This window comes from Mytilus trossulus, chromosome 5 (genome assembly GCF_036588685.1).
Source record: "Mytilus trossulus isolate FHL-02 chromosome 5, PNRI_Mtr1.1.1.hap1, whole genome shotgun sequence".
NCBI classification, from domain to species: domain Eukaryota; kingdom Metazoa; phylum Mollusca; class Bivalvia; order Mytilida; family Mytilidae; genus Mytilus; species Mytilus trossulus.
Genome location: NC_086377.1, coordinates 55,466,198 through 55,538,286, shown reverse-complemented (window position 1 = coordinate 55,538,286; position 72,089 = coordinate 55,466,198). Strand labels below are relative to the sequence as shown.

Here is a 72,089-nt window from a genome sequence, read left to right as displayed (position 1 = left end):
AATACCCTAACCCTAACCCTAAAATTCCAGCAAATGAAAGAGCTTTTATTGTTGTTCTTCATCCAAAAGTTACATTGAGGTCTACAACATGGACTTAAACCTCACATCTCACTACTAGTTTTAAATGACCCCTAGAATTGGTTTATTTCATCCAGATTTCAACTGTCAGATCTTTTGGAAAATAAAACAACATGTTTCAATCATTTTTTATTTTATAATAATTCAAAATATCAAGGCATAATACTGGAAAGTAAAACAATAATACGATGACAGTGTGATTTTTTCATACAAGTTTCCACATAGAATTTTATAAGCATATGAATATCACAGGCATTTATTGGCAGATTTTAAGAATGTAGACAAAAGTAGAATACAAGTGTACTGGTTAACAAATTTTTAACAGATTTTTTATACAAACATGCAGCTTGGACTTCAAAAACTCCCTTCATTCATATATCGAAAATTTCCAAAAATCGTAACACTTATATATATTTGAATGCAAAATCATTCTCAATTATCACATACACAATTTTGACTGATCTTCAGCTGATCTAAAGGTTTAACAGCATATATACAGATATTTAATCAAAAGATGAAAATTACTGACCCAATCACAATTTACGTTGGTGAAAATGTAACCAATAGATATATATATATATATATTATAACATATAAATGTAAAAAAACATGAGGAACACCTGAGCCTGTATTGCTCTTCTGGCGAAGAAAAAACCCACCAGCTTGCTAATGAGAACTTTTATATGTTCATACTTTACTTAGTTTTTGTGTTGCAGATATTTTTTGCAATTTACTTGTTTGACCTACATGTAGTTTTTTTAGACAACAAATCTGTAAACAAACAGTAAAAATCTAAATTTCACGGGAATTGACCTCAAAATGGATTGTCATAGTAGATATATCTTCTCATGTTGATTTTATTTTTTGGCATACCAAAACAGGTTGACAGATTACTCTTTAATTTTCAGGGTAGATACATCTTGTTATGCTGATCTGTTTTTGCTATCAATACTTCTAACCATAACAGCCACTTCAGCAACTGCTAAAATTTCCACCCCCCCCCCCCCCCCCCCCAAAAAAAAAATCAATAAATTGGCAAAGGGCCTTCATATTTACAATGTACAAGTTACACTACACTGCACTGTTTAAGCAACAAGAATGAAAGTTAAGTTGAAATGGCTGCCATAATATCTGTTGCTAAGTCCTCAGAAATAGCATGAACATCAGCACTGTCCATTTCTGCCAAGGTGTTTTGCAAATCCTCATCATCAACTTCATTCAAATTCTCTATTTTAACAAGAGATGACTTTGTTGGCTCTTAAGATCCAAGTTTTACAAAGTTTGCAAATAAACTCCTCACTTGAGATGTGGTTAACCACTCATCAGTGTTAAATTTCTTTGTTCCATCATCGTTTCTTAATAGCTTCAAGTTGCTACAGATTTGATCAAAATTTGGTCTTTTTCCTGTAGCACTGCATTCCATATATATCTCATGCAAAAATTCCTTAACCTTAGCACTAAAGCGTTTCAATGGCTTAGAAATCTTAAGGGCCCAGCCTTCTGCAATATCTAAATTAGTTGTCAAAACCGATTGTAGCAAAACCTTGTGCTCATGATCCACAGCTACACATGTCTCTCCCCAAAGAAGCTTCACTTTGTCATAACTATTTTCTTTGTTTGCATATAAATGCTTGCCTATGCATATATGTTGTTCTAAGAAGTGAGGTTTTGTGTAAACCTTTGTGCAATTTTGTTCTGGACAAGCAAATAAAGCTTCATTATCTGAATTATCAGAATTCCCTGCCATAACATTTGGTACATGTATTGGAAAATCGTCAGTTTCTGTTGTTACATCAGTGTTTTCAATGTTATATTTGTAATTTGTAACAGAGCCTGGCATGAAAGATTCCTTCAACATAAATGGCTTTTGTACCTACAAATAAAAAAATAACCATATTATCATAATTTATACTGATCAGTCAAATGGCATTTACCCTATATTTAACATTGATATACAGTACTGACCTTATATCTCCTTGTTTATGATATTGACAATGTGTTTTCATAAGGTTTTAACAATGACGTCAATGAAGAATAGAATTTCACAGAACTTTTTTTAATTGTCTGCTTTAAATTGAAAATTTATGCAATCGTATCAAGCAGTGCCCTGAGGAGCATTTTATTATTTATTTGCTGTTCAGTTCCAGTGGCATTTTTCACAAAAATAAAAACATCTTGATAATTTCAAAATTTACAGTTGAATACATAGGTCGAATTGACAAAGTTTGCATCGCCTTGTATTGACAACACAAATATAAATTTAGAGTGTTTTCATTGCTACACTAACTGCCCAAATTTGAACTCTGTCTATTTGTTGTAGTTCTCAGCATTGTGTGTTTAATAAAATTTAAATGACAAAAACTTAAGTTAGAGTGCAGAAACTGAAAATTTGTAATTTTCTAAGTTAAAAAGAGGCATAACTCTTGAATGGTAAATGGCCTGGCTCACTACCAAAATTTAGAACTCTGTCTGTTTGTTGTGGTTATTAGCCATGTTAGCATTGTGTGTAAGTTTCATAAACTATGGTTGAGAAAAACTTGTAGTAGGAGTGTGGAGAAGAAGAAAAATTGCAATTTTCCAAGTTATTAAGTGGCATAACTCTAGAAGGTAAGTGACTCTGCGCCCAAATTTGAACTTTGGTTCTCAGAATTGTGTATGAGATACAAAAAGCTAAAGTAAATGGTAGGGAGAAAAGGAAAAATGAATAACAGATGGATGGATGGATGGACAGTCAAGTGTAAAACTTAATCCCCGCATTGCCTACTGCAGGGTATAAAAGGTATTACAATTCATTTCATTGATAAATATACCACATAGAATTAGTAAGGAATGTACAGTAAATTCAGAAATTATTGCATGGTTTTTATTAGTACTGTGACTTGATATCAATAGCAAGATAATAAGATCTGGCATTCTGATATCTGATGCATATATATCTGTATTTAGCTTTTCTTGAATAGCAATAATTAAATTTCCATTTTTGTTCATTCTTCAATAATCACAATAATAATTGCATGCAATAATTTCTGAATATATATACATGAATTAAAGCAACATTGTTTGACCTTCCTCTTTTTAGCGAGAAAATAGCAGAAAAATTAATATAGCATACCTCAAATCCTTTTAATAATTCATGATCTTTAAACTGGTCACTGGACATAAAATAACCTTTGCCAATACCATAAGCCTTTCTAAAGGTGACACCATTTGCCTCAAAGGTTATGTTGTTCATTTGACTAACATTTGGAATTTTTGTCTTCATCTTAACCTCTTCCCTCATGTCCACAGATACAACTGATGCTATCACTCCTTTTATTCCTCCATTTGAATAAATGGCAGTCAACATATCATATGGGGTAACTACATCATGCCCTTCGTGTGAATACCTACAAGATAACATACTGTACTGATGAAGTAAGCATTTATATTAATATGTGTAAGTTCTCCATATTGAATCAAATATCCACCAATTATTAACTGGAAAAACAAATTAGTGCACTGTTGAAAATGTAGGGTAAATTAATTTGCTGGTTTTATTATATAATATTTGAATTAAAAAAAAAAAACAGTTTGATGTTAATGATTTTTATTGCCCTACCTCCGATAGTAGAGGGGCATTATGTTTTCTAGTCAGCGCATCTGTCTATCTGTCCCGCTTCAGGTAAAGTTTTGCCTGTCACAAGTCAGGAGCCTCTGATTCAGTGTTGTCATTTGTTGCTGTTTATCGTATATGTTTTTTTCCTTCATAGTTGAAGGCAGTATGGTGACCTAAAGTTGTTAACTTCTACTTCATTCAGTCTCTGATGGAGAGTTGTCTCATTGGCATTCATTATAACATCTTCTTATTTTTATATACATGATATATATGTACCTTATTATGTGCATCTTGCAGTGAGCTGTTTTGGCATCACATATATCTTTTCCAGCCTGAGGTTCACTGAAGTTGTACTCCATAACTGTAATTGGTGACAAGGTGTTTAAATGTTTTAAATATGCAATAAGTCCGGTAGAGTGGTAGCATCCAGCATTGTCACTTTTCAGGAAAACCTGTTTGAGACCGACATCAATACTAGACAATTGTTTTAACAAGTCTGTAAGAATATGGGCTACTGAAAACCATCCCTGTGTACCAAGTTCCATGATGTGAATATATGTATTTGCATCATACTTGTTCTCAGTATTTTCAGTATTTCTTGCCAAAGTAATGACAGATGATACATGCCAACCGATTCCTTTTTTCCCGAAGAAATCACTTTGAGCTTCACGATGTTTCAAAGGTAAAAATTTCATGGCCCAGTCCATGACGACTAATGCTTGATAGGGCTTCAGTTGATCAAGAATATCATGCTTTGCTTGGTCCTGGTGTACAGTTCTTACACAATGGGCCTTCCATGCAAGTATACTGGTCCTTGATCTATCAATTTCATGTACAATTTCTTCAGATACATCCTGTGGAATAGTGGAATGTGATTGCAAGTTCTGGTATGATTCACTTAGTTCATTTAGTGATTTTTCCACTACTTCACATTCTTCACAACCTGTACAGTGTTCATGGTCACATTTCTTTTGGAATACAACAGATTTGGGGTCACTCAAACTATATACTGTGCAGTGATCTATGCATGGCGATTGCACTTTTAGGTGACCTTTAATTTCAAACTTTAGGTGTTGATTCAAGGATGCCATAAGATTGTTTAACTGATCTACTTTTTCTCCAGGTAATCCAAACATTTGTAGCTTTGAAACAATACCTGTTAAAACATCCACCGCTTTCATACCTTCTGCAGTAATGTTGTCCAGACCATGTAAATTTTTCTTTTGTGAAGAAATGCAAACATTTAATATGTTGAACAAAGTTGATCTACTGAATGTCTCAAAATTTTGATCCTCACAAAATGCAAGATAAGTTTTAATTAGTCTTGCAGAAATAATATTTCTCACCACCTTTGGAATCACTATTTCCACACCTGTAGACAGGAAAAGTTTCTTAGAACCATAACCAACAGCTTGATGATAAGTCGGACTTGAAATAAATTCTACAAAGTGCAAAACTTTTGGCCTACTGAGACGTGTTCTATATATTGTTTTGTTGCAGATCATTTGACCTGGTGATTCCAAAGAAGCATGCCTCCGTGCTGCATCAATTTTTGATATGGTTACCCCTGGTATAAGTTTTATAAGATTTTCTTTGGAGAATTTATCTGCAAATAGTGAAAGTATTTGGGTTTGGGTTTGCCTATTGTCCTGATCTAGGTATGCCTTCACTAGTGCTCTAGTTAATATGTCCTGCTTGTCTAATGTGGGATTTTCATCGTAGGAGTCATGTTTTTTCACAATTTCAGAGAAAACAGTATCAACTTGTCCAGGAACAATATGACTTAGAACCAAATTTACAGCTTCTGAAGCAACTTTTAGATACAAAGACTTTGTACTTTTAGACGTATCTTTCCATGGTAAAGTCAGCTGACATTTGAGTAGGTTTTCAAAATTCCCTTTTCCTAGAATCGTCATTGCACGATTAAACCTATCTTTATCAGTTTCGTTGTCTTTTTCCCAATCAGATGAAGTCTGTTGCGAACTTTGATCAATAGTTGTCTGGGTAAAGTTACTAAACTGAGAGTTGAGATCCTCAATTTCTGAAAATTAAAACAAATTTTAACATAAAATGCTGAGCTATTTCTCTAGAAATCACTGGATGTAAAAAAATGTTAACTTGCTTTGGATCTCCTTATTATGACTATATATACCATGTATACTAGATATGACATCAATGGGCTGAAGCTTTACTGAAAAAAGTGTGGTCAACTTGAATTTCAAAGAAAGTTGCAAGGGCAGAAACTCTATGAAAAATAATTTGTCTTGTGTTACAACAAAATGAGAACTTACGCTGTAGGGGGGGGGGGGTTCCAACTATATGACCCCATTCAAATGCATTGATTGGCCAAAAAAAAAGGGGGCATTAATTTTCTGTTTTGCTTTTCCAATCATATTGTGTTGTAAAATGATGCCCTTTATGGGTTCTTGATTAGATTAATAAAATTACTATTAATAAAATTCTTCTTATGTTCTAATGGATATGGAATGGACATTATCTTACCTCCAATACATTTCTAAGAATGTGATTGGTTAAAAGCGCTCTCATGGAGACAGTGTATATTTGATATTAGATTAGTAGGGAGGCAGGGCTTATCTCATACACGGTTAGTAGTGGTGTTACATCCCTTTATATTCAATATAAATATATAAGACTTGCTCATTTTGATAGGTCTAAATGTCAAACAGTGCTAGTGACCCAATACGGTATATATGGGGTCAGTAAATTCCATATGGGGATTCGAACTTTGCTCTAACCCCATATGGAATTTACTGACCCCATATATACCGTATTAGGTCACTAGAACAGTATGTTACTAATAATATTCCCCAATATTCATGCAATGACCCTTTTATTGTATAGCACTGAATATTTGAAAGTAAAAATTGGTTTAAACTAAGAATTTGTCATTGATGATGTCATGAGTTTTGAAGATTTATTGCACTAGTGCAATATTTTAATTTATAACCTGATAAAGAGTATTTGACTGTTTTATTTTAAAATATTTCTATATTATTTGATACTTTTCTGCCATTTTTTGTTCTATGGTCTATTGCACTGGAAAATATCTTTCTATTGCACCTGTGTGCAGTCTATTGCACTGACCTGTTATGACCTCTTATTCTGAAATCTGATTAGTTGAAAGGTATTCATGTTTCCAATCAAATTGGGTCTTTTAGAAATGACTCAGTATGTATAAGGTAATAAAACAGATATTGAATTTGTAAAATTGCAATAGATCAAAGGAAATTTCCCTCAGTATGAAGATCAGCTCATTGTTCTATTGCCCTCCACTGTGGGAAATATTATATTGCTATGCAATAATGTGTAATATTCTAAAATTTACCCATATGATTATCTTCTGCAGTATGCTGAATATGCTCTTCTTCAGTACTATTGAAGTTGAGGATTCTTTCAAATAATTCTGAAAAAATATATATACATATATACTTCTTGGTTATAGCCGTGTGGCAAGTTTTTAAAGAACACAGGTAAAAAATTAGTTTCCCTGATGTTTTGTTTTTTTTATTATATGAAATATAAGTCAAATGTTAACTTATTTGATAAATGCATTTAGTGAAATGTTGTCGATTGAACTAAGGCCAGACAAAGTTAGATGTGTTGTTTTGGTAAAGATCTATCCAAAATACAAAGATTACAGAAAACAAAACACAGATGATTGTAAATTATCATGATATTGAAAGAAAATGTATCCTGTCCAATTATTCATGTTGAACATTATTGGTACTAAGTCTAAGGTGAATTTAGTTTCTGAATGACCCTAGATCTGTCTCCCAATAACCTTCCGATGTCAACTTGACAAGCAATAGTAAATTTTTAATTATGACGTCAAATATGTGATATAATATTTTGCAGAAACAAGTGTGATCTAAAGTAATGGCGAAAAAATTTGCATAACATGTATATTGCCCAAACTGTTCATGGTTCGACATCTGCAGTCATATAAAGCTGTGCCCTGCAGAGCACCTGGTTAGACTTTATTTTACATATTTTATGTTAAAATAACATTATATTGGCAAGAACAGGTAACATTAGCTTCAAAAGAAGTAAAAGACAATTAAAAAAATTCTTACCAATATCTGCCTCAGAGCTAACTTTAAGAGGGTTTGCTATGAAGTACTCTCTGTGCCTGGTTGCACACTGTTTGCATATTCCTAAAATAATAAATATACATGTGATTTACAATACTACAGATGGGTGCGGTCCTAACCTTGACAAAAGTTAACTTAGAGTTAACTTGTTGACTGCTTTCTAAGTTAACTTGAGAATTTTTAAGCAGTCAAGCAAGTTAACTTCGTCGTTGGTGGACCAGACCTATGGTCTGCTTTTTAGGACTGCTGCAGACCTATCGACAAGTCTGTTCCAGACCAGACCTGTGGACAAGTCTGCTTTTGACCAGTCCTGAGGACAGGTCTGCCCCAGACCAGACCTGTGGACAGGTCTGCTTTTGACCAGACCTGAGGACAGGTCTGCCTCAGACCAGACCTGTGGACAGGTCTGCTCCTGACCAGACCTGAGGACAGGTCTGCTTTTGACCAGACCTGTAGACAAGTCTGCTATCGACCAGACCTGAGGACAGGTCTGCTTATGACAGATTATCGTTATAAGAGTTTTCATATCAGCCTTGAGCTTTCCGCATGATTAAAATACGTAAACAACATTCGCATTGTTTTTCCACAGATATCATTTATTATTTACTCGCTAGACTCTACTAGATATTATACAAATGCTCTCTTTAATTTGATATACGTGTATTCTTATATAAATAAAAAATGGCTATACGATCACACAGAGTTTTTTTTATTAGAAGGCGGAGAGAAAGGTTATCCAACGCATCGGATCAATATTCTTATATCACGGGATATCGGCAACATTATCTACGTTACTTCGTTCCCCGTTGTTTACCTGTCCCTTCCTAAATTTTACTTTATGCATAAATTTATACTTGCATGGATATTTCATTGATATTCAACTTGTTTGCATTGGATTTACTATTCTATTTCCCGCAGAATATTCTAACAGAAATTGTACAGTGTCCGTAAACATACGGTGTGGTAAAACTATCAACAATCTCGTCAAAATTCGTCAGATTTATCGAGAGATTTGTCATTGCCGATATTTATATGGGACGTCCTAAAATTATACTCAATGTGCACTCTAATGAAATAGTTGCCACTTGACGTTTAACTATGAACAAAATCAATCAACCAACATAATAGAGTCAAAGAAGAGAATAATCGTATACTTTTCTAAATCATTGTAAATAGTACAATTTCAAATGTCGGTTGAAATGAATTCAGACATGTCAGTGTTGGTACTTTGATGATGTGGCATACTAGTTTTGTTTTACACGTACACCATCATGAACTCCTATATATGATCTGACTGTTATTATGAATAAAGAGATGAAATTTTGACATTCTCAATTTAATCAGAATATTTTTTGCATTAATAGTTTTCCAATATTATTGATTACGTGTACATTTACGGTCCTACTAAAATGTGAACAGGAGCGCCAGGAGAAGACATTAAGGCGCTCGGTACAATGGTATGCGGGTATATAGATTTGCAAATAAAAGTGCACATATGATCAGTTTTGGTCAACTTATTTTGTTTTCCAAGTCAGCATGAGAACCTGTATTAAAACTACTGAAATTTTGTTACGTATCAATATTTTGAATAAAAGGAGGCCACTCTGGTATCCTAAATTTATGCGAACAAAAATTTGTTGTTATTAATTGCAATATTGCTTTCCATTGTCATGATTATATTATACATTGATTCCTGACATAAAAAATATGGCTGACTAATACTATGCGAGCACGTCATGGTGTATATAGATTTACAAATTAAAGTGCACATATGGTCAGTTTTGGTAATGCGGTCAAATAATTTTGTTGTACAAGTCAGCTGGAGGTATCAAAACTACTGAAATTTTGTTATGTATCAATATTTTGAATAAAATGAGGACATGCTGGTATCCTTAATTTATGCGAATAAAAATTTGTTGTTATTATATTGCAATATTGCTGTCCATTGTCATGATTGTATTATACATTGAATCCTGACATAAAAAATAAGGCTGATTTACTATGCGGTCATATAGATTTACAATTTAAAGTTCACGTATGGTCAGTTTTGGTAATGCGGTCAAATAATTTTGTTGTACAAATCAGCTGGAGGTATCAAAACTACTGAAATTTTGTTACGTATCAATATTGTGAATGAAATGAGGACATGCTGGTATCCTAGATTTATGCGAACCAAAATTTTTTGTTATTATATTGCAATTTTGCTGTCCATTGTCATGATTGGATTATACATTGAATCATGACATAAAAAATATGGCTGATTTACTATGTGGGTATATAGATTTACAAATTAAAGTGCACATATGGTCAGTTTTGGTAATGCGGTCAAATAATTTTGTTGTACAAATCAGCTGGAGGTATCAAAACTACTGAAATTTTGTTACGTATCAATATTTTGAATAAAATGAGGACATGCTGGTATCCTAAATTTATGCGAACAAAAATTTGTTGTTATTATATTGCAATATTGCTGTCCATTGTCATGATTGTATTATACATTGAATCCTGACATAAAAAATAAGGCTGATTTACTATGCGGTCATATAGATTTACAATTTAAAGTTCACGTATGGTCAGTTTTGGTAATGCGGTCAAATAATTTTGTTGTACAAATCAGCTGGAGGTATCAAAACTACTGAAATTTTGTTACGTATCAATATTTTGAATAAAATGAGGACATGCTGGTATCCTAAATTTATTCGAACCAAAATTTTTTGTTATTATATTGCAATTTTGCTGTCCATTGTCATGATTGGATTATACATTGAATCCTGACATAAAAAATATGGCTGACTTACTATGCGGGTATATAGATTTACAATTTAAAGTTCACATATGGTCAGTTTTGGTGGATGCGGTCAAATAATTTTGTTGTGCAAGTCAGCTGGAGGTATCAAAACTACTGAAATTTTGTTACATATCAATATTTTGAATAAAATGAGGACATGCTGGAATTCTAAATTTATGTGAACAAAAATTTGTTGTTATTATATTGCAATATTGATGTCCATTGTCATGATTGTATTATACATTGAATCCTGACATTAAAAATAAGGCTGTTTTACTATGCTGGAATATAGATTTACAATTTAAAGTTCACATATGGTCAGTTTTGGTAAGGCGGTCAAATAATTTTGTTGTACAAATCAGCTGGAGGTATCAAAACTACTGAAATTTTGTTACGCATCAATATTTTGAATAAAATAAGGACATGCTGGTATCCTAAACTTATGCGAACCAAAATTTGTTGTTATTATATTGCAATATTGCTGTCCATTGTCATGATTGTATTATACATTGAATCCTGACATAAAAAATAAGGCTGATTTACTATGCGGTCATATAGATTTACAATTTAAAGTTCATGTATGGTCAGTTTTGGTAATGCGATCAAAAAATTTTGTTGTACAAATCAGCTCGAGGTATCAAAACTACTGAAATTCTGTTACGTATCAATATTTTGAATAAAATGAGGACATGCTGGTATCCTAAATTTATGCGAAATTTTTTTTGTAGTTATTATATTGCAATATTGCTGTCCATTGTCATGATTGTATTATACATTGAATCCAGACATAAAAAATATGGCTGATTTACTGTGTGGGTATATAGATTTACAAATTAAAGTGCATATATGGTCAGTTTTGGTGGATGCGGTCAAATAATTTTGTTGGATGCGATCAAATAATTTTGTTGTACAAGTCAACTGGAGGTATAAAAACTACTGAAATTTTGTTACGTATCAGTATTTTGAGTAAAAAGAGGACATGCTGGCACCCTTAATTTAGGCGAACAAAAATTTGTAGTCATTATTTAAATGAATTAAACTATTGCTGATTGTGGCTGCATAAACTGTAGTTCAAGGATGTATAACTAACAAGGACGTATACACCTAACATCAAATATACTTCTTTTCAAAAATATACATAATATGATTGAATTTGATCTCGGAATATATATATATATGCAGTGCCTGTTATCATTGTAATTTTACCGAGATCGTTTTTATAATAGATAGATTGTCAGATCACAGATAAATTTTTGTTACGTTCTGTGCGTACTTATTTTCAAATATTTGTATTTAATCCTGTTCATAAAACGGAAGTATTAATTTTCAAATTACTTTATTTTCGATGTTTATACTACGAAACAAAGATATTATTTTTTTTTAAATCAACGAAAAGCGGTCCTGGTTACAAGTTAACTTAGTGTTGAGCAGACCAGTCAAAAGTTAACTTGGGAACAGGTCTGGTTTTGATCGGATTTGTCCAAGCAGAAGTTAACTTTGTGGCAGGACCGGTTTCCAAGTTAACTTATGTTAACTTTATGACAGGACTGGTTCCGAAGTTAACTTATGTTAACTTTATGACAGGACTGGTTCGAAGTTAACTTATATCAATAGCGGACCTGTTTCCAAGTTAACTTTTTGGCAGACATAAAAACAGTCCTAGGACCAAGTCCGCTTTTCAAGTTAACTAGATTTTGGTCCTAGGACTGGTCAGAGCAGTCCTGTATTCGGTCACAGGTTAACTTTGACCAGTCCAAATGACTGGTTATCAAGTTAACTTGCTGTACAGGTTAGGAGTGCACCCATCTGTACAGCCAAATGAAATAGTTATATTTAGGTATTACTAAATTATACTTGTATGTATGAAGTAATGCGGGAAAGAAACCAAAACTTGTATTTTATATATATACATGATATATAAGTAGTGAAACAACTTTTTGTGTAAATGTTCTGCTCTAAAGAAATAAAGAGCGGTGATATAAGCCCATGATACGCCTGTTGCCCTTTTAGCTTGTCATTTTATTTCTAAATGATTTTTTTTGGTACCTTAATTAGGCTGTTAAGTTTTCTCATTTGAATTGTACATGTATTACATTTTTAATTTCAAGGTCTTTTATAGCTGACTGTGTGGTATGGGCTTTGCTCATTGTTGAAGGCCATACAGTGACCTAAAGTTGTTACTGGAAAATCCCCTCTTTTCAGAGCATTATATAAAATTGATAACACTGAAACATACAAAATCTAAAATTTATAAAAATTGAAAGAGAGCATACGTCAATGCATATAAATTCACCAAAATTTAATTATAGTTGATGGTAGCTTTTTTGAGTAATGGTACAAAAAATAGAAGATCCCCCTTTTTTAAGCCTTTAGGAGAAAACTTCATACATGTAACATGGAAATAAAAAATCTGATATCTCAACAAAGCATGCAAAGTTTCATAATCAATGATAATAGTTGGTGTAAGTGTTTTTTTATTGTACAAAGTGTGGGCGATTGACGGACACACAGATGGACAATGGTATACCATAATACATCCCGTTTTAGACATGTGTTTAAAAATGTATTTTTGTAATTCTAGTTCAGCACAGATACATGTAATAATTAAGGTGGTACCTAACACTACAGGGAGATAACTCTGTAAAATCAGCTAAACGTTTTAATTACGTTGTGTTGTTAAGGGAATATTAAGCTTCTCAATGATCAAAATAAGTGTTTGTCAAACTGCTATATAACCAGTGTAATTTTTCTGATAAAACAGTTGGTTCAAATTTTTTAGAACTTTTATATTTTTGTCAAAGGGTCAAAGTAAACACTTTGTCAAAATTTTAAGAAATTAAACGAGCCAAATTAATTTTAGTTAAAGTGTTGGGTACCACCTTAATGAAGAAAACCCAATATGAGAGCCCACAACTTTTTGAATGTGCCTGTCACAAGTTAGGACCCTGTAATTGAGTGGTTGCAGTTTGTTGCTGTATGTCATAATTGTTTTTCATTTTTTTTTTTGTACATGTTCATAAATCAGGCTGTTAGTTATCTCATTTGACATGTTTGAATTGTTTTATATTTTTCATTTCAGGGTCTTTTATAGCTTGCATTATGTTATGAGTTTTGCTCATTGTTGAAGGCTGTACAGTGACCTGTATATAGTTGCTAACTTCTAGTTAATTTGGTTTCTGGTGGAGAGTTGTCTTATTGGCAATCATACCACATCTTATTTATATACTAGAAAAGAGTGAGAAACATGTACAGTCACCTATCATGCCTATGCAGTACTTGCATTAACTTAATCTTTCTGTGGTGAATTCACATTAAAATGTCTGTACGAAGACTTGTCAGAAAAGATGAATTTCCACCCCGAAAGAATACCAAAATTTCTAACCATGCAAGTACTCTCAGATCTGTTCCTAATGTCTTTTTGTTGTCTTGGTTTACAAGTTCCCAGCCATGTCCACTTGTATTTTTGTCCATCTGATGAGTTTTAAAGCCTTTTCAATTGGTTATATAGTTCATTCTAATTATGTTGTACTGTTATACCACTGTCCCAGGTTAAGGGAAGGGTTGGGATTCCACTAACATGTTTAACCCAGTCATATTATTTAGTTTAGTTCCTGTCCCAAGTCAGGAGCCTGAAATTCAGTGGTTGTCATTTGTTTTTGTGTTACATATATTTGTTCTTTGTTAATTTTTTATACAAATAAGGTCATTAGTTTTCTCGTTTGAATTGTTTTACATTGTCATTTTGGGGCTTTTAATAGCTGACTATGTGGTATGGGCTTTGCTCATTGTTGAAGGTCGTACAGTTACCTATAGTCATGATAGTTGTTAATGTCTGTCATTTTGGTCTCTTGTGGACAGTTATCTCATTGGCAATCATACCTCATCTTCTATTTCATACATGTATGGCCACAAACATTCCTGATGAACAATAGACCCCAAAAAATACCTGATATCAGACTTTCTGTGCCTGTGGTTTAAAAAGTTAATTTCGGAATATAGAATTTGTGCTCTAAAAACCAAATCCAGAATTTTTATTGGATAAATTCTGAGTCTGAGATTGCAATGCATCTTTAAATAATTCTTTTTTTACCATAATTTTGAAGAAAATAAATAATTGGTTTGCTTCGATCTCTTCATTGTACCATTATAAGAAAATAAGTAATTTTACTCAGCCTATGACTAAAAATGAGATTTAACCTTGAAAACCTTGAAAAAAATACATGTAGGTCTAAAAAAAAAATCCTAGCCCCCTCTTCCCCCAAAATTCAAATGGTTGTCCTCTTTCATATTTCAAGCAAGCTTTAAAAGCCTGTAATATTATGTTACTATGTAGATAGTATCCAATACCATAGGGCCAAATAAAAAAGTATGTGCGTTTACTCTGTCCCTACATTTACTATACCGAAAAATCTGTCTCTTATGTGGGTACATTTCTCATTTCATATTTCCTTTCATCATTTTAAATAGCCAAATGATGAAAAGAAGTATGAAATGACAAATGTACCCACACAAGAGACAGATTATTAGGTCTATACATGTACCTTCCCTAATTTTTATTTTTTTATTTTTGATCAATATAAAAAAGAAGATGTGGTATGATTGCCAATGACACAACTATCCACCAAAGACCAAAATGACACAAACATTAACAACTATAGGTCACGGTACGGCCTTCAACAATGAGCAAAGCCCATACCGCATTGTCAGCTATAAAAGACCCTGATAAGACAATGTAAAACAATTCAAACGAGAAAACTAACGCCCTTATTTATGTAAAAAAAAAGAATGAAAAACAAATCACTGCTAAAGACCAAGTCACATTGTTGCCCCCTTAGACTCAATGTAAAAAACTTTTTTTTTCTTCAAAAAATACCTACCTAACTACCTTACTTTTTCAGCATGTGTTAGTTTACATACGTAACATTTGAACTTCTGTTTTTTTGTTTTATAGAATACATTTCAGTCCGTTTTGCTCAATAAATCTTATCTATGTGTGTATGTATGAAAAGGGGTTGTGTTTTTACCTGTTCCTATGTTGATGACCTCTCTTGTCTTCAACCAATATTCCTTGCAAACTCTTGGTGAGGCACCTCTGTCTACTTTTGCCTTGCTGGATGCTGGATGTTCTGGGTAGCAACATTTCAGCTTACTCCTTCTCCAATAAATTCCAAAGTAGTCTCTGTGTTGCTGACATATGTTTAAATTGAGCAATCTTGCATCAATATTAAAATATCCGGTACGATATAAAATTATTAAAGCCTCTGGATAATTGTAAAAGTCAAGACCTTTGCCCTTGTTGAAGATAGAGTTTGGTTCGATTTGACTTCTTTCCAGACTCTGCAATCCACTCAAATGTATTTGTGTGTTCTTATTACATTGTGAAATAGGTATTGTTAGTGTGTTGTCGTGATAATTTGGAGATTTTCCACAAGAAATACCAGTAAAATGTGAGAAGTCACATTTCACATTCTCATTCTCCATGACAGACAAGTTGTGATAACTTTCTGTTTTCAATACGGAGAGTGTAAATAAGGGGAGTTAACTCAAACAACATCTGTGACTGTTTTCCCCTATGTAAAGGATTTATTGGCAATTATACATAAAACAAATGACAAAATGTATGTAAAGTTCATCATACAACAATTTTATATGATTCAGGTCTTTGGTAAATTAATAGTTGAGGGTTACTGGGTTTTAATTAGAATTTAAAAAAAAAACAGAAATTTATCAAAATAAAGGGAAATTAGACGTAAAATTCAATATCTTGCAATTATTTGCCAAAATTGGATTTTTGATATTTTTGACAATATCAATTTGTCTATTCATTGAAATTAATTTCGTGAAAAAAAAAATCCCACTTTAGAAGATTGATGGACTCAAACTTCCTTCAAATCTCATTATGGCCAACACGGACTTCTACACTAACCCCCTACTGAATGATCGTTAGAGACAAATCTTTCAAGACATGGTTTATTTTTGTCTATTAAGGTCATATTTGTCAAATATAAGTTTAAATGGTCAGTAGAACTGTCAAAAACCACAATTTACTGAGTTCAAACTATACACATTTTCACCTATTTTTAAGTGATTTTTTAGGCATTATGCAAATGAAGCTGTTTCTAAAAATAGACATGATGCAACAAAGTCTAGTATATTTTTTCCCTTTTCCTTTATGTATAAGATTTCAAAAATATAAAAAAAAATCAAAGTTCCGACCTGCCATTTGGACAAAATTTTCGATTTTGCATGGTTTTCTGGCAGACTGGCTCTTAACAATATTATATTTGTTAGTGAATTCTACCCCTTTTTGATAATTCATTCTGATATTACATTATATCGACCATATTCTAAAGATAGTTGTATAGAATATATTACCAAACCTGCCAACGGTTTTAATCAAGTTTTTTTTTAAATTTCACAGTATATTTGACAACTTTTTCGATAATTGTCATAGATGATACCTTAAATCGGTCATTTGATTTAGATAGATTTATAATATGTAATGACAATTATATCTGAAGTAAACTTGAACCAACTAATTTTCTTTTAACTATATTATATTTTTTAGTAAATTCTACCCCTTTTTCATAATTCATTCTGATTAATCATTATATTAACCATATTCTAAAGATAGTTGTATAGAAGATATTGCCAAACCTACAAACGGTTTCAATCAAGTTTTTTTCTATATTTCACTGTAAATTAGCCAACTTTTTCGATAATTGTAATACATGATACCTTTAATCGGTCAGTTGATCAAGATAGATTTATAATATGTAATGACAATTGTGTCTGAAGTCAACTAGAACCAACTAATTTTTCTTTTAACTATATTAAATCTATTAGTAAATTCTACCTCTTTTTCATAATTCATTCTGATATTACATTATATCGACCATATTCTAAAGATAGTTGTATAGAATATATTACCAAACCTGCAAACGGTTTTAATCAAATTTTTTTTAAACTTCAATGTAAATTTGACACCTTTTCGATAATTGTAATAGATGATACCTTAAATCGGTCATTTGATCAAGATAAATTTATAATATGTAATCACAATTGTATCTGAAGTAAACTTGAACCAACTTAATTTCCTTTTAACTATATTATATTTTTTAGTAAATTCTAACCCATTTTGATAATTCATTCTGATATTACATTATATCGACCATATTCTACCCCTTTTTGATAATTCATTCTCATATTACATTATATCGACCATATTCTAAAGATAGTTGTATAGAATATATTACCAAACCTGCCAACGGTTTTAATCAATTTTTTTTAAAACTTCAATGTAAATTTTACACCTTTTTCGATAATTGTAATAGATTATACCTGAAATCGGTCATTTAATCAAGATAGATTTATAATATGTAATGACAATTGTATCTGAAGTAAACTCGAACCAACTTAATTTCCTTTTAACAATATTACATTTTTTTTAGTAAATTCTACCCCTTTTTGATAATTCATTCTGATATTACATTATATCGACCATATTCTAAAGATAGTTGTATAGAATATATTACCAAACCTGCCAACGGTTTTAATCAAGTTTTTTTTTTAAATTTCACAGTAAATTTGACAAGTTTTTCGATAATTGTAATAGATGATACCTTAAATCGGTCATTTGATTCAAATAGATTTATAATATGTAATGACAATTGTATCTGAAGTAAACTTGAACCAACTAATTTTCTTTTAACTATATTATATATTTAGTAAATTCTACCCCTTTTTCATAATTCATTCTGATATGACATTAAATCGACCATATTCTAAAGATAGTTGTAAAGAATATATTACCAAACCTGCCAACGGTTTTAATCAAGTTTTTTTTTTAATTTCACTGTAAATTTGACAACTTTTTCGATAATTGTAAAAGATGATACCTTAAATCGGTCATTTAATCAAGATAGATTTATAATATGTAATGACAATTGTGTCTGAAGTAAACTTGAACCAACTTAATTTCCTTTTAACAATATTACATTTTTTTAGTAAATTCTACCCCTTTTTGATAATTCATTCTGATATTACATTATATCGACCATATTCTAAAGATAGTTGTATAGAATATATTACCAAACCTGTCAACGGTTTTAATCATGATTTTTTTAAATTTCAATGTAAATTTGACAAGTTTTTCGATAATTGTAATAGATGATACCTTAAATCGGTCATTTGATCAAGATAAATTTATAATATGTAATTACAATTGTATCTGAAGTAAACTTGAACCAACTTAATTTCTTTTAACAATATTATATTTTTTTTGTAATTCATGTTCATGGAATGGCTGAGTCTGCCCCTGTAAACGATATAAGAATACAGATAAAAATATATTTATGAATGTCAAGTTCCTCTTTTTTTGTAATTCATGTTCAAAATGACTTCAATTCATAATGTGCCATATTTTGTAAAGGGATCCAGAACTTGTTTCCACACCCTGAAGACAAAGTCCAGAAAAACCAAAGAAAATACGATAGAAAAGTCTAGAAAACAGCAGAGAAAAAGACAAAGAAAATCATCAGTGAGTAAAATTAATTACATTGACAACAAGTCGTGGTTCTGGAAAAAACCTTTTAGGTTGTCGATTAGAATTTCAGATTCAGAATTGTTTAATGACATGTTTATGGGAATACAAGAATGGCGAGAGAAACCAAAAAGATTTTTCATCCTTATTAGTAAAAGAAAACTGACAACTTTATAGCAAAAGAACAATTAACAAGACTTAAAAGTAAATGTAAATCAATGTTATAAAAAAAACAAGACTTATTGAGTTGAGAACATTTATCAGTTATAAAGAGTGTCTAAAGGAAGCGGTCGAAACAGAACGTAATTGTGGCAAACTTTCGAGTTATGCGAAGTCCATTCGGCAATTATGCTCGTCTGTGCATGTAATGGCATTTCCATGATTGAAGGAGCGCCTGTGTCCTTGCACTACTTTTTCATGCGCCTTCGTGGTCGTCATTACACATTATTAACCAGAAATAGTGTTTGTTCCGTAGGTACTTAATCACAAGTCCCCAAATGACAGCAGTGCTGATTATTAATGAGAGCCGTGGTGTAGTGGTTAGTGCATCGGACTACTAACACATAGATTCCTGGTTCGATTCCCGTCTGGGATGAAAATTTCAGGAACTGAATTTTCGGCTTTCCCTTGACACCATTTGCGAGTATGGTCTCGAGGAAACGATGATAGTCCGTCGGAAGGGGACGATGAATGGCTGACCCGTGTTAAGAGAGAGCCATATCTCTTGCACGTTAAAGACACCCTTGTAGATTTCGAAAAAGAGCAGGTTAATGCCGCTACAAGGCAGCACTCGCACCCGCAAAGTGGAAAGGGATTAATATAAGTTGCAAAACTTGTTTCCCAATCCACTATAAATAAATATGTATAAACTAATTAATTATAAGAATTTATTTGCCGAATAATTCGTACACTACACATTATAGCATTTTTTCTCTTTTAAATCCATAGTTCACCAAAGGAAAAGAAGTGACAACTAACCGCACGAATGATCTTCACTAAAACAAAATTTTTCGACGGATATGCGTCGGTCTCGAATATGGCCTATTGGTCTATAACATAATCAAAATAATATTTTGTAAACACATTACAAGAAACAATAATTGATGAAAATAACAGATGATAAAAATCTTGAGCAACAAGTCTTTCTGATAACCGATGTGAAAAATATTCCTTAACTATAGGTAGCTTGATAGTTATTAAGACTTTAACTTGGAAATGAAATATTACATACTTATAAATTGCTAACGAGGAATCTTAACATTTGCTTATTATTATATGAAAAATATGTGGTATGATTGCCAATGAGACAACTATCCACAAAAGACCAAAATGACACAACCATTAACACCTATAGGTCACTGTTCGGCCTTCAACAACGAGCAAAGCCCATACCGCATAGTCCGCTATAAAAGGGCCAGATAAGACAATGTAAAGCAATTCAAACGAGAAAACTAACGGTCTTATTTATGTAAAAATGTGTATTCTCAGAAAATTAGAATATTTTGAGCATTGAAGTTAGTGAAGCGTTGCAAAATTTATATACATGTAGAGTAATGTGGAATAATTGAAAGATATGGAACCATTTGCAAGATACATATAAAAGTATAAAAAATGGAATTTTCGACATTAAAATTTTAGTCTTTTATTACCACAAGTTCTTTATATTTATTTTTTTATTTACCATCATGCATAACCGTAGAAAAATAATTGCAATATGTATCATATATTTCAGGCAAGAGTAAGACGACGTGCAATCTTAAATGTTAGTACAACAATTGCAGACGTTGACAAAGAAAATCTGTTCACTGTTTTGGAGAACAATGACTATATGTCATCAGAAAAGAGCGAGGAAGTCAGTTGTTCAGACTCTGATGACGATTCAGGAAAAATTCAATTTGTGAAAAAGAAACTCATGTGGAGGTCCGATTATTTCAACAATTGGTTTCAACAATTGGATAAGAGTGCAAGGAAAAAACAGAGTAGTAAGAAGGGAGGTGCAGCCCTGAGACCAAGAGCTGCAACAAAAGGAATCAGTGACAGAGAGGAACCATCCAGTCCACCGTCTTTTGCTATTCAACCATTTGAAGAGCCGGACTCAAGCTTGATAGCAAGTGTCATTAATTAACAATAATGAAAGATGTTAATGTGAACATCATTATACAGAAGATATATTTAACTTCAAATGAATTTGAAATAGATCACTAACATTTATGTCATTTTGCTTCTTTCATAACTGTTTTTTTTTCGCTTCCTCTTGTATAATTAATCATTGCTATGATGGCCAATCAAAATTAATTTCCGATCTATGTTAACATGTTTATTTGAAAAGTTTTGCATCGTTGGTTGCACATAATACATTTATTAAAGTTTGATTCACATCACATGCATACTTGTGCTTAGCATCCCTTTCATTGGTGTACTGGTTTATATACGACTGCTTTTTTGAGGGAGGAGCGAGGGTCTCGTATACTGGTTTGATGATTTGATGTCTGCGTCGTCATCTGCATCGTTGTCCAAAGACACATTGGTTTCCGGACAATAACTTTAGTTTTTGTGAATGGATCTGTATGATTTATTATAAAGTTTTTGAATACGTAAACTAACAGATTTGATATCAGGAGTCGGTTTCACATACAAAAAAATTACACCTAAGATTGTTCATTATAAAGGTATGAACAATGCATTATACTAACGTAAGCTTTGTTTGTGAAACTGACTCCGGTTGTTGTTACGATATGAAGTTTGTGAATACGATAGTGTCTCATTCTATAGTTAAGTCTTGATTTGAAATGTCTCTATCAATTTAGATATAAGAGAATGTGGTATCAGTGCCAATGAGACAACTCCATTTATTCAAGATACAATGTAGAGAAAGTTAACAATTGCATCTTGGTTCGCACCAAACAAACTATTTATTATCTTAATATAACCAATTTGAATGTAAACAATGCAATCGAGAAAAACAACGGATTAATTTATTAACAAAACGACGAAGAAAAAAACACCTATGAACAACACTCTTATGGTGATCAGTACATACCAAAGACAACGACTTTAAACGTCGACAACCATACCATGGCTTTGCTGATATTCGTCAGAAGCATTTCAATGTCGATAATAATGATTTATTCAGTAATGTTCCATTTACAAATATTGTTGCATTTTTAAAAGAAATTGGAATTTATTATAGAATATAAAAATGTTATTACATTAAGTCGTTTTTAATTTTTATCACGTTATCATACATTCCTGATTATGCATGAAATATTTGTCACTGGACGTTAAGCAATCAATCAATCTTACTGTCGATTTTTTATTTGTAAATAATCAATTTGCTTTTGTTTAAAATTTCGGTTTGAAATCTGAAGGAAAAAAACAAGTGAGCAACATTTCCTCCTCTGATTCGCTTGATGTGTTTGGTTTTGAAGCGGTTGCTGTTTTTTTTTATCTATAGATAGTTATAGTAGTTTGTTACAGTCAAATAGGTCTTAGTATGCCAACCTTCTCTAATTATGCTGTTGCATAGATAGCTTCACCTTATTGTCCGCCTGTCGTTTCATCTAGAGAGTCGACGACGGTTACCAAGTTTGTTATTGAGAGTCCGGTTGCGTCGTGTGATATGGAAACACCTACAGAGTCTTCTATGCCAGTTCCACCTCTGGATCAGTTTCAATTTGATTCAGAGGATAATTTAGAATGTGAAAGTTGGAAGTCTCCCGTCTCGGTATCGTCTCAATCTATTGGAGATGAAGTTGAAAGCCCAGATGACATAGTTGCAAATAATGAAAACAATAATGATCAAAACAACAATCATATAGATTTAACTACATCTTCGTCTTTCCCAGAGACACAAGTGGCTGATGTGCAAACTGTTAATCCTGTTGTACAGCAAAATTCAGAAGTTAACTTATTAAGAATTGAGTTTCGTAGGTTATCTGGAAATGTGGAGTTTTCATCAGCTCGTCTGTTAGAAGCTATCAATGGGTTAACAAATGCCATGACCGTTCAAACTTCAGCATTTAATGCCATGGAGCGGAGTTTAAATCCTGTCAGCAGGGACCGCTACCGTCTATATGGTGGAAACCACTTTAATCCTAAGAAGAATAAACAAAATCAAAAGATTTAGGGATTAATCATAAGTTTAAACTGTTTGTGTTATTTGGTGTAGTTTGATATTAACAGTTGGGTTGATAGGGTGAATCTTAAGATATGTTGTGGGATGTTACATGTATAATTTCTTTAACCCATCAAAGAAATTATACATGTAACATCCCACAACATATCTTAAGATCCACCCTATCAACCAAACTATTAAATATCAAACTACACCAAATAACACAAACAGTTTAAACTAATGATTAATCCCTAAATCTTTTGTTTTTGTTATTCTTTAGTTACAAATTTGAATTTATCATGTGGGTGAACTTTATGATAATTATATAAGTTGAGTTTCTCGTTCAAATCTTTAGCAGGACAGGGTAATGAGTAATAAAGAACATTGGACAATAGTGCTTTAATTATGTTATGTTAAAATTGTTATTAGTATAATGTGTTCATTTGTTGATGTTATATAAAAAAAAATGATGTATATTGGATAAATTCAGTATGCCAATTTATTTGTGTTGTTGACTATACTTTGTTGATGCCTTGGCTCAGATTGTTGTGCTCGTGTGAACACATCGCTTAAATGGCGGGGTATTTTAATGTTCGCTATATGTGTTAAATATGTTCGTTGAGTGGGAAAATCTGTCGTCTGAACGAAACGGGTTACTGGGTGGATTTATAATAGAATATATGATGTCATGTTGTTTGGACTATTTATATGCTTACTTTATACCATATCTATCATTAGGAAATGATGTCATGTTGTTTGGAATATCGTATTTGGTTTAGAACAGCAGATACTGAGGTCCTCATGGTCAATTTTTTGTTTAACATGTTTTGTTAAGGAAGTCTAGTACTCGCTTCTAATACTACTTCTCCTTGATGTAGTTACTAGGCAACCCGAAAGCTTTAGGCTTATCGTTAAGAAAGTTCGGTTTTGAGCCATAAACACCTCAAACCAAGAATATAACAAACTATGCAGCTTTACAAATAAAATTTATTATTAGTTTGATTCAGTGTTACATAAATACAAGTCTAGAAAGATATAATAACATAAATAGTAATAGTCACGTGATTATTAGAGTAAGGAGAATATTGTTGGAACCAATCGTAAGTCTTACATTCTCCTATACTGCTGGCGCCGACATATAAAAGCTCAGAAGCGGCTAAGTTCGAATTCGGTTAAGCTAGTAATAAAAAGAAGATGCTGCCCTTCAGTATACCTGTGCTGAAATTTACAGTATTATTTAACAGAAAAAGGTATGTTTGACTATGGTCAATATATGAGTATTTATGAACATGAGAAAAAGGAGAAAACATATGTTTATTTTGTTGTGAGCTTGGGGCTTTTCTCTAGAAGTTACAGAATATTGGGCCATGTATGTTAATAAAGTTGCAGAGATCTTTCAAATGAAATGAAAGTTTAGGGGAATAAACCTTTAATTTCTTTCCGTAATTTTTGTGTGTAACTTGGGGATATGGAATTATCCTAGTGCTAGTTTTACGAAAGTGAATCTTAGCTGGGAGAATAAGTCGCCTGTGCTATGTTTAAGGTCTTTACTAGAATATTATACTTTTATTTATATAAGAAAAAGGGGCGGTCAGATGTTAAAGAATCTAACTTTTTGTCATGTTCAGTGTAAATAGTTGTAAATAGTTTTAGTTATTGTTAAAATTTGTAATATATAATATATAAATAATTATGGCTTATGGCTTTGTAGATTGGAGAAATATCTCTAAAACAATTCAAGATAGTGCTCATGCTCTATAAAATATATGCTATTATATAAGTCGTTCTTCGGAATGATAATGGCTGATTACACGTATGTGTACTATGATAAAAAAAACTGCCAGAAATAATATTATACTAGTATATAGACAGTACGAAAGCCAGTCGAGCCTAGTTGAGGCTCCTCCTAAATTTCTCTATATACAGCAACCATTATAATATAAATGTGTAGTAAGAATTATAATTCAAATAGTCTCTCATTTATCTAATTGTTAACATGTAATCTTGAAGCATCAATAAAACATGAGAACTTCCTTTAGTTGTGCCCATCTTCTTTGGTTAACTAGTTTCAAATTGGCTACTTTATTTTCAAGCCAAATGAACGTTACTGTAAATACAGACTAAAACTTGTAGTAAAGTATTAACCACTAAGCCGGACCGTCACAATATACACTAAGTTTGGTTTCAATTCTTACAGAGGTTCTTTACAGGATAAAACTAGCTCTCTTTAATTCTGTTTAGAAGCTCTCAAAGAGGAGTTAAAAAAATGAAATGTAAACAGACAGACAATAATCGGACAGACAAGTAATACTAAGTGATAACTAGTATGAACTTACTTAACAAGGTATAACACAATAAATACAGTTAATTGTTTGAATTGATTTGCTGAGTTAAATTGCTGATTGTTTCCTCCCTGGCTGCATCAGAACCGGATTCATCAAGCTTCAACTTCCTACATAAACGGGAAAAATAACTGGTAATTTGTTGCGTATTTCACTATAATCGAAACGTCTAGAACCATCTTTATTTTTTCAGGCAACATTGCTTCAGACACACTGTATGGTTCTTCTTTTTTAACACTTATTTGTCCTTTATTGAATTTTGTCATAAAGATAATCTGTTTGATTTTTGTTAAACCTCTTATTTTTTCGGTCATCTTTCCACGCCCAACCCATGTCCAACTAAGAATCGGATGTTGATAGTTTAGTTGAAGATGGCATGATCATTATATGTTTATTAACGCTTGATTCATAAACCTTTTCAAGGTATTTGACTTTGGATATATCAGAGCTGCAACTAGATTTTTGATCAAATACGAGTGTGCAGTTTTCTGAATATAAATGATTCGTTAATTCTTCATTGTTTGCAAATGTTTTTGTGCATCCCTCAGTTGAGCAAACCATCACATCTTCTGAATCTGTTTCAGGTTCATTTATCTTCTGTTTCAGTTGATGGAAAAGTATGACATGAATCTTCTATCACTTGGAATTGTATTGACTCTACTGTAGATATGTTTGAAATAAGACATCCTAGAAAGAAAAGAAATACTTTCACTTACATATTCAGCCTTGTATTTGCTAATTGGTGATTAAATCTAGTATATATATGCACCAATAAATTTCTTGAAAAAAACTTGTTTGAATCGTACAATTATTCTTATATCATTTGCGGCCATTTTGAATAATGGATCGGCTACAAAGTAACAACACTTGGTTAGCACCTCATAAGGAGCATTCATGCCATGTTTGGTTTAATTCCATTCAGTGGTTCTCTAAAAGAAGTCATTTGTATGCATTTCCCGTAGGGTCCTATGTTAAATTAAGTTCCCCGCTGATGGCCATTTTGAATGATGGATCGGCTACAAAGTAACAACACTTGGTCAACGACTCATAAGGAACATTCATACCATGTTTGGTTTCATTCCATACAGTGGTTCTCTAAAACTAGAGGCTCTAAAGAGCCTGTGTCGCTCACCTTGGTCTATGTGAATTATAAACAAAGGAAGCAGATGGATTCATGAGAAAATTGTGTTTTGGTGATAGTGATGTGTTTGTACATCTTACTTTAATGAATAGTCTTGCTGCTTACAATTATCTCTATCTAAAATGAATTTAAGCCCTTTACAAATTTTATGAAAATTGTTAAAAATTAACCATTAAGGACAATAACTCCTTAGGGGGTCAATTGACCATTTCAGTCACGTTGACTTATTTGACAATCTTACTTTGCTGAACATTTTTGCTATTTACAGTTTATAGCTATCTATAATAATATTCAAGATAATAACCAGAAACAGTAAAATTTTCTAAAATTGACAATTTAGGGGCAGCAACCAAACAATGGGTTGGCCGATTCATCTGGAAATTAACAATTACCCTCAGCCAGATTTGCTCTAAATGCTTTGGTTTTTGAGTTATTAGCCAAAAACTGCATTTTACACCTTTGGTCTATTTTAAGCTGTGGAGGCCATCTTGATTGGATTGCCAGGTCATAGGACACATTTTTTAAACTAGTTACCCCAAAGATGATTGTGGCCAAGTTTGGATTTATTTGGCCCAGTAGTTTCAGAGGAGAAGATTTTTGTAAAAGATTACAAAGATTTACGAAAAATGGTGAAAAATTGACTATTAAGGGCAATAACTCCTAAAGGGGTCAAGTGACCATTTTGGTCATGTTGACTTATTTGTAAATCTTACTTTGCTGAACATTATTGCTGTTGACAGTTTATCTCTATCTATTATAATATTCAAGATAATAACCAAAAACAGCAAAATTTCCTTAAAATTACCAAATCAGATGCAGCAACCCAACAATGGAATGTTGGATTAATCTGAAAATTTCAGGGCAGATAGAACTTGACCTGATGAACAATTTTAACCTGGTCAACTTAGCACTTATTGCTTTGGTTTTTGAGTTATAAGCCAAAAACTGCATTTTACCCCTATGTTCTATTTTTAGCCATGGCGGCCATCTTGGTTGGTTTGCCGGGTCTCCGGACACATTTTTTAAACTAGATACGCCAATGATGATAGTGGCCAAGTTTGGTTTAATTTGGCCCAGTAGTTTCAGAGGAGAAGATTTTTGTAAAAGATTACAAAGATTTACGAAAAATGGTGAAAAATTGACTATAAAGGGCAAATATAAATATAAATATAACTCAGAACACCTGTACCGTGTAACATCATACACATGTTAAACATATTATATGTTTCTGGTAACATAAAGTAAGCAACCAACGAATAAACAGGTATAATGACGCAAATAAACAAAATATATCATGTCAAGTATAAATGTCCCAAAACGAGAATTTAGACAAACGCATTTTAAAAAGATAGGCTTTTTGCATATTTTCCCTTTTCAATCAAGAGGGAGTGATCACTTATTCTAAATTTACATACATTAAATTAGATTCGAGTTAGTAATATTTTTCACTAAGATATTATTTACTTTTATCATCAATGCTATCAAATTCAGTTTTTATAATTGACTTGTCTTATTACATGAAGATTAAACAAGACGATGCACTTTGTGTGTAGACAGGCAAAAGAATGCAGTAATAATACCGTATGGACACACCTTCTGCATGGAATGTGCTACACAAGTGTAAGCACTTGAGCAGCCATGTCCAATGTGCAGACAGGAAATCCTAGATGTAAATCCATTTTATGGTTGAACGTTTTACCACTGATTTATATAGTCAGGTGCAGGAAGGGAAATACAGTAAAAAGTTTTAAAAAAAACTTCGATTGAAAATTTAATATCCGCTTACACATGTTGCAAAGCCCCTGTGTCTAAACTGTGTGTAAATACTTTCTGGTGAAAAACTGTATTTTTGTCAATTATAAAGTTTACTATAGGTTAAATGGTCAATACTTTCACACATATGCAGTATAGTAAGATGAAGTTACAGTTAATGCATATGTATATGCTCTAACATAATTCATAACTTTGTAGAGGAAAATAAATATCTGATTTTACCCTAATAACCACGCTTGTTGAATAATTTGCATTTAATAAGTACTGATATTTAAAAGTGCATTCTTAATTTTTCCTATGACATAATTAATAAAGGGTCTATGGTCAGGAGTACAAATTACTCGACATAAAACAAGTATGTTATTGCATTAGAAATCAATTATAATACTAAAGTTACAAAAATAATTATAAACAACTTTTTGAAATTTCAACAAGACTACCAGTAATATATTAGTATTTTTATTTTCGCATTTATATTGTACTGACTATTTTCATGCACTGATGTATTTCTACTTGTGACAGATCAGATATCATTCAATAGCAGTTTAGAAGTGTATTAGGATTTTATTATTAGGGTTTGTATAAAATTCATAATTGATAGTTTATGTACATTGCAGCAGTTCTCATGAATATTTAGAGAAGACAGCAGTTTTTGTGTATTTTATTTTAATGTGACATAAGTTTAAGAAATCACTTAATTTTATGAATATGTATTTCAGGGGAGCAGACACTGATGGGAAACCAGCATTCGCAAATGGTTCCAACACATAGATGTAAGATCGATATGTCAAGCTGCTAGTATTCTTGCCTTAAGTCCAACATGAACATTGAAAAATACGAAAACGTGTAATGAGTGCATTAGCTCAGATATTGTTGATCACCAAACAAAGAAAATATTAAAATTGTTGTAAAAAGTAAGCACTGAACTGGAGATAGCTATGTGCCTAAAACATTAATGTATTGATTGCACTTCCATGATAGATGTATCAAAAATGTATAAATATATATTAAATTAATTCCCTGGTTATTTAGGAAATACAGATATATTTCACTCAGAGAGTACAAAATCAAGCAGAGACTAACTATTAACTGAACTAACAAAACCAGATAGTACTTTACGTATAATTAAAGCCACCTCAGCATTGGGCATGGGTGTTGACATGTGACTGTCAAAACATTTTTTAATTCGGAGCACCGAAAACTACGCTTGATTTAATTCAAAAAATGGGTAAAGCAGAAATGGTTAACCTTCATTAGGTTCAATACTATGTAACTCATATAGATTTAGATGTAAAACCAGTTTACAGCAGTAAAGATTGCTGCAGAGCAGCTTTACTTCGACCTTCTTTTTTTTCTAAAGAAGCCTGAAATGGATGAGTTAACAAATGTTGTGATATTTGTGCTTTAAGACGTAGTTGTGGAAAATGTGAATCTTTACCTCTTGAAATAATGTTTACAGACACATCCAATAAAATGGTGACTTTGAATCAGATGGAAATTGGTAATGTGTAAAAAAAACCAACAACCCAACCAAAGAGCAGACAACATCTGACAACAAAATGGAGATTAAGTTCAACAATGACCATGATGACGATTTTGACTTTTCCAGTCAGCTGTTATGGTTCTTGAAATATTGAAAGTCATGTCTGTGACTCAGTGTATTTACTCATGTACCATTCAACCAAAGCTTTTCATATTTAAATATGTCGTTACTGATGACAAAATTGAGGTCAAGTTTGAAAATGGCAATTTACACAATTTCTATTCAGGAGCTAATATGGTTCTTTAATCTTAATAGATTGAAAAATTGTGCTTCAAGTCATGTTGTTACATTTACTCATGAACCATTGAATCAATGATTTTCAAATTTTAACATTGTTTAATATGATGTAACTGATTAAGAAATGGAGTTATGGTTGTTGTGATATTGAAAAATACCAGGATATTAAATGTTAATAAATCCGGTGTGCTGTCGTTCTGATTTAGATTTTCTTATCCCAGGCATAGATTACCTTAGCCGTATTTTGATTTTTGGATCCTCAATGCTCTTCAACTTTGCACTTGTTTTGGTTTATATATATTTTTGATTTGAGCGTCACTGACGAGTCTTATGTATAAGAATACATGAGAAAATGAAATCCAAAAAGCTAAAATAGAGCAAAAAGATGATTTAGTAAAACATAAACATGAACTACAAGCTGGAAAAGTGTTGAAGTTAAACGAAGACACAACACATGCTTTGAGCGATATATCAGACAAATCATTATTCATTAAATCATTAGAGGCACAGTGTGCCACTCTGAAAAGGCAAGTAGAAGAACTAGAGGCTCTCAAGAGCCTGTATCGCTCACCTGAAACAACATGGGTTTTTGAATTCATTTAAAAAAAAACATAAAATGTGGCTACAAAGTAGGTTTCATTCAATTCAGTGGTTCTCTAAAAGAAGAAATTCTTTTTCTCATAGGGTCCTATGTAAAACTAAGTCCACATACTGGCGACCATCTAGAAAGTTGGATTGGCTACAAAGTAACAACACTTGGTCAGCATCTCATTAGGAACATTCATGCTATATTTGGTTTCAATCCATTCTGTGGTTCTCTAAATAAAAACATTTGTATGTATTTCCCTTAGGGTCCTGTGTTAAACTGAGTCCCCCCTAGCGGCCATCTTGGATGATGGATCGGCTACAAAGTAATAACACTTGGTTCAGCACCTCATAAGGAACATCCATGCCATGTTTGGTTACATACCATTCCGTGGTTGTCTAGAAGAAGTCATTTGTATGCATTTCCCAAAGTGTTTTATGTTAAACTAAGTTCCCCGCTTGCGACCATCTTGGATGATGGATGAGCTACAAATTAACACCACTACGTCAGCACCTCATAAGGAACATTCATGTCATGTTTGGTTTCATTCCATTCAGTGGTTCTCTAAAAGAAGTTCAAAATATAAAATATTAACGACGACGACGGACGCCAAGTGATGAGAAAAGCACACTATGCCTTTCGGACCAGGTGAGCTAAAAAGATGGAGAAATACTAAGCTTAAAGTTACACGAGAGCCGGGATGACAGTTCTGGACCACCATTTCAAGAGGTACAAGGGGGGGGGGGGGATAGAAATGTAAATGTAAAATAGAAAATTTTGAAGAAAATTTAAAGCTAAATGTTCCACATGTAATAACTATTGGGACATCAAACATCAACAATTTTGATACAAAAAAACATTCATCCAAATTTACAGCCGAAAAAATAACTGCATGTGACGAAGTCTAAAAAGTGTGATACTGTGTGTACTGGGGTGTTATGTCCGTGCGATGGTATTGTTATAATCGCCACTCGATACAGTATAAGTTTGTCTCTTGACGTTTTCCCAACACAGATGATGAATGCCAAGTACATGAACTTTTTTAAGATAATCCAGTGGTTATGGTAACGTGTAAGTCCTGGACACCTTGGTCACATAAAAGTTTATGGATACCTGTATAGTTAGACAATTTGCTTAAATAAATCACACTGTAAGGTTGATATTTGTATTAGCATCACACATATAACAAAGTTCACTATAATAACAGATAGTAAAAGATATTCCACTCCGTAGACTTTATACTGCAACTTAACTTCTCGTCTAACTACTCAAATCACCTGTCTCTGATTCTCCGATCCTCCCTTATGACTCTCTTTCTCCCTTTATACCACAACTCCATTCTAGATCTTTCCAATAATCTGATGAAATATGTAAACTAAACGATAATAAACTCTCTGATGAAATGTTTCTGATGTACCACTTGTATATGAAATATAACACAAGGGCACCTAAAATGACCAAAATAAACATCTGGCATAAGCCATTAACCTAAATACGTGGTTAGTCACAAAAGAAATGTATTACTTTTAGAATGATCCTGATAAATTAGATAAATTAAGAACATAAGAGGATGGCATCAAAAAAATTAAAACTACCATTTCACAGCTGGCTGTAACAGGAAATGGTGGTATTATGGCCACTAATACTGTGGAAGATGTTATTCAGCACCCCATCAACTATATACATGATATGAGGGACCTTAAAGATAAAATGAAAGATGATCATTTCAAGAATAAACTTCTCTGATTATTCCAATATGGTTGCTGTTCTCTTTGACAAGAAAAGTAATACATACGAAACTTGTCTTTTTTAAGTCTGAAAAATTCGAAAATCGCTTCAGCATCTGCGGTTTCTATCTAAAAAAAATAGGGATAAAACATTTTCCTACAAGAGAGAAATTAGGCTTCAATACATGAGCCATGGCTAATGTGAAAGAAGTTTTGAAAATTACAAAATCATTAGGCAATTAAAGATCGTGATATGCGGACCGTTTTAGCCGTAAATTAAGGATACAAATAACGTGTACATTTATAGACACATTTAACAAAAATAATATTGCTCTTAAAACTCCTTTATGAACTAAACCAATTTCCTTTTACTTGTTATTCCCAATACCTCGGCAAAATACGGAAACTACATATCCCGAATTATATTACCAGACATATCTTAAATCAACTTTATATTAAAACGCCGCATAAAAAAAATTAACAGTTCTCAATATGCGATGTAAACTTTTTTTAATATATTTTTTTTTCTTCAATTTTTTAACTTTCAACATTGCAAACATAAACATGTACATATTACAAAATGTAGCAGGAAACAGCAAAACACTTTTCAAAATAGATTTGGAAACAAATCTATAATATGCTTCGGGAAGGACTTCAAAAATAGGCCCTTCTGCATCAGGTTTTGTTTCTTTATTACCATTTTCCCTCTGCAATTAATCTTTTGTATTTCATGAAACATTTCAAATTCAATATTAATATCTTTATTTAGGTCGTTCATCTTAACGTGAGCACCACTTTCATTGTTGTTGTTGTCTCTATTTTGGGATTGCTGAACAATGGATTGTTACACAGCAAGTTTTTTTCTGAGTCTGTATTTTTTTTTTATAAAACATTAGATATATAATGTCAGGAAAAACAGGTTGGAATGTGCAACATGTTGAAGACATCAATGAAATTCTATGAATCATACATTTATGTATTTTAAGTATAAAAACTACAATTTACAAAAACGTGATATAAATTTGTGCAAATATTTTGGCATAATAAGCATGTTCAATTCATAAATTATGTTTTCCCCTAGAGCTGACAAGTTAGAACAAGGTATTGGTAGACCAAACATCTTTGACAGCAGGACTGACCTACGCACTGGGGCATTCATTTACAGAGAACGTGACTTTGATACAGAAACGGACATTGGAAGGAAAAATACATTGCACGGTGACTTAACACTGACAGGGGACAAGCCATAGACAGGGATACTAAAAGAGACACGAGACAAGCCTTACAGAGGCAGACTAACAGTGGCACTCTCTGTATACGAGTCACAAGATTTAACGTCCCCATTCTCACCAGACGTGACTGAGAACTTATACATTCCACACAGCCAGACGGACGACATACCTCGGCAAGCGTTTTAAGGGTTGATGCCTCTTCTGGTGGACTGTAAGTCCCCGTCCCCGAGGGTATCACCAGCCTAGTAGTCAGTACTTCGGTCCTTGCAGGAAAATACGGATTTTGTTATGTGTTATTAAAATTTGCTGTTACAAAGTATTAGAAATTATTATAAATTAAGGAATTTATCTCCCTCATGCATAGCTCTGATTCCTTTCACGGATTGGGCTATATTCTTTTAAGACCTTTTGGATTATAGCTCTTCATCTTTTATACAAGCAATGGATTTTATATATTTTGGTCACGAGCTTCAATGAAGAGACATGTATTGTCGAAATTCGGGAAAGAGTTCTATATGTCTCCCACACCAGAATATATTTTCCAGATTAGAAAACATTCTAAAAAGGTTTTTTTTAAAGGGGAGTTTATAAAAAAAAATGAGGCATGGATTTTTTGGGGGTTAAAAAAATCTTTTTTTATTCTAGATTTTGAATTAAAAATAATTGATTATTTGGGTTTCTTTTATGGCATTCTTTTTCTTTTGACACCTTCCTATATTTATACATGTGAAACATCATGTATATAACTAGTACATTATATCTATTATTGTACTTGTTTGGCTTTGTGACTATTTTGATATGCGCGTCACTGATGAGTCTTTATGTAGACGAAACGCGCATCTGGCGTACTAAATTATAATCCTGGTACCTTTGATAACTATTTACACCACTGGGTCGATGCCACTGCTGGTGGATGTTTCGTTCCCGACGGTATCACCAGCCCAGTAGTCAACACTTCGGTGCTGACAAGAATATCAATAATGTGGTCATTTTTATAAATTTCCTGTTACAAAACTTTGAAATTTCGAAAAACTAAGGATTTTCATATCTCAGGTTTACATTACTTTAGCCGTATTTGGCACAACTTTTTGGAACCTCAATGCTCTTCAACTTTATACTTTTTTGGCTTTGTGAATATTTTGATATTAGCGTCACTGAACGCGTGTCTGGCGTACTAAATTATAATCCTGGTACCTTTGAGAACTATTATCACATCTATAACACTATCAATCATGAAGAATTATATAATAATAATTTTATTTGCAAAAATACACCCATATGGGTCAAGCAAACACACATACAACATTATATACATATAGCTGTATACCCTACTGAGATTCGAACCTTCAATCTTGGGATTAATAGTCCACTGTCTGATCCACTAAGCTATGACAAAGTTTTGAAAGTGACAATGAATATGATCCTAGTAAAAGTTTATTTTTAATGTCAGAAGAATCATCGCCTTTTGCTTGTGGTCAACAAAAAACTAGCAGCGTAGTTGAAAAATCAAGAGTCTAAGATCTTACTTTGGTGTAAGTAAAAGTTTATTCATATTTAACAAATGTCATATTTCCCGACTTGGTACAGGCATTTTTTTATGTAAAAAAATGGTGGATTTAACCTGGTTTTATAGCTAGCTAAAACTCTCACTTGTATGAGTTTGACATTGTTGGTGACCTTAACAATAATAATATTGGAAATATTATAGATGGTTGTGAAAATGTTAGAACTAGATCTAATAAAAAGCGCGGTAAATATAAAACTTTGAATTGTTAGGATTAGGAAAATTTCTAACAGATGACAGCACTATAGAAATTTGTCAATTTGTTTATTGCCTAAATCTGTAAAATGCACTCAATGTGGAGATACACTAAGCAAGATATTCAAAATCAATCGTAGTGACAGGAAAAGACAACAGTCTAGATTCAAGTGTAATAAAAAGAAAGATATCCTCTTCATGTTTGTGGTACTCCAGATGCCAAAATATGTGACAATGGTGTAACTGGAATTATGGAGAATAAATGTTCATAAAGCCAAAGAGATAACCTAATCACTGACGCATTGCAGGGTGCCGACTTTTGTTAAGAGTTGTCTGAAAATGGCAGGTTAATTCAGTTCATGATTGACAAAAAAAATCATTGATAAGAATAGTCTCAGTGGCATTCATATCACATTTAGGGGCATTATAGATTTAATGAAATGCTTCAGGTCTAGAAGTTGTTCGCTGATGATGGATGGCATTGTTTTTTTGGATGACCGACTTCTTGTATAAATGGATGAGTGTCTTTTTATGACAATAACTTCAAGCAGTTCGTCTGCAATATTTTAATTTTGAATTTTTACACGTTGATCTTTCTTTTCGTCTCTATACTTTATATTTCTGATCTGTTTTGTGTCTCGAGAAGCCAGATTGATCATAAGTTTGTAGATGGTCTGAATAAATCTGTTGCGGTCTATTTAAATTTAAGTCTGCACGGATTTGCTGCATGGTTTGAGAGTCTGTTCTTATGAATTATTCGTGGTTCACTAGTGGATGATGCCAAAGGTATTCATAAACAGCGGTGTTCTGCAGGTTGTTGTCAACAGTGGCGCTAAGCCAAGTCACTCTTTTCTTGTCGGAATTGTATATTTTCAGTGCTTTGTAAAACGTATTGAGGGTAACGATGTCAGTTTCTGATGGCTGCAATTTCAATGGAATGAAGGAAAGGGTTCATTTTCTCTTTAAAGCAATGCAATACTGTTCTTTTTTGGTGACCGGTTTCATATTTTCGCATACTACATGGTGTGTCTTGACAGTATTACCGGAAGCCGAATCCAAAATACCGCAGTCAACGTAAAAGGAGGATCGCTATCGATTTCCTTTATTGGCGTTCATGCTGTTGTCTTTTCCCAATCAATTAAGCTGTTTTTACAGAAAAATATTCAATATAATATACTTTATAATGTTACTGGATATTATTAATTACATGTGACAACCACCTCCGAGCCAAAAATAATCTTGCTTCTCAAATAAAACCGGGTCTTAACATGATTACCTTTCATAAAAAAAAAGTTGATAGGAAGAGTATTTTTCATAACTCTGTCAATGTTCATACGCCCGTTTTTTGGTTTCTACTGGTGGGAAATATGCATTCAAAATATTCCCGTTTTTTAACCTCTGCCATTTTCAGTTTTGTTTTGACGATAAACATATTTTTGATACAATTTTTCTTTCTCACTCACTAAAATAAATAAAAACATATGTTCTATTAAGAACCCTTGCAACAACTCTTTGATTGGGCCGTAGTTGGCCTGTTGAAAGGCAAAATGTCTGTACCTATCCAATATGCTATCATTTTTTCAGTACAACTTTCCCCGACCATCATTCAGAATTACCCCAATTATAACAAGACCTACCTATTGCATGTATTGTAAATTCCTTATTGTCCTGATTATGCATGAAATATTTGCCACTGGACGTTACGCCACCAACAATCAAGCAATCAATTTCAAAATACGACATTTTTCGAAAATGACCCAACAATAAATAAGTTATATATCATTTTTTTTTAAGTTAACACAGGACATAGGAGTTCTGTCTGTACAGTAATCAGCTATATAACTCACTTGATTTAAGAAAGTCTGAATTCTCTGAAACACTTTTAAATCCAGATAAGTCTCCAAGAACAGATGTTTATGTTAAATCCATTTTTTCTTAATTTGCTAATATTATTATAAATCCTCAAGTTCTTAATGAAGTTAATAACCTCTATGTATTATTTTTAAACACAATATTCATTGTAAAGCTTATTTTATGCATTGCAAGTATCACAATGACTGTTGCTGTTTCAGTTACACTGGCCAATCTTAGGCACACTTTGGCAAACATGAAAGTACAAGTATGCCTTGTAGCAACAACACTATGCTACAACAACATACAGAAAAAGAAGAGGAGAAAAAAGTGAACAGTGAAACTGTAGCAGCAAATTTATAGCAGTTGAAAGTGACAAGATGTGTTTCTGCAAGCTTCATCTATCTCTACATTTGTCGCCATCCAGTGATGCAAACAACATATTAAGTACTGTCAATAAGATCTTCGCAAAGAAATTCAAATACAACTAGAAGTCTTCACTGTTCAGAACTTGATAAAATTATCCAGCCAATTATAGAGGACAGTCTTAAAATGAAATTTCAAAATCAGGTCAAGGTGTCTCTTTCACCAATAAATCAACAAGAAAAAAATTGAAATAAATCAAACCAAATCAAAAATCAAAAAGAAACCAGGAAATCAATAAAGTTGTTCTATCGTCCTCTGGACAGGACATATCTTCTTTTCTTTCGTCGGGGAAATCGTTCAACCAGCATAGCAGGGATCGTATGGGCACTAGTTTTGAAAAAAAAAATATACAAGAGAGAGGGAGAGAGAGAGTTCTTACTCAGCTACAAAAAGAACAACTTCGAAAAATGCCAAAAATAACATTGTGGTAATTTGTTGAATTATGACAAAAAAATCATAAATGAAATTCAGCAAAAATTCACATGTAGCAAATAATCAATACACCTGGCGGATAAGGGCAAGAAAGTCTATTATTTACTAACACATGAGAGTATCAGTACCAGCTATAAGATCTGCCAAAAAAATAAAGAGGGATATTGACGACCGAAAAAAATCTGGAGAAATTGCAATCGGTGAACCTATAGCTCCTTAAATCATCATCAAAACAAAAATTCAGGTAAATTTACTGTAAAAAAACAGGGCATCTACAGTACAAAAATATCACTTGACAAGACATGTGTGTCTGTCCTTCAGGGAAAAATCTAGCTCGTCATTCTTCGTCATTTCACTGATGAGGAATATTGCACAATGTCTAACCATCAACTTACATCAAAGTTCAAAAAGATAAATGAACCAATTCCTGAAAATTAAGACGAATCCATTGCGTATCTCAAGTCATTAGAGAGAACAAAACATATTAAACTATGGCATGACCACAGCAGCCTTTTAAATCATTCATATCCATTTCCCGGTTTCCTGGATATATGATCATGCCAATTACTTGACCAATAAGGAGTATGAGGACAAGTTTTTTAAAGAAAGAGCCGATAAATGTTCAATCTATTGTTTATATAAAAAAAATGTTTTTATCCCGGGCATAAAAACAATGCCGTATTTTGCGAAACCTTTTCAACTTTTGATCTTCAGTGCTGTACAACTTTGTACTTTTTCCACTTTCGATCTTTTATATCTGGGCGTCACTGGTGAGTCTTGTGTGGACAAGGCGCGTTTTCGGCGTATTGAATTTTAAACCTGATGCTTTTTGTTATCTATTAATCATGTTTTTCTGTGTCTAATATGTTCTCCTATTTATTTGTATTGTAGTCCTGTAATATTATGTTCTCATTTAAATGTTATATTTAACTTTGCCATTAAAGTGCGAGGTTTGGCATGCCTTAAAACCAGGTTCAACCCACCACTTTTATTCCCCTTTAAAAGTGTCCTGTACCAAGTCAGGAAGATGGTCATTGTTATTATATTGTTCGTTTCTCTTTGTGTTGCATTTTAACGTTGAGTCGTTTGTGTTTTCTCTTATTTTTGAGATATTGAGATAAGACGTGGCACGGTACTTGTCTATCCCAAATTCATGTATTTGGTTTTCATGTTACATTTGTTATTCTCGTGGTGTTTTGTCTGATGATTGGTCGGTTTATGTGTGTGTTGCGTTTCGGTGTTGTGTCGTTGTTCTCCTCTTATATTTAATGCGTTTCCCTCGGTTTTGGTTTGTTACCCCGATTTAGTTTTTTGTCCATGGATTTATGAATTTTGAACAGCGGTATACTACTGTTGCCTTTATTTATCCTGGTATCTATGATGAGTTAATTTGTGGAAAAACCAAGAATGGATATATTTGGTCGATCAGGTGTGTCTATGCTGTATTGAACTTGGCATCATGTATTCGGGTTTAGTTTTCTGTAATAAGTTAATACTTCAGTTTCATTATGAATATATCTTTCACATTCATTTGTTAAAATTTACTGTTTGCAATAGCATGAATCGTTCTATATAATAGTGTTCTTATCCCGGGCATAAAAACAATGCCGTATTTAGCAAAACTTTTTCAACTTTTGATCTTCGGTGCTGTACAACTTTGTATTTTTTTCACTTTCGATCTTGTATATCTGGGCGTTATGTTTCCGGGTTTAGTTTTCTGTAATTTAGTTTTCTGTAATTAGTTTTTACTTCAGTTTCATTATGAATATCTCTTTCATATTCATTTGTTAAAATTTACTGTTTGCAATAGCGTGAATTGTTTTATATAATATGAATGTTCTTATCCTGGGCATACAAACAATGACGTATTTGGCAAAACCTTTTCAACTTTTGATCTTCAGTGCTGTACAATTTTGTATTTTTTTCACTTTCGATCTTTTATATCTGGGCGTCACTGGTGAGTCTCGTGTGGACTAGACGCGTTTTTGGCGTATTGAATTTTAAACCTGATGCTTTTTGTTATCTATTAATCATGCTTTTCTTTGTCTAATCTTTTCTGCTTTTTATTTGTATTGTAGTCCTGTAATATTTTGTTTTCATTTCAATGTTATATTTAACTGTGCCATTAAAGTGCGAGGTTAGGCATGCCATAAAACCAGGTTCAACCCACCACTTTTATTCCCCTTTAAAAGTGTCCTGTACCAAGTCAGGAAGATGGCCATTGTTATTATATTGTTCGTTTCTGTGTGTGTGTTGCATTTTAACGTTGAGTCGTTTGTGTTTTCTCTTATTTTTGAGATAAGACGTGGCACGGTACTTGTCTATCCCTAATTCATATATTTGGTTTTGATGTTATATTTGTTATTCTCGTGGTGATTTGTCTGTTGCTTGGTCCGTTTCTGTGTTGTGTCGTTGTTCTCCTCTTATATTTAATGGTTTCCCTCGGTTTTAGTTTGTTACCCCGATTTTGTTTTTTGTCCACGGATTTATGAGTTTTGAACAGCGGTATACTACTGTTGCCTTTATTATACATTTGTATCTCTCGTATGTATTTCTCAAGACCAAATGTATTCTTAGAATATTTCAGGTGTAAAAAAAGATGAGATAATTTGAAAAAAACTTACCGTTTACATATTTTGCTACCAAATATTAAATATAGAATAAACGTACTTTGCTTCAGAATATGAAGGTTATGTAAACAAGTCTTAGAAATAGGAAGACAGCGAGGGTGTGCCTAACATTTCTACCCAAGTACAAATTATTTTCATATTTCAAGACTATGTTAAGCTATTCTTTATAAAGTATTGCTAGTCTTGTTACTGTTCTTAATGAAATATTTAGAGTAAGATCCATTATTTTTCAATTTGAAGCGGACGGCGCAAAATTTCGGCGAACCTGATGTCATAAATAAAACGTTATGGCAATGAATGTATTGGTGAACAAATATGAGATCTAATGACAGTCATTGCTAATAAATAGATAAACAGCTTCAATGTAACCAATCAAAATTGAAATAATATGGTACGAGAACAAATCATTTAAAGGAGCACCAGCTTCGAGATATATGAAAAACCCACTTGACAATATATGTGTGTCTGTCCTTCAGGAAAAATTCTAGCTCGTCATTCTTCGTCATTTCACTGATGAAGTTTTGCACCATGTCTAACCATGAACTTACATCAAAGTTCAAAAAGATAAATTAACCAATTCCTGAAAATTAAGATGAATTCATTGCGTATCTCAAGGCATTAGAGAGAACAAAAAATAAAAAAAACTATGGCATGATCACAGCAGCCTTTTAAATCATTCATATCCATTTCCCGAGCGATATGTTAAAGCATGGCCAGCATTTTCGACCCAACCAAATACAGAAGGAAGAGATGATTAATAGGGGTCAGTATCAGGAAGACAGAGTCTACATCAAAAGGAGTCACTTCCAGTACAGATCAGTTATAGGTTTGGATCTTGAGAAGATGACCAGTGGTGAATCCCTGATAAGGACCAGACCGAGGGCAGCCAATGGATATACTCCAACATTTGGTCCAACTCCTGTGGTACATTTACAACCAGCTGAAGCAGTATATCAGGTTGAAGTGGTGAAGGAAGTCTGTCAAAGTGAAGTGGTAGAAGCAATGCAGCAAGCAGAAGTGTTGGAAGCGGCACAACAAGCAGAAGCGGTAGCAGTAGTGCAGCAAGCAGAAGTGGTGGATGCGGTACTGCAGGCAGAAGTGGTGGAGGAAATACACGAACCAGTGGGAACACCACTCTCCTCCCCTGTAAGGAAAATTAAAGCGCGTGAAAGGGAACTGGAAGAGCTGGAAGAAGAGCAACAGCCACAGCCAGACGAGTTTGTTTTTGATCAGACAAATACCATTTCAACAAACACGCATCCAGCAGAAGAATAACATCGAATTCTTCAACCTCTTCAAGCACATGCTCACATAAAGTTTTGTTAGATGAACTAACTAAACAATCAACAACCTTTAACAACTTACATAGAAAACATGCAGAAGGAAATTGTAAGACTGACTAGTCAGGTGACCTAACTACGGGGTCAAAACATAGATAACAGACTTCACATTTTTTAAATGACACGGTGGATATTTTAATTACGCGGCAATTTTCTTCTGCCGATACTGTTCTTTAGAAAGAAACATACTCACTTTGTGAAGTTTGGTGTACTTCGATCTCAAAAGAACGCGTCATTGACATCGTTGTAATAACCGATTTCCCGTCAGTGAATGCACCAATCTGTCCTGACTGTGTGTGATCAAGATACATAATTGTCCAAACTCGGGTAGACCATCACTTTCACCAAATTCAAGGGTGACTAGGGAATATAAATATGGTCACTTGGTCTTTTTTTTTTTGCCTATGTAGCCCAAATAATGAGTTATTGAATCCTTCGGTGGAGATACATTTTTTTGTAATACTGTAAATTCAGAAATTATTGCGTGCATTTTTTATTGCGATTTTGTCATTTTACGCTTGAATGCGATTTTAATTTTTACGATTTTGAGAAAAGTCATGCTTAATTCAGTTAAAATATTACAAAATGCGAGTTTTAATTATTGCGTTTACAACTCAGTCGCATTATTCGCAATAATAAAAACCTCGCAATAATTTCTGAATTTACAGTATGACAAATATGGCCGAAGGTTAAAAAATGTTTACAGGAACTCTGATACGTCATTGCAATTTTGATATTACAGAAGATAGAAGTGCCCAGTCTTTTGACAAAGAACTCAGGAGATGTTCACCAAAAATAACAGAGAAAAATGTTGAGGAACTTCTTAGATTGACATTCTAATATGACGTCACTATTACGCTTTAAACAAAGTTGTGTACTAATCAGCACAAAAAATATGTTTGACACATGAGCATAAACTGACTATTTCCATTCTTGTTGTTTTCATTTTTATCTTCATAAAGTTCATATAGTGTATCTGCTTACTTAAAATCTATTAGTTATTGGCATAAACCATTATATAAATGCCCTCTAGTAGTTTTTAAAACCTTATTTAATATGAAAATGGCTGCAACCGGTATCTTTGTTATGGCTGTTCTGTCCATTTAGCAAACCTCCCATGTAAATGCATATGTTTGACTCGTCGTCTGCTGTCAAAATGAATAGATACACAGTATCGCCGTTGAAAATTGGACTCGAAGTAGATTATAAAGGGGCATTTAATAAAATAACAGACCACTTCATGGAACAAAATGCTGTTAGGCAATACATAATACAATCTATGGATGATGGAGGAACAAAAAGGGTTTTTAGACACGAGATATGCGATGCCAGAGTTAGTTCAGTTTTCTCAAATTTGACAGAGGACACCATATTCAATTTTGAAAATATTGAACAGTCACAGTCAGATGAGGAACTGTCCAAGATTGATGAAGACTTTAACTGCTAACTGCATAAACCAAGAACCACCTGCCAAAAAGCCCATATTTAAGGAGCTGCCTAGAAAAGATTGATTGATTGTTGGTTGCTTTACGCCGCATTAGCACAAAAAGGCTATATCGCGGCGAGAGCTAATTCGAATATTTTTACAATTTAAAACATATTTTTAAAATAAGACAAAAAGTCCTTCAATATACTAAAATTTTTGACTTAATCAAATCAAGTTTTTACAAATAAAAATCAACAGAAAAATAACGTGATAAAAATTAAAATCGATTTAAATATAATAACATTTTTATATTCTTTAATAACTTCCAATTTCTTTTGAAATTGCACAATATTTTTAAAAGGAAAATAATTAAAGAAATACATATTATTGACACTGAAATTGAAATGCTTCTTACGAATATCAGCAAAGTCAATTTTGATTGATTGTTGGTTGCTTAACGTCCAGTGGCAAATGTTTCGTGCATAATTAGGACGATAACAAGTAAACAATAAACACAAAATGTAGGTCTTGTCATAATAGAGGTTATTTGGGATGATGGTGGGGGAAAACTGGACTGCCACTGGAAAATGAGGGTACATTGGATAGGAAAGGATAGTTTGCCTTACAACAGGCCACGGAATTAACTTCAATATTCTGCCCGGACGTGACTGCGAAATTAACACATCCCGCACAGCCAAAGGGACGCTCCACTTCGGCAAGCGTTTAACAGCTCGTCGGGAGAAGACTAAGTGACTATTTTTCTATTTTCAAAAAAAAAATGCAATGGAACAGTAGAAAAAAATGCTTTGCATCAAGTTTTCCCTTGAAAAATGTACACAATGGCCCAACTCTATTATTCATTGTATCTTTAGTTTTGATACAGTACAGTGGCAAAATTTTATGAATGATCTGTAACACTAAATACAATGGGAAAGAGATAATTTTGGATTGATTGATTGTTGGTTGCTTAACGTCCGGTGTTAAATATTTCATGCATATTCAGGAAGAAAACAAGTTCGCAATACATACAATAGGTAGGTTGATACAATGAATGTAGGAAAATAAGTCACAGGAAAATAAGTCACAGGAAAAAAAGTCACGGAAAAAAAGTCACAGGATAAAAAGTCACATAGAGTCTGCACATACATGTATTAACATATATAAAGATACATATTCTGTAATTTAGTGTTAAACAAACAACTCATTGCCATTAATAATAGCTTAGCATTTTAATACATATATGTCTAGGGTCTGTTGATATTGATGTGTGGCTTCTTGTGGCACCTCCCCCTTTGTAGACCTTGAATTTCCTGTCTTCGTAGGAAGCCATATCAACGAAATACAACTTATGCTCAATATTAGATAAAAGGACACAATCAGTTTTCCATGCTTGTTAAAAAGTCAATTTTGAAAAAAAGAACATTTTTTATTCCAAAACACTTTTATTAGTACAATGTATATAATAATTCCTTGATAGTTTTTAAAAATTAACCACTAACATTAATTAAATAAGTAATCCGATACAAATATATCATGACTTTTTTTCAATGCATTCAAAAACTCCAGTTTAGTTATTTATTGCATACATGTAAATAGTGACTTTTTCACCTGCTTTCCGACATATTTCTGACAAATAAGTTTACTTGAACAAATTGTGACTTTTCATCCTGTGACTTTTTTTCAGTTTACCGATACAATAGAGGCCATCTGGGATGATTGTCGGGGAAATTTTGACTGCCACCGGAATAGGAGGGTATATTGAATAGGGAGAGAAATTTTGCCTTGCAACATGCCACCTTGATACATCCCGCACAGCCAAACGGACGTCCCACTTCGTCAAGCGTTTTACTGCCGGTCGGGAGAAGACCAAGTGACCATATTAAATAAGTAATCCAGGTTTAATCCACCATTTTCTACATTTGAAAATGCCTGTACCAAGTCAGGAATATGACAGTTCTTGTCCATTCGTTTTTGATGCGTTTTGTTTTTTTATTTTGCCATGTGATTATGGACTTTCCAAATTGATTTTCCTCTGAGTTCAGTATTTTTGTGATTTTACTTTTTTCTTTAACCCAGTCACCCTTGGGGGCTGCCATTTTGGATGAAGGTCTGATAATTTTTTACGGTCACTCTAAAATGAGAGTAGTAGTATATTAGACAGGGGCAGAAGACATTTTGCTTTTCACGGGTCAGCTACTACAGACCCCAAGAGATGGAGTTTATATCAAATGAGTTCATATCTAGGTAATCGCATACGCAATTCGAGCGTGAACTTAAACAGAGCAAATCTACGCACCTAGCTGTAATGACTGAGACGTGACTGATGTGGATTGTGATTGATAATCTAAATTGTAAAAGTTTTTTAACTTTTAGCTGTGTTGGAACTTATGTCACCAGACTTCTTCTGTATGTATTATACTTCCAAAAAAGAACACCAAGATTTGTTTGTAGCACTACACTATGTACACAAGGCAATAAGTAACAAATGTTTTTTCAGTACGTCACACAGGTAAATGGAAAAATTTTGCCGTTCACAGTATTATGAGAATAATTATTCACCTTGTACACTGGTATTTAAGTAATCTTTAATGCAAAAAACATGAAACCCTGACGGGTTAAAATGCAAACATAGTACATTGTATACATAAGTGACAAGAAACATAACTATACATGTTAAATGTTTTTGTAAAGTGAAGTTGATATTAATAACATATGTATATAATAATGACTAATGTGGACCTTATTTTCGCAATTCCATAGATTGCTTTATATAGTCTACAGCACTAGACAAAATATCTTTATTGGGATCTAGAATAGTTTTAAGTGTAGAGTTTGAGTCAAGCTGGTTAAAATGAGAGGTTATCATTCGCAGCAATTGAAGAATATAGAAAACAATTGCATCATCCTCTACTGTATTCTCTAAGTATTGACGTCGAACAGAACATCGTCTGAAAATGAACTAGCACCTTAGTGATGGTAGCCTCGGAAGGTGAGATAGCAACAAGCGCCTTAGGAATGGGTATAGATACGATTGGCTTTTGCAATGTCATATTTTATGGTGCACCAAAAACTATGGTTGATCTTATTCAAAAACTTGGTCGTGGTGGAAAGAAGTTGCAATGAAGGTGTGAGAAATTTGTGCCAAGCAAAGGAATGTATTAGACTTGAGTTAACTATATATTTTGTGCTAGTCAATGATGAGCTTCTTGAACAAGGTAACCATGTGGACAGCACAAAACCTTTGTGTCAGTGTTGCAGTAACTGTCGGTTTAATTGCACTTGTGGTTGTTGTGTAGACTTTGAATTCTATAATATACACATATCACCTGAAAACAATTTTGAATCGGGTCCAATTGCCAGACAATTCAATGACCAGAAATTAAAATTTTGAAGGACAATGTCATTGACTTCAATCATTATTTCTGTGAAGAAGACCTCAACCGTCAGCTGTCAATTGACAGCGAAACATTGACTTTATAGTAGAGAATGTTTCTTATGTATTCTGTGAAGATGATATCATTCCACTAGGACTTTAAGACCAGGACCTTGCAACAGAAATTCTCGAATTAATTGAGGAAGTTGATGTGCAGTTGTGATAAATGTTAAATTGAGCATTATGATATATTTAATTTGATTAAGTAGATATAGGAAGATGTGATGTGAGTGCCAATGAGACAGCTCTACATCCAAATAACAATGGTAAACAAGAAACAAAACACGAAGACGCGAGAACACACAAAACAAGTACTGAACTATCACAAGTCCTGCTTAAAAAGGATCTATTATTTCCGAGGCTCACTAACTTCAACGACAAACCAGAAATGTATGCAGTTTGAAAGTCAAGCTTCACAAGTGTAATGAACGAGTTTGTAGTAACCGATTACGAACAATTAGAACTATTGGTGAAATGGCTTGGTCACGAATCCAGCAACTACGCAATTAGTATAAGAGCATCTAACATCATCAATCCTTCGAAAGGTTTAACGAAATTATGGCCATGACTAGACGGGAGATACGGTTCACCAGAGAAAATTGAAAGCTCTCTCAAGACACGATTTTCATCATTTCCGAAACTTTCTAACAAGGACAATGTAAAACTGTACGAGTTGGCAGATCTATTATCCGAAATTCTTTACGTATAATCACAACCTGCATACAGTACGCTGTTTTTATTCTTCCGTTGGCGTTCAACCTATTTATTTATTTTTTTCCTCTTTGATCTTATAAATTTTGGCCAAATCTCACAAATTTGCTTTATGAAAAGTTGACATAACTGCTATATATGTGTCAATGAAAACTATATGGCAATTGTGTCCCTCAGAGCATTCTGCTCTTTAACCGCTTGGAAAACATACAATTTCAAGGATTAATGACAACCGCTTGTTCTTTTAACTATTGCGTTATGTGCTAACTCAGTTAAAATTTCTAACATGTTCTGGCTGTTTGGTAGATTTACTATCAAAAGTTTCCCAAAATGTCAAACAGGTCGCCTGTATCAAACTAAATCAGGGTCACCCATGCACGATTCAAGACCTCCTTATCTGTTGGATGTTAAACATATTATTAGGGAGAACGGACCCGATACCGAAATTACAGGAATAAGGGTGATGAAAGGAGATAGGTTATCTTCACGGGAGATATTAAATAAATATTTTGCTATGACATAAGCGGCTTGTTTTCGGCGCCAAGGACAGCCAAAATGCAGGGGGAATCATGAATTGTAAACAAATAAGCTACATAAGGTGAGATTTTGACACAAACTGCAGAGCATTTATCTGATACGAATGATTAAAAAAAGCACACAAGACTGTCATTGAAAAATTCGCAGTCTACAACTCAATATTGTAACGATAAAAATGCATCTATTTTTCTTTCGAAGGTCAGGGTCACCATTTGGGATTCCCCCTGTTGTATATTTGTAAACATTGCAGACGATAAATAGCCTTTTGATTACAATGTTTCTAGAAAATATCGAAATGAAAAGACCGTTTTAAAAGCATTATTACAGTAATTTTAAAACATTTTAAACATATATTACATTATGGTCCCTTAATTACAGTTTCCTGACCACCGGGAACTCCACGGAAATAGGCAGTGTCCCTCATACAATTTATAATGTTTTCCTCTGCTTGGGAAGGTTGGGTGGGAGGAGGACCACCACCAGTTTGTGTTCTTTCCTTCTGCACTGTAGTAATTTTTTGCTTGGCCTCACGGGTCAGGTTTTTCCAACGGTTTCGAACCTCTGTCTCTGTTCTGAGATACACCCTCAATGCATTAACTTTAGATGTAATTTCCTGCCACATTTCCTGTTTCTTGGCATTAGTAACCTCTGGGGGATGGGTTGTAACCTGCTCACTTATCAAATTGCTCTCAATTGCTGTGAAGTTCAGTTTTCTTTTTCTTGTAGTTTTTGAAGACACATTTGCAGCCATGTTGATTAATAAAGGAAGTTTATTTTCACAAAGAATTGTGGGAATTCAATTTTTTAATCACATCGTTAAATTTTAACGCTGCGTTAACTAACATAGTCGTTAACATTTTTTGAACAACAATATTTAACGCATTGATTAGTTAGCGACAATATTGTTATGATACCTGGTAAATATATATATATGGTTCAATTAAATTCAATGTGTATCCAAAATACTACTTGATTATGTTTTTGTTTTGTTTGTATATTTTATATGCATTTATATAATAATTAAATACAACACGTGAATGAAATTCAAACAAAATTGAACTTGTGAACCGCACCTGCGGATTTAATAAATCAAATAACAATTACCAAAGCTAATGCACATATATATATATATATATATATGTTGATACTGCACGTAACACTAATTGTCAAACTTTCTATAAAATACCTTTCTACATATTTTACAAACTCCTGGTATTGTTGTTTTAGGTCTGGGACATTATGAGATAAATATGGTGAAAGTGCAAATGAAATTGCTATGGGACATTGCTATGTTTGATCTTGCTAAGATGCTAGGTTTTCACAGCCCAAAAGGCCTTGCAGAGCTTTCAGAATGCTGGAGGTAATAACATTAATATATAATAAGATTTGTTGTAAATGAAAATCATTCGTTTATGATTGAAAATAATAGTCATTAAAATTGTATTTAACAATAATAGTCCAAATATCACAGAAGCCCCACTCCACTGTTTAAAAAAGCTTTAAGTTGATAAAACCTCAATCAAACTAAAAACGATCAAAACTTATAAACACCTTAACCCGAAGCTCAGACGGAAGAACGAAAAGACGGGCCAACTAGTGGACAACTGTTATATCATAAGTCCCCTAAGTGTGGCATAAAAATGAAATCTATGCAAGTTAGAGTCCAAATTTCAATTTCTTATTACTACATACAAATAACGTCTTTTCATTTGATCTATTATATATATTTTTTTATATTTCTTTAAACCATCACAAAAGCTGGCAGAGTCTAACGATTTTTATGCCAAATCACCACCTTCTCCTTTTGATTGATTGATTGATTGATTGTTGGTTGCTTTACGCCGCATTAGCACAAAAAGGCTATTCCATGGCACAATAACTGCTTGTCCCTTACTGCCGTCATGAAGCGAAGACAAATTCAAACCCTAGCTTAACCGGGTACTTCTCCTTTTTGAATGGTGCCACTTCTAGTAACTATAAGTTTATGTCAGAAGTAGTTTTCATTTACTGCTTGGCACTATGTATTTAGAGCTGGAATCAGGCGTAACAACTCTACTGCAATTCAAGCAGGAAAAGTTTTCGCCATTATTCTTTGGTTTGAATATGCCTTTTTACATGAAGACATTTATCAGAGATTTATTTGTAAGAGTACAATGTCCACCAGAAGTCTTGGCGTTCATTGAAGCAAACGAATCGTACAGTACTAGTGGTCATGATTCAAAAGGAGAATATGATTTATTTAATAATGTTCCATTTACAAATATTGTTGCTTTTTTAAAAGAAATTGGAATTTATTATAGAATATAAAATTGTTATATTTAAATTGATTGTATTTTTTATCACGTTATTTTACTGTTGATTTTTATTTGTATATACTCAATTTGCTTTAGTCAAAAATTTTAGTATATTGAAGGACCTTTCGTCTTATTTTAAAAATATGCTTTAAATTGTAAAAATATTCGAATTAGCTCTCGCCGCGATATAGCCTTTTTGTGCTAATGCGGCGTAAAGCAACCAACAATCAATCAATCAATCAAAAGGAGAAGGTGGTGATTTTGTGCTGGAGAACATAAACCGAAAAAGCAAGATGTGGAAGCCATCTGGCCTACCTGATAAGAAAAAATGGCTTGAAGTTTGTCGCAATATAGATAGACTAGATGAGGTGAGCTTTAAATAATTTATTTTATCAAAATTCACAATGTTTTCGACAATGAAATTTTATTTTGCTTAAAGACGATTTTGTTTTGGAGCCTATGCCCCTACACATAGCATGCACCCAAAAATTGCAGTTTTTAAAGGAGCAGCCAACCCAGAGCCTCCGTTGATCACTTTGGTCCTCCCAACAAACTCGGCAGCTGCTGGGGTCAACAGTCAGCTGCTCCTTTTAAAAACTCTCCTGAGGAAATTTCTACACTCATCATGGCTGGTTGGTGTCTCGGGGACAATAGGGTAGATGATGTCGAGGTGCTGGTACCTGGCTGTGTAGTGGTAAGGAAATAAGAACATTCGAAAATTGAATGATATAAAATTAAATAAATGTGGAAAATGATTGAATGAGATATATATTGAACACAGATATTAATACAAATACAGATAGATAAAATAATTTGTAAATACAGAAACAAACACTTTTTTTAACTAAAACAATACAGCATAACTTTGGAAAATAATTCTATCATGCGCCATGCACCTCTTTTAGTGCGTTTATATTACATGTTGCAGACAATTCTATAGTTATTAACGCTCTTTGCACGTTAAGAACCCTTGCAACAACATTTTGAGGGGTCCGTAGGTGGCCTGTTGCAAGGCAAAATTTCTGTCTCTATCCAATATACCCTCATTTTCCAGTGGCAGTCCAAATTTCCCCGACCATCATCCTTTATTATAACAACCTACCTATTGTATTTATTGTTAACTTGTTCTCGTCCTGAATATGCATGAAATATTTGCCACTGGACGTTAAGCAACCAACAATCAATCAATCAATATAGTTATTAAAGTAAATACCTCATTCACCTTTACTGATGGTGCTTCTGGTGGCTCCATTATGATTTCATGGTTACTCTTAAATCTAAATGAGGCTCCATTGGTCCTGGTGACGGAGAGTGCAAAAGTGGTTGATGTTGCCACTTCTAGTTCTAAAGCCTATTAAAAAAAAACTTGCATTACAAAATAGTTCCAAATCTAATTGAATTTTTAGTAGGTTAAGCTCTGACTATGAATAAATTATTTGTAAGATATATTTGCATTGTTTTCTAATGTCAAATTTAGTCAAATGTTGAAACATTATCAATTAAGGTCGAATCTGAATGAATATCCAAAAAGTAGTATTATTTACTGAAAAAATATTATTAAGGAAATGGTGCAATTTTTAAATAAAGCTGTGGTTGTTTCAACTTTACTTCTAATACATTTGCCATTACATATTTTAAAATTGTCTTGACAAAATTACCGATTTAAGGTAACATGAAGTACAGTTATCAAAAAAGTTGTCAAATTTACATTTAAATGTTAAAAATATCTCAATATTGGATAAAAAGGAATGAATATCCAAAAAGTAATGAAAAATACTGAAAAAATTATCCCGAGGAATTGTTGCAATGTTTAATTCAAACTGAGGTGTTTCAATTTTACTTCTTCCCCAAGGGTGACTGGGGAATAGAAATATGATCACTTGGTCTTCTCCCGACCGGCAGTAAAACGCTTGTCGAAGTGGGGCGTCCGTTTGGCTGTGCGGGATGTATTAAGTTCGCAGTCACGTCCGGTCAGAAGGGAGACGTTAAATCCGATGTCTCGTGTAAGGAGAGTGCCACGCTCTTTGCACGTTAAGAACCCTTGCGACAACTCTTTGAGGGGTCCGTAGGTGACCTGTTGCAAGGCAAAATTTCGGTCTCTATCCAATATATCCTCATTTTCCAGTGGCAGTCCAAATTTCCCCGACCATCATCCCGAATGGCCTCTATTAGGACCAGACCTACCTATTGTATTTATTGTTAACTTGTTCTCGTCCTGAATATGCATGAAATATTTGCCACTGGACGTTAAGCAACCATCAATCAATCAATCAATTTTACTTCTGATACATTTTCCAATACATAGTAGAAAATTATTTTGATCAAATGACCGATTTAAGGTAACATCATATACAATTACCCTAAAAAATGTCAAATTTACAGTAAAATGTTGAAAAATTATCAATAAAGGTCAAAACAGAATGATTATACAAAAAGTAGTAAAATTTACTGAAAGAATATTATTGAGAATATGGTGCAATTTTTAAAAAAAGCTGTGGTTGTTTCAATTTTGCTTCTAATACATTTGCCAATACATATTAGAAAATTGTGTTAGGTAACATGAAATACAGTTATCAAAAAAGTTGTCAAATTTACATTAAAATGTTAAAAAAATATCTCGATATTGGTGAAAAGGGAATAAATATCCAAAAAGTAGTGAAATTTACTGAAAAAAGTTTACCGAGGAAATTTAGCAATTTTTAAATAAAGCTGTGGTGTTTCAATTTTACTTCTTATACATTTTTCAAAACATAGTAGAAAATTATCTTGATCAAATGACAGATTTAAGGTAACATCATATACAATTATCGAAAAAAAAATGTCAAATTTACAGTAAAACGGAAACATTATCAATAAAGGTCAAATCTGAATGAATATCCAAAAAGTAGTAAAATTTACTGAAAAAATATTATTGAGAAAATGGTGCAATTTTTAAATAAAGCTGTGGTTGTTTCAATTCTGCTTCTAGTACATTTGCCAATACAATATTAGAAGTTTGTCTTGATAAAAAGTAAAATCACAAAAATACCGAACTCAGAAGAAAATCAATTTGGAAAGTCCATAATCACATGGCAAAATCAAAAAAAAAAACGCATCAAAAACGAATGGACAAGAACTGTCATATTCCTGACTTGGTACAGGCATTTTCAAATGTAGAAAATGGTGGATTAAACCTGGTTCTATAGCGCTAACCCTCTCACTTTAATAACAGTCTCATCAAATTCCGTTACATTTACATGATGCGTTAAATAAACAGTCACAATCAATATTAAATAGTCAAAATATGGGAACATCAGTCATCATCGTATAACAATTTAACAGGACACAACAATATCTACTATCTACGAACACATGGATTGATTCGAGTGTCTGACGTCAGGAAAATTATATACGTCACATACATTTGTCGTTCAATGTGCATACAATAGTTATCAAAAGTACCTGGATTATAAACAATTTTAAATTTTACATAGGCAATGAGCGCAGACTGGGTTAAAAAATCAAAAGTATGTAAGAATAAATTACAGAAATCAAACTAGTCCAAAAGTTATACATAGAATTTATGAGAATCCAAAACTTTTAAAAGGAACAATTTAACAGGACACAACCTATCCACGAACACATGGATCTACTTGAGTGTCCGACGTCAGAAAAATGATATACGTCACATAAATTTGTCGTTCAATGTGCATACAAACAATTTAAAAATTTACATAGGCAATGTACGCATACAGGGTTAAAAAATCAAAAGTATGTAAGAATAAATTACAGAAATAGACCGAGATTCAAACTTGTCCAAAAATTATACATAGAATATATGAGAATCCAAAACTTTTTAAAGGGAACAATTTAACAGGACACAATAACATCTGTCTAAGAACACATGGATTGGTTAGAAAAATTATATACGTCACATAAATTTGTTGTTCAATGTGCATACAAACAATTTTAAAATTTTTTCATAGGCAATGTACGCATACAGAGTTAAAAAATCAAAAGTATGTAAGAATAAATTACAGAAATAGACCGAGATTCAAACTAGTTCAAAAGTTATACATAGAATTTATGGGAATCCAAAAATTGTCAATTCCACTACGCCATTGATTGATTTTGACGTTTGTGGTTCAACGTATATAGTAATTCATAATAGAAATATATCATAATGACATATTATAGACAAATATCATACTGACGGGATCTTTTAAAGTACAGAGTCACGTTATAAATGATAAAATGACCGTTTAAAGGTTACATGAAATACAGTTATCAAAAAAATACCTCAATATTGGAATTAAAGGAATGAATATCTATAAAGTAGTGAAATTTAATGATTACATCTTAATGAGAAAATGGTGCAATTCTTAAATAAAGCTGTGGTTGTTTCAATTTTGCTTCAAATACATTTGCCAATTCATATCAGAAAATTGTGTTGATAAAATGACTGATTTAAGGTAACATGAAATACAGTTATTTTGTCCATTGGTTTATGAGTTTTGAACAGCGGTTTAGTACTGTTGCTTTTATTTATGTACCAAAAAAGAGTGAAAAACAAATAAATGTAACTAATCATCAAAGGCAAACACTGGGTTACATGCTCATAACATTGGACAGGCACATACATGAACAGGGTTAAAGATGTTCAGCGAGATCACAACGTTCCCCCTAAACTGGGACAGTATGAAATAAGAACTCGTCAGATAAATGAAAATAGAAATACCTCTTTTCCAACACAGAGTGGAATTGGCCTGGTTCTTGTATTATCACGACATAAAAAAGACACCAAGTATATATTGATCTTAGAGCACTAGCAGTTACTGACAGCTAGTACAAAGCCGTTAACAACAATGAACAAAGGATAAACAATAATGTAACTCAAACTTAATTAAGTTTGCTTCAACAAACTGATATGAAAATTGTGCCAAATGCTTATAACAACAAAACACCTATAAATTTTTGGGGCTTCATTTTTACCATTCTATGGTTATGCCCCTTTAAAAATGGAAAAACCAATGTTTTTTTGGTTTCCTTTCGCCAAATATTATGCAACTTATACTCAGTTTTTATTCCCACAAAATAAATTTATACTTTTGTCAGAATATAAATTCATGACCTGCAGCACAAAGTGCTAAATAGGTCAATGAAATTGTTGCGTCTGTCTTCCTACGAAAGTGAGGAACAAAGCCTTCTATAGTTTCGATTTTTTTCCATCAACTGTCTGCATCTACCCAGAGTGACAATTTAAGCCAGATATCAATATGGAGTGATGAGATGGACACTAAACTCTCCCATTATTTTTTTTATCAAACTGTGATCACCATATCTTATCCAAGATTTTTAGATACTGTTCAAAGGGGAATAATCTTATATGCTTAGTGATTATCTCCCAAATTTACTTTTTTCCATGTGAATGCGTTAACTATTCAGTGTGATATTGTGTTGTATTTCATTTTTTGTAGTATTTAATTGTCTTAACAAAAAAAAAATGTAGTCATTGTATAAAATATCAATTTAAATACTGTATTTCCGTTTTTATACTATTTCAATAGCTGTCTTAAAACCCGTATTGTATTTTATTGTATTTTTCTATTTCTGACTAAATGTCTTACAGATAACAAATCCTGCTTGACATGCCAATGTTCAATTACTATTGGATTCAGGTGTTCAAATCCCCCTCAGGTGTTAATGCTAAAAACCTTATGTTTTTTTAACTTTCTGTATCCTTTCCCTTGTTAGCTGGTCACCACCCAGAACAGATCCACGTTTTGGCAACATATCAGTATTTCCTACAACATTGATTGTGTTATGTATTATGATGTACTACGTTAATTTATGATATTACCACAGTATAATACATATAAACCAATAAAATTATTATCACTACCTTAATTTGAAATGTTTGTTTTGCCACATGCTAATCGAAATGATTTGCCAAATATCTTGCATTTTGGTGGTGTACAAAGAAGAAAAATTGAAATGTCATTCTAAATGGTTAAATCAATTGTCAGACAGAAACACAAAGTTCAATAGGAAGACACACCAAAAGGGACATCAGTACATCAAGGAAAAGATCGGGCCATCAGTCTTCTCGTTTTAATTGTTTCATTGTTGTAATATTTTGGTCTTGTGTGGCTCATTATGCGATATAGCTTTAACTCATTATCTTGATTTTGGAAGGCCGTGTAGTGATATATTGTTGTTATTTTCCATTTCATTTCCACTCTTGTGGAGGGTTGTTCTAAAATTTTTATAATACAGAAAAAGCCAAATACTTGGTGTCCCGCTGTATCGAGGATGTCACAGTACTAGTTAATCGTCCTTTCTATTTTGATAGAATCTTGTTAACTGATTTTTTTGAAATATGAAACATAAACAATTACATTTTAGTGCATGCTTAAGCAATTGTAAAATTTAATTTTTAATATTAAATATACCAGTGGATGTCCTTGTTACCATTGTCTTGCCTTTGGTGATTTGTCTTAATGTACATATCTTAGTTATCACCTGTTATCTTCATTCTGGGGTTTATCTTTAATTTTTCTACCAAAAGGTTCTTTGATGTTTCTCCAGCTGTTTCCAAGATACGCAACTTACTTGTGCAAGACAATAATAGTCCCATCTGGTTTAATATTCTGATGAACTTATATAAAAATATAAAACTTTGTTAAGTACATATAACATAATTTTAATCCACTACAATTTCACTTTGTTAATAAAAAAAAATATTTGGCACTTTTATTCATTAAATGAATCAGAAATCACCAGTTGATTATAAGAAATTATTGGAGGCACAACAGGGTGGCAAAATCCTGAGAGGGTGTTCGATGATTTGTCACATTGCTCTTGGTCAACCAAATTAACTCATTAGTGTACAAATTATCTGATTGTAATATAAGAGTTGCACTATACAGATATATACAATCAAGTACAATGTCGGCAATTGCCTGTGCCGTTTTTTGTGGCACATTAAAATTTCTATAACAAGGCATTTTCCTTAAGTCTGCCATCGACTAATTGGGTAAGTGGCTGGAATTGGTTTTCCAGTTCTTTTTGTTTCAGGACGGGCCACAGCTGCAATTCAGCTAGAGCAAGTAACCTCATTTTTAGATAAGATTTTTATACTCTCTCTTCCCACGGGAAAAACAGAATGTCTATTTGTTTCATAAATAGTAAATTCGTTCCTGTGGTCTGTTTCGTGATTTGTCTTAATTATCTGTACAAGAATAAGCTCTGATTTGATGACGAATCTTTTATGTCCAACACTTAGGCTTTCACTTCTTCTGTGAACCTGTTTTGCTTCCTTGTCAAAATTGAAACTGTACATTTTATTTATCATTCTTTTTGTTACATCTTTAAACTATCTAAGAATTTTTTCTAGGTCCCCATTTTGGATTTTCTTCTTTCAATTCAGTAACTCTTTTAATGTCCGGTAATTGTGCCCAAAATACTTCTGCAGTTTATGTCTTTCCATAGCAGTTTTGACATTTTCTAGAGTCTTAACGGAACGCGACATATTCAATTGTGTCCCAAAACTTGAAATCGACATACTAACGGTAAAAGACGTGAGTCGTTCTTTAGTTTTTAAAACAGTAGCAATGTTTATATGAATAACAGTTATTGGCACAACTTTTTGGAATTTTGGATCCTCAATGCTCTTCAACTTCGTGCTTGTTTGGATTTATAAATATTTTGATTTGAGCGTCACTGATGATCTTTTATATCTAGGCGTTATGTATTCAGGTTTAGTTTTCTGTAATTAGTTAATACTTTAGTTTCTTTGTGTATATCTCTTTCATATTCATTTGATAAAATTTACTGTTTGCAATAGCATGAACTGTTCTATATAATAAGAATGTTCTTATCCCGGGCATAAAAACAATGCCGTATTTTGCGAAACCTTTTCAACTTTTGATCTTCAGTGCTGTACAACTTTGTACTTTTTTCACTTTCGATCTTTTATATCTGGGCGTCACTGGTGAGTCGTGTGTGGACAAGGCGCGTTTTTGGCGTATTGAATTTTAAACCTGATGCTTTTTGTTATCTATTAATCATGTTTTTCTGTGTCTAATATGTTCTCCTATTTATTGTATTGTAGTCCTGTAATATTATGTTGTCATTTCAATGTTATATTTAACTTTGCCATTAAAGTGCGAGGTTTGGCATGCCTTAAAACCATGTTCAACCCACCACTTTTATTCCCCTTTAAAAGTGTCCTGTACCAAGTCAGGAATATGGTCATTGTTATAATATTGTTCGTTTCTCTTTGTGTTGCATTTTAACGTTGAGTCGTTTGTGTTTTCTCTTATTTTTGAGATATTGAGATAAGACGTGGCACGGTACTTGTCTATCCCAAATTCATGTATTTGGTTTTCATGTTACATTTGTTATTCTCGTGGTGTTTTTTCTGATGATTGGTCTGTTTCTGTGTGTGTTGCGTTTCGGTGTTGTGTCGTTGCTCTCCTCTTATATTTAATGCGTTTCGCTCGGTTTTGGTTTGTTACCCCGATTTTGTTTTTTGTCCATGGATTTATGAGTTTTGAACAGCGGTATACTACTGTTGCCTTTATGAGTCATATATGTAGACGAAACCCGCGTCAGGCGTGTTAAATTATAATCCTGGTAACTATATGACACGTTTGGGAGGAACGGACACGTTAAGAAGTGTTACATTTATATATGTCATTTTTTTCGTTGGTTTTATAAAAAAATGTCTGACTACGAGTGATAGATAGATGTAATCTATAATATCTGACAGAGTTACCTATTGAGCAAATATGGTCATTGGCCTTTTTATGGCTATGATTAAAACTTCTTAAAACACTGAATACTGGTATTTCAGCGACATCTGCAGGTGTTGGCGGTTTATCATCTAGATGCCCGGGAAGAATTCGATCAACAGCCGCATATACTTGCACCATAGTTTCATAATCTTCCCTTTTCTCTGCTGTTTTGCTTTAGAAGCAAATGTTTGTTAACATTGTCGAAGACTAAAGCTGTGTAAATATATTTCATTTTCTGGAACTTCTTGCTATAAAATAACATAAAAGTGGCTATTTAAATCATATTTGGCTCAATAAATATTGCAATCAATTATTGTATGAATATAATTGAAAATTATTACTCATATAATATATACTGCAATCTAAAGCTCTTGCAAAATAAAATAATTAAGGTAAATCGATCCAAGTATTACTAAAGTTATAAAATATTCAATTTTGGTCCCTTTTCAAGTAATGGTAGGGGCATTTCATCAAACAAAAACCTACCTCTTCTTATAAGTGACCATGTAATAAAATTTCATTCAAATAATACAAGTTAATAACTCAAGTATAATATATTCTCTATTTGCGCCATATGTCCGTTTGTTCTATAGTATTAGCCATGTTATCTGAGAACAGTTTTATCAAATTAGACTGTTTAATACATCCATTAAAACCCACAGCCAAAAGACCTTAATCACGGGGTTTCTTAAGATCAGATGAAACTGTCTCAGCCACACTGTATGTTTTATTTCAGAAAGCCTGCGTATTGTCTGTTATCCAGAAATTAAGTAATTTTCAAACAGAAATGATTAAATATTATCTAAGGTGCCAAAATTATTAGCATCTGCAGCTTAATGTATTAATTCATGAGCATTATACACCAGTTGATTATTCACATATATTTCTCCAAAATGTGTCACAAATGGTTCCATTCGGTCATCAGAATAATCACTATACATCCAATATAGACAGAATATTGTTAAACAGTTTCAATAAAGTTGCTGTTCCTTTTCATCTAACGTTGCTTTACTTAAAGATAATTGGAGATAATTTCATGGTCATTCTGATTCTTGTTCACTTGGTGAATTCGTTAGCTGATCTATGAATTTCTTCCACTTATTCATTCTTTCGTCTGAGAATTTGACCAGTTTGTAGTCTCTCTCTAACAAATATATAAATAGACATAACTATTGCAATAACAGAATTTTTAATGAATCTTCTCCTTTATTTAAAACATCCCTCACTAATACATCCTGACTACAAGTAAGCTCTGGGTATTTCGTAGTCCAAATAATTATGACGTCTTGAAAGGCTATTATAATTTTTTTCTTTGACGCCTTACTTCGACAAGGCGTCAAAGAAAAAAAATATAATAGCCTTTCAAGACGTCATAATTATTTGGACTAGGTATTTCGGACAAACCCTTTAACCACATTGTGCAATTTCTATCAAACTAGATTGTTTTTGCTTCTTTAATGCATAATATTTTAAAGCATCGTTCTCATGATAGATTCCGTAAGTCATAGCTTTTGTGATTATCGGACCAGTTTTATGCATTATTCCTTATGTGTTAAAACTCTGAAGATAAACGAACTATTTAGAATATATGAAGTGTTTCTTCATTTATTTTTTCTGATGAATGAAATGAATATTGTGTATAAGTATATGTATTTATTGAAGAAATGGATATTTCATGAAAATTCTTCCTTCTACGTGCCGAAAAGTTCACATGGATTGGTAACAATGTGTTTCTGCATTTTCAATATATGCTTTTGGTTTCGTTAGATCAGTTTTTTGTTGAATCTTTAATCATACACTCTCGGGAAGTAACATCATTTGAGGCTGAACGTCTTACTACATTTAATTCGCCACTATAGGCACCTTTCCGCAGTATACAAGCGTCCATCATTCCAAAATGTAGACTTGTCGGAAAAACGCCAACCCAAAACTTTGACACATCTTGAAAAGATATGATCTCTTTTTAAAGTCAAATACATTTTGGAAATAAGCATCTCTTTTGTTTTAAAAACATCAATTTTGTAAGAAAAAAAAAGATCACCTACACCAAAATGAAAAGAAGACGTGCCATCCCCATGACTAAACTTTAATTGTCTTGTGCAGCGCAAAACCTCTCATCGACGGTTGTAGATGTGCAGCTGTATAATCCTCTGTTCCTTTCTTTCTCAAAAACACAGGATCATTTACTTTCACACATGACTTTCAAATATTGGTATTTGTCTCTTTGTCTCATGACAGCTTTCGCTTTAAAAAAGATCGTGTTCAATTATATTCAGTGAAAACACGACAGACACACGGGTACATCAGCATAACGCAAGAAAAGGAAACAATCATCATCATTGATAAATGAAAACTTAGACGGGTTTCGTCGTGAAATCAGTATTTATAAGTACACTATGGAGTTTATCGTGTGGTACCGAACAATCGAAAACATGGAAAGACGTTTACATGTTACTTATGTAATGTATTTTTAAATAAATTTGTATTTATCATCACGAGAATCAACTTCTTCCTTTTCTCGACCACTGCTTTGTTTAACATTGAGGGGTCGGCAAAGTTTCTGAAAAGCCGTCTAAGTTGCCTTTATTTGCGTATATTCATTGTTGCTTTAAGCTACAATAATAAACACGAAAAATAATCACTTATAAGTTCATGTACACACTGTATGAAGATGATAGAATATACATCAAACCAAACATAATGACAGGTTTGAAAGAAAAAGTTTATAGTTGCATATATTACAGATAATAAATAAGGATATTTTTTATAAACAGGATCACTTTGTATCATCGCTAGCCGTGTATTTTCGGTGATGCACGTACATTTTGACCGGATCCTCTTTAATTCAATAAATGTTTTGTGATGTGATTTAGATTTCCGGAACTCTGGCCATGACACAAAGGACCACGAAAAAAAAATAATGTTTTGCAGCCACCTAGATATGCTATTGAATTATGACATTCTAAAACGTCTAAATCGTATAGATGTATCGGCTAAAAAAAAACTATGTACTACATCATAGTTGTGCTTGTAGAATATAGAATTTCTTGAAAAATTTCCATTTGTGATAAGTTCATTTAATTTAATTCAAAGTGTATTTACTTGTGTGATGTTTATTACAAGAAACGGCGGATACAAAATCCTCATTGAGATTCCTAAACACAACTATTTTAGAGATACGAAAAGTGATTCAATTTTTATCAATAATGGTAATCAAAATATATAACACGTGGTTAATTTCCTTATATGGTCACAGGATAAACATTTCCTCCTAATAAGGTATGTAAAAATATCACATGCATTCCTTATATGGTCCTGAACTAATGTTGTAAACAGTATTTAATGATGATATAAGTCGCCATTTTTAAGAACGTTTCTCTGATCATTATCTTTTTAGCAAACATTTTTTTGTGGATAGTTGTCTCACTGGCAATAATACCACATCTTTTTTATATGTTTTTATCCCTTGATTTGGAGTAACTGATAGTTCCCACATAATGTATCCATATTTTAAAGCTAATTACCTTGTTCTTTCTATACATACAATAGCACGTTGTCAGTTAGTTTAAACTATTCACTATGTCATAAATTTATAAAGTGACAAAAACTGTAAAATTCGTTCAACCACTGTTTTGTCGTTGGTGTATTCTCGGAAATTTAAGTGATCTGCATTCGTATTCGAATCCCAATAATGGATTATTTCATTTAAGAGCCAATCGAAATGCTATTCAATTTTAATTGAAAGTAAACCTGCATGTCTTGATGATCTTACTGTTTCCTCCTCTGTATTTCTTCTTCTTTTCTTTTCTCCAACTTTACACTACTAAACAAATTAAAACCCAACTAAATAAAAAACATTAGAAATTAAGATTTTTAAAAGCAAAACATAAAACAAAGAATACAACAAAATCCAAGCTTATAAATTTAGGGTTTGGGTAACAAGTACAAATTTTTGATAAAAAGAAAGCAACTCCAAAAAATCCTCAACTGAAAAGAAAGCAATATAATTGCCACCAAGCAAGGTAAAGTCTTAAAGATCCAAATCATGTTTTTTTACAAACAAGTAAAGCTTCAGCAAACTCAACTTTTATTCTTCAGTGCTGTACAATTTTGTACTTTTTTTCACTTTCGATTTTTTATATCTCTGCGTCATATTGAGTCTTGTGTGGACGAGGCGCGTTGAATTTAAAACCTGATGTATTTTGTTATCTATTTATCATGTATTTTGTTTGTCTTATGCGTTCTCCTATTTATTTGTATTGTTATCTTGTAATTTTATGTTGTCATTGTAATGTTATATTTAACATTGCCTTTAAAGTGCGAGGTTTGGCATGCTATAAAACCAGGTTCAATCAACCATTTTTATCTTTAAAAATGTCCTGTACCAAGTCAGAAAATGACCATTGTTTTATCATAGTTCGTTTCTGTGTGTGTATCAATTTAACATTGTGTTTCCGTTGTGTCGTTTGTGTTCTCTTATATTTGAGTGTGAATTCACATTACTATATGATGTGTCACGGTACTTTTCTATCCTAAATTCATGTATTTGGTTTTGATGTTTTATTTGTTATTCTCGTCGGATTTTGTCTTGTACTTAGTCCGTTTCTGAGTGTGTTACATTTTAATATTGTGTCAGTGTTCTCCTCTTATATTTAATGCGAGTTTTAGTTTGTTACCCCAATTTATTTATTTGTCCATAGCTTTACGAGTTTTGACAGGATAGAGCTTAATCTGTGATACAGTTAAGTTATCCCCAATTTCTTATTGTCGACTTAATATGTAAATACCTGTTCAGTATCAATCAGTAGCAGCAGATCTGTCACATGTACTCCTGAAGCCAATCAGATGTTCTGTTTAAGATCCTCTACACAGGTTCTATTAATTTCTCTGCATCTATAACAAAATAAAAAAAAAATAATTAAACAAAAGATTTAACACAACATTTGTTTATCATAAAATCGTGATTAATTTGACTGTAAAGTGTATATTTCGTAGCCCAACTGTGGCATTTAGAGGCAAGATGTTTGTAACCAATATCATTGGAGATAAAGGTACTCTTGTAGGTGTGACAGCATCTGGTTGGTATTTTCAATCTCATCATCGTCAGATTCCTCAGTTGCTGAAAATATAAATGAGTTGTAAAAAAAATAAATTACAAATGTTATAAGTGTAACATGTGTGGAGCTGGAGAGTTCAAAACCATGAATTTTATTTGTGTTACTTTTGCTTTTTATTTTGATAAAAAAGTGTTATGTAGATGCATTTTTTATAATAAATGTATGTTGTCTCAATTTGATGTTGCAAATAAAAATTATCATGGTTGTTTTTATTTTTAAGGGAAAGTGTTTTTGCTAATGGTTTTTCTTTTGTGGGGAGGGGTACATTTTTTCCCCAGAATGTTACATACAAAAGTTTGTTTTTGTAAAAAACATTCATTTTCATGATAGATTGATTTTTCCTAAGTTTTCAATAGATATAATCAATTGTTTTTCACTGAAATAAGAAACAAACAGCAATTGTTTTTTTTTCAAATTTTGTTCTATGTCATTGACATTATGACCATTGATTCAGTTATAATTTGTGTATGTATATATGGAAATGGTTGAAATGTGTGAATAACCGTCAGTCATTAATCATCCTACACTGAACTCATTTTCATGGTTCATTAATGTTCAAATTTTATATTTATGTGGTATGTCTGTTTTCATGCTCTATAGTATTTACATTGAATGAAGAGTTAAATAAAATGAATAAAAATGTTTGGAATTTCTTTTTAATTACTTTTTTCATTGTTTATCTTGGATCAAGAATGGCATGAAATTTGTTTATGAGCAACATGTAAGCCAATTTGATTAACTGAACTAAATAAAGATAGATTTATCCTTCCTGATAAAATTTTTAATTGTTTCACACATGCAATGGCCCTCTCAACATGAACACGGTGTTTAGCTCTTTTGATTGTCTCGTTTACATCAGCAGATTTCATCTGCGATCCACTTGAAGCAAAAGGTGGTATATTAAGTTGCAGACCACTTTCTTTCAATTCTTTTTCAATCGTAAAACCTTTGTCTACCATTACTTCATCCCCTGCATTCACTTTTCCACTACTGATAAAATCCTTCAGTAAGCGATAAAATCCACTCTCCTTGGTGATTTCCTTGTCAGATATTGAACCAGCAAATAACATTGATGAAAAGAATATTGATCCTCTTGGGTCAACACCCACAATACCTTTTAATGCTGTGCATGATTTGTAATCAGAATAACACGGACTTTGACGATGTAATTTCAATACCAAATTCAAATGTCAAATAATTACACTTTTAACAAAATAATTTTTATTAGCTATGATACTAAACAAGATAGTTAAATTTTTATAAATTGACAATAAGTGAAGGTAGGCCAAAATTTAAAAGTTATATATAAACAGTAAATACAATACAGACTACAATAATGATATTAATGTCAGTTTTCTTTATTTTCTGGATCCTTCTCAACCACTGACTTCACTTTGGGTTGGCGTTGTACCTTCAATCGGTTTACATAAGGCTTCCTGCGTGCTTGTTTAAAGGGCGGTTTGATAAGTTCGACAATCTGTCTGACACGGTCTGGTGGCGACCCTGCACCCTTTCAAATTGCCTAAATTGCCCACGCAGGCATGAGGGTTTGTACTGCTTTGGTGTTGCGGGTCATCTCTTTTAGCAAGAGTTCCTGGGTGGTGGTGAAGGCTAATAGGGCGGATAAAATTTGCTGGTTAAAATGTGTTGAAGGTTGTTCCAAAGAAGGTCGAGGAGTATGTACTGGTTGCGGTTTCGGAGTAGAAGTTTGAGGTTCCTCCTCCCCCAAAATCTGTGGAAGTATATATTCTGCATCCTCATCCTCAATCAAATCCTGATCAAAAATCAGGACTTGACATACCTGTGGTAGACATAGGTGTTTTTGGTCTGGTCCTGGCAGGGGCAGTAGGTACGGTGGACAGTTGGTAAGCAGAAGATATACAAGTAGGTGATACAGATGATGGTGTCTCTATTGGCAGGTAGTTCGAGATGGCTGATGATATGGTAGTCGACTGGTCTGCCACAGAGGTCATGGTGACATCAGGCATGAAGAAGTCATATAGGTCATCCATTGGAGTGCTGGACTCCAATGGCATGACCTGGTTAGCTGCAAGTCCCACTGTTGCGGCAGGGACGTTAACAAAAGTAGGTTCTACTGCAGTGCTGACATGTGTGGCAAGGCGGCGTGAAGAGGCTGCACCCACACAAACCGGTGGTCCCAACCTAGACTGCAGGGATGGCTGTGGTGTTGCAACAGCAGCATGGTAGCTGTTGCCAGTAGGGTATGGGTGAGTAGCTGGTAAACCTGACACCCTTACTGGAGTTTTGGTCTGGACAGGTGGAGGTGCTGCTCTCGCCCCGGAGCCTGGGTCTGAATGGGGCGGTGGCTTGCAGAGCCACTGCCCTTACTGGAGCCTGGGTCTGTGTAGTATTGTTGATATGTTGGAATGCTGCCCCTACTGGAGTGGCCAGAGGTCTTGCCCGGGCCTTGGTTGCCCAATGCCTCTGATAATCTAAAGAAGGCAAGACCTCGTAATCTGGGAAGCCAGGCACAGCATTAACCACATGTGGTGTGTTACTTTGAAACAAGTATTCTGCATCCCCTCTGAATTTGTTTTCTGCTATAAACTTTGCAGATTCACTTTGATTCACATGAGGCATAAAGGTATCCACATGCTTGTGTAGAGCCTTTAGCGACTCACACCTGTACATGCATAGAGTGCAGAAAAAGGGGGCCACCTCTAGGGCCAGGTGCCTCTTGAAAATATGGCACTCCATGCGGGTCTTCTCAGCCACGTGAGCCTCTTCTGTTGGGGGGCATCTCAAACACCTGTAGGCCAAGCCTCATTTCGATATGCAAAGTTGTGCAGACATCTGAAAAAATAAGGGCAAATAAAAGTCTCCTGTTTAACACAGGGACTCGCCCAGTAAAAGTTCCTATATATATCAGTTTTCACCAAAAAAAACCAGATCACAACCACCCTAGTAAATGACCTATTATTGGGGTATTTTATTTTTAGCAGGTCGAAAACATGACCTTGTGGCAAAAGTGTTAAATTCTGTACGCCGTAATGTTATTTTCCTGAAAGTAATTTTTAAAACTGCAAACCTTAAAAGTACATGTGACCTCCCAGGTCAAGTATATAGCAATAAGGATAACAAAATATTTCGACTTAAATTCAAATCAAACTTATTGTCAAGGACAATAGTTACACATATTTCAACAAACACAATTTTATAATTTTTTGTGTATACTGTGAATACACAATTTAAATAACAAAACTAAACAATGTCACGAATTTGTTGACTCAGTACTGACTCTTCAAAAGAAGTCATACTTAAATGTTTAAACTTTTTAATCCATTTGGGGTTAGATTGACCATTATATGGTTTCAGTTTGTCATGATTGACAACTTTTCTTTTGGTATGGGCATCTATTTGAATTTCATAATTCAGGTCATTGATCTTTTGGGTCACTAGACATGGACCAATAAAAAGGGGTTGTAATTTTTGACATATTCCTTCCCTTTTAATCTCATTACGGTATCACACCTTATCTGAGACTTTATACAAATGTAAATTGGTTTTATTATCATAAAAGTCTTTTCGCCTTTTACAGGTTACTTCCAAATGTTTTCGTTCTTTTATTTTTAAGGCATGATTGCTCCATGAAGTATCAGCTTCATTTGGATCCAAGGGATGCCCTTTATGTAGAAGATCATATGGAAGTCTAACTTCCCTTCCTAACATTAGTACATTTGGGGTCAGGCATGTAGACTCATTTGGACTAGATCTGTATGCACCGGCTAAACAGCCCAAGTTCATGTCCCAATTGGTCTGTTGACTGTCCCTTTGGTATCTTTCGTCCCTCTTTCAACAAACTTTCATAAAAATACGTAGGGGTGTTTTTTCAGTAAGATTGGACGAAGTACGGATAACGATATACCACAACACGTCTCGTCTTTCGCGGGCGTATAGAATGGAGTGTAATAAAGCCGCATTTTACTTTTGGTCAAGTTCTTTTAAGGGCTAGTTTCGAATTACTTTATTATATGTATTGTCCAATTGTGGTCAGTCATATGACCGATTAAAGGTGACATCAAATACAATTATCAATATATATTACAAATATTGTCTTGGTCAATTGACCGATTCAGGGTAACATCAAATACAATTATCAATACATATTAGAAAGTTGTCTTGGTCAAATGACCAATTTAAGGTAACATCAATTACAATTATCAAAAAATTGCCAAACTTACAGAAAAATGTCGAAAAACGATCAATATACAAATAACAGGTTTGCTGTTGTATTATATACAATGATCCTACGAATATGGTTAATCTAAGGTGACATTTGAATGAATTATCCAAAAAGTGGTAAAATTTACTAACTAAGTATTATAACTCTATAATAAAGGTTTGGTTGGTTTAAATTGAATTTATATATAATTGTCAATACATATTAGAAAGTATCTCTGTCAAATGACGATTTAAGGTAACAAAGATCCAAAGGAATTGCCATGTTTGTCCTATTAGAATAAAAATAATTACACAGCGAGGGGTAAACTATCGGCATAAAGGGACATCCCGTGGTAAAAATCACGATATATTCAAGCCCCCATGAATTATTTCTTAATTTTAAATCGTTTAAAAAGTTAAATATAAAAATGCAATATAAAAAAAGATATTTCTTGAATATTTATTTATTACAGATGATACATTTTGAACTGGCAGCATCTCTTAACTATTCTAGTCTGATAGCATATTTATATTAATATATATTTTATTTATTTAGTAACATATTTCAAACAAAAAATTCTTGTATATATGTTTTAACACAAATCATTATATAATTTTTCATAATTTTATCTTTTTAAAAGAAATTGATCTATATTCCAAAATATGAATTTGCTGTGTTTGTTTAAAACAATTGTTCAATATTATAATTTATCTTATTGATGAAAATGTATTTGTATAACACTTTAAAAGGAAAAGAAAAGAACGTAAATTCAAAAACATCTCGGACAAAATGGAGAATAAAAATAAGGTAAATAAATTATACAATAGTCAGCAATTATCTTTACAAAAAAGTTCAATGCAATTTGATAATATAATTATTATTTAACATTACTGAAAACATATACAATGTTTGGTTAACCCAAGTTCTTTCAACGTTAATGTCTGTCATTAGTAAAACTTTCCGGTAAGTTGTATGGATGTAACAATTACATCCTTTTCACTGAAACTTATAGGTCAATAGTTTTTTAAAACAGTGTGATGCATGTTTGCTTATTATATTTGACGTTTAAAAGTTTTTAACTGATATTGAATTAAAACACTTGGATGTAGTTTTCTCATGATTACAAATATAACTAAAAGCAAACATTCATTTAATAGTTATCAATTAACCGTTACGAAACTTTATTGTCATTTTGGTAACGAACAATAAAATTACCAATGTTTCTTCAGATTCTGAAAAGGCCAACCACAACTGTCATTCAAATTAAATAGTTCAATACGCTATAATAAATAACTGTGTAAGATATAACATGAATAATTGAAAGTTTTGAATCAAGGAAAAGGCTTTTAAAAAATGTTATGTAAAGTATTTATGAGAACTTTTAAAGTCTGGCAATTTGCGATTTTGCATGGTTGTACATTAGGAAATAGTGAATTTACATTTATAGCAGGGGCAATAAGTTATTTACTAGAACAATGCGTTTACATCGTGATAGATCAGTCCTCACTGTCTGATTGTACGATGCAATGTTTACTTGATGAGTATAATAACTGCTCCAGATTTGTATTCGAGTCGGATACACAGAGATGTATGTTACAGTCTGATTATATCTCGTATGATGTTCCAACGACAACCATCAATACAGCACAAGCAATGATGTTTTTTTAGGCACATGTTGGTAAGCACACAAACATTAGGGACGACACAGAAAAATCAATGAAGAATGGATATGTAATTCAAATAGTTAGGGGTCGGGGTAAAATAGCTGCATGTTTTGTTTTATTGACATCGATTTTATATATATCCTAATTGATCAATAATTTTTTAGGGGTCAATGAAAAAAATAAGTGAATTAAGTTATGTATTCTACATTCAATTTTTCAAGTCGTCCCATTACAAATCATTATGTATGTTATCGGTTTGGTGATTCGTTGGCATTGTTAAGAAAAAGATTTGTTGAAAAAGAGGATATCATTTTTTTTTTTTTTAAAATATGTACTTATCTCAAACTTGATGAATAAGTAGTATTGTCAAGCAAATGACAAACAAATTTTTTGATCTAGTCTAAATCAATAATTTTCAATACTTGATAGTTTTAAATTTTGAATATACTAGAACTCATCCGTGAAATCGCTGGTCCGTGACTGAATTAAAATATACAACTATGTGTAAGTTTTATTTTAGCCTGAATATTTAGTATTGATATTGTCATCTGATAAAGTCGTGCTGATCATAAGATGCAGTTTTCTCTTCTTTTAAAACATGTCTGTTTGAAACCGTCGACCTAGAACTTATAAATTATTGGTAATACTAATTATTTGAAAAACAATAGGGACTGAAATGGAGTAATTTTTAATCAGCATCATTGCCAATATTAGTTATAAATGAAGTTGAATTCTTTGTTTATCTGTTTTGCTTCATAGATATAGGAAGATGTGGTGTGAGTGCCAATGAGACAACTCTCCATCCAAATAACAATTTAAAAATTAAACCATTATAGGTTAAAGTACGGCCTTCAACACGGAGCCTTGGCTGCTTACAAATTGGAAACTACCTATGTAATAAAGAAGATTTTTAAGTGAAACATGCGAGTTTTTTGGCATATTATTGTAGAAATTATATGTCAATACATTCAGCAATTCAAAATGTCGGCTTCCTTAGTTACAGACAAGGAGATAGAGAATTTTACGCTAACTGTCATCCAATCAGAATCATTGATACAAAATTATTGCATTAGAATTAGTAATGTCATACCTGTAATTATGATCCGTGTATAAAGCAAATCCTAAATATATATACACCGTTTGGTAGTGCGCCTGTCAGATGCAGGACGTTATAAATAAAGTTGAATTAGTTGTTTCTCTGTTTTACGTCATGCCGGCTAACAAATTGGAAACTACCTTGTATACGTCTTATTTAAGTCTAGATTTTTAATATTTGTATTGTCATCTCATCTTACAAAGTCATACTGATTAAAATTCTACAATAGGAAACAATGTGACAATGATAGAATTAAGTAAAGTCATCCCTGTGGTTATGACCCCGTTTGGTGGTGCTCCTGTCAGATGCGGAACCTACAAATAAGGTATAAGTAACATGTGAATATATTATCGGTATCGGACTCGACCCGAAACTTGTTTATTATTGGCAATATTAGTTATGAACTAAAACAAAAGGGTCCGGAGTGGTAAAATTTTTAATCAACACTATTGTCCTATCTATATAAGTTATGCATAAAGTTGAATCGTTGATTTGTCGTTTTTACCCCTTGACGGCTGACAAATTATACCTCGTTATTTTAGTATTAAAGATATTTTGATTGATAGCGTCGACAAGTTAAATAAAGTCAGACATAGACGAAAT

The 72,089-nt window shown here is 32.9% G+C and overlaps 2 protein-coding genes and 1 pseudogene across 2 annotated transcripts; 1 reads left to right on the top strand and 2 right to left on the bottom strand.

Moving 5' to 3' along the window:
• Positions 1–1,123: 1,123 nt before the first annotated feature.
• LOC134718931 (uncharacterized) lies at positions 1,124–16,843 on the bottom strand. The gene is made up of 6 exons (XM_063581778.1): positions 15,598–16,843; positions 7,768–7,848; positions 7,020–7,097; positions 3,950–5,714; positions 3,191–3,464; positions 1,124–1,951 (listed from the first exon to the last, which is right to left on the bottom strand). The coding sequence occupies exons 1-6, from the start codon at positions 16,052–16,054 to the stop codon at positions 1,337–1,339; spliced, it is 3,270 nt and encodes a 1,089-aa protein (XP_063437848.1). The 5' UTR covers positions 16,055–16,843; the 3' UTR covers positions 1,124–1,336.
• Positions 16,844–48,713: 31,870 nt separating this feature from the next.
• On the bottom strand, positions 48,714–49,106 carry LOC134718097 (myb-related transcription factor, partner of profilin-like). The gene has a single exon (XM_063580590.1). It carries the CDS (start codon positions 49,104–49,106, stop codon positions 48,714–48,716), a length of 393 nt encoding a protein of 130 aa, XP_063436660.1.
• LOC134718096 (uncharacterized) lies at positions 49,105–51,032 on the top strand (annotated as a pseudogene).
• The last annotated feature ends 21,057 nt before the right edge of the window (positions 51,033–72,089 follow it).

What these genes read in the sequence shown, in the direction of transcription:
- LOC134718097 (XM_063580590.1), bottom strand. Translation starts at nt 49,106, where the DNA reads ATGGCTGCAAATGTGTCTTCAAAAACTACAAGAAAAAGAAAACTGAAC.
- LOC134718931 (XM_063581778.1), bottom strand. Translation starts at nt 16,054, where the DNA reads ATGGAGAATGAGAATGTGAAATGTGACTTCTCACATTTTACTGGTATT. An exon ending in TAGCTCTGAGGCAGATATTG is followed by an intron (nt 7,098 to 7,767) that starts GTAAGAATTTTT and finishes ATATTTTTTCAG; the next exon opens with AATTATTTGAAAGAATCCTC. An exon ending in TGCAGAAGATAATCATATGG is followed by an intron (nt 5,715 to 7,019) that starts GTAAATTTTAGA and finishes TTTAATTTTCAG; the next exon opens with AAATTGAGGATCTCAACTCT.